This window comes from Amblyomma mixtum, chromosome 7, assembly GCF_055824585.1.
Source record: "Amblyomma mixtum isolate Tamu chromosome 7, ASM5582458v1, whole genome shotgun sequence".
Lineage (NCBI taxonomy): Eukaryota > Metazoa > Arthropoda > Arachnida > Ixodida > Ixodidae > Amblyomma > Amblyomma mixtum.
In genome coordinates, this window is record NC_143018.1 from 13,844,940 (window position 1) to 13,917,028 (window position 72,089).

A 72,089-nucleotide genomic window follows, 5' to 3' on the forward strand; every position below is an offset into this window, starting at 1 on the left:
AGACATCCGGGTATTTAACAGATGAGCCATATGGAACGGGCGAGCGAGTTAAACAGTAGTGGAAGAGTTATACTTTTTTCAAATGATTGTGGAAACAGATAAACTGTGTTAGAGACGTTTACACTAATTGCATTTGGGAGCTTGCGTCTGAGAAGAGGAAACCGTATTGTAAGGCCGCACTTCATTGACGCCCCCATCTTTCTTTAGTTTGAGGCCGCTGGGCGCCTCCGGTCTACGCTAAGATTTCTCTGTAAAGCCACGTGCTCCGCACCCACGTGTCCCCTGCAAACACACACAAAAGGCCGGAAGTGACTGCACGCTTAGCAGCGTCGCCATGACTGCCGACTGCTAGCATTGTCGACCGCGGGTGTCCACCGGTACCACCGGGGCACCAAGAAAGCGTGCCAGCGGATTCCTGTACCATTCCGCAGAAACTTGCGAGACTTGAGTTCTGCGAAGCACCCTTCTGTTTTCTGGCATTACTGTCAGCACCAAATAATCGCGGGGCTCGTTTCCTGCCTTTGGCACGAGTCACTCCCGAGATGATTCATGCAAGTGACTGGCGCTGTTGTTCACCTAGAACTCGTCATCCCTGGAAAAGCGACACGTGGCAAGGGGAGAGAGTGCGGATAGTTTGAGGAGTCCCGCGTGGAGAGGGTCTCCTGAATGTTCTTTTTATATGTTTCTTTTTTTCGTTTTGCCAAGCCCTGGGTTCGAGGTTGTGTCCAACCTTCCGGGGCTGTGGTTACTGTATGTTAGACTTTCATTGGTTAGTGAAGCCTAAGGCGGGCCTTGAAACTTGACCGCCCTAAGTCCTTTGTTTGTAAAGCATATAAAAATGCATGCAAAACCACTGGACAGCAGTCCCAGACTTGTGTAGTCTTGGGAAGGACTCCGTGCTTGGCACGTGCTTCTACAAGCACCTAGGCTTTAACCGGAACCCTCCGGTCGATAAGTAAGGTCAGGTAGAGAGTTTTCTCTTTGTGAGAATTTTCCATTAAGGTGCAGTGCATTTGTGACTTTGCTTCTGTAACCCAGTTTACCTCTGTACATACGTGTAGATATAATGCTTCCTTTGACCTTTCTACACCTGGCCATCTTGCTTATTGATCGCCGAATCGTCAACGATTGGAAGGGTCTGAGCCCTTCCGAAGAAGTCAACGGACCATCAAGAAATTACTCGCATCGTCTGCGTAACACCTAAGTAATGTTCAAGTCTAGCAAGCGAACAGGAGTTCACAATCTGTAGCAGGGTGCTGTAAGTGGCGATCAAATACGTGTACTTAGGGCAGGTAGTAGCTGCTCATGAAAGGGAAATAACTAGAAAAATAAGAATGGGGTGGAGCGCATATGGCAGGCCCTCTGAGATAATCAACGGCAATTTAACATTTGAGACCGCACCAGAAAAGCGTTCAGCTTAAGTTAAGGAAAACGCGGCGAGCTATGGAAAGAAAAATGATAGGTGTAACGTTAAGACTCCTGAAGCAGGAAGAGTGGGTGAGGGAACAAACGCGGGTTAATGGCATCCTAGTCGGAAGCACAAGGAAGAAATGGGCTTGGGCACAGCATGTAATCCGAAGGCAGAATAACCGGTGGTTCTTAAGGCTAATGGAGTGGATTTCAAGAGGAGGCAAGTGTAGCAGGGGCGGATGAGATGAAGAATTTTCCGGGGATGTGGTGGCCGCAACCGGCAAAGGACAGGGTTAATTGGAGAGACATGGGAAATGCCTTTGCCCTGCAGGGGGCGTAGTCAGACTGATGATCAAGCGTCCTTACGACGCACACAGCAAGCCAAGCACCGCGCTTTGATACAATAATATATATATCGTAAAGACTGGAAGACGTCTATAGCAGCTGCACAGCTACCATAGTCCTCCATAAAGTCAGCAATAAAACTCTAATAAGGAAGGGCGTCAGGCAGGGAGACATGACTTCGCCAATGCTATTCAGGGCCTGTTTACAGGAGGTATTCCCAGACTTGGATTAGGAACAGTTGGGGATGAGAGTAAATGTAGTATACATAAGTAGTCTGCGATCCACAGGTGTCACTGCCTTGCTAAGTCACCCAGGAGATGAAGTGAAAAGCATGATCAATGAGTTAGACAGGCAGTGTAAAACGGGTCATGAGTGGGTAATAACTAGAAGAATAAGAATGTGGTGGAGCGCTTATGGCAGGTTTTCTCAGATCATGAGTGGCAATTAACGAATATCCCAATTGGTACAAGGCGCAAAGGTGGACAGGACGAACGAAGAACGAACACGGACAAGGGGGGCGGGATAAATGAGAAAAGAAGAAAACTTTATTGTAAGATAAATTTGGGGCACACCCCAGGGTCCCCGCTGCACTCAAGTGTTATGATCCGAAGGTCCATAACTCTGGCAGCCGGGCCGGGTCCTCCGAGCGCAGCAGGGTCTCCCATGTCTTGAGGTCCTCTAGGTCCCGCGGGGGAGGGTCCGCCTGCAGAGGCGAAGGGCTCTGGGCATAGGGAAAGAATGTGTCTGTAGTCTGTACCAGAGTGTTGCTTGTTTGTTATCTAGGGAGGGGGCAGAGCTGGCGTGAGGCCCTGTAAGCCTGCGTCAGCTCGCTGAACGAGTGCTTGCGCTCCTTCGTGAATCCCCGATCCGAGGTCACCTGAGCCCGGGCTAAAAGGTTGGCGGCCTCGTTTCCGGGATTCCCAGAGTGCGCAGGCACCCATATCAGCTCCACTTGGCGGGGTGGATCGGGCGAATCCAGTATGCCAAAAGCAGGGACATCGACTCGGTCTAGAGCAAAATTTAGAATCACGTAAAATGTACCGGGAGTCCGTGCGGGTGATAGCAAGCGCAATAACGCTTTCTCTGCAGCCTATGGGGACGTGTCTGGAGGGTGGATGAAGAGGAGTCCACCACAGCTGCTGTCGCTTAATCACCCGTGCAGGCAGCGTCCACCCATACGGCGTCCGGCTCGGAGCCGTACGCTCGATGGAGTGCCTTCGCACGGGCTCTGCGGCGCTGCTCATGTGGGATGGGTGCATATTCCTCGGAGCTTCTTTCACTGTTACTTGAGGCAATGGGACGGTTTGGTTTGTGAACTTTCGAGGAGGTAGAACCACCCGGGGACTGGTCTGGCCGGTTTCGTAATTTTAAACATATCCTGGGACACCTTTTGTTTTTGAAGGTGAGATCTTATCTGATTGTTAACGTCGATTTCGAAGTCTCCTATGGGGTCGCTAGTGAGTTCAGTGTAAAAATGTGTATTTTGGAATTGTCAGAAACCTTCTCTTAAGTATGCAGTCTTGTCCTTAACAACGATAGAGTCAGGGTTTGGCGTTTGTTGGATAAGAGGTTGTTGTGGACTGCTTTTGGTTTTGATTTTAAATATGATGATAGGATATGCTGTTGAATGCCAGTGATGTACATATGTAAATGTTTACCTCTGTGTTTGTTTGGAATCCATGATTTGCGGGTGTCCCTGGTATGTTCATTGCACGGTCCGTTTCGCGGTTCTGGAAACACTCACGCAGGCGTAATTTCCACGCGAACCTGTTTGGATCCTGGTATAAATGAAACTGACTGAATTTCTCCCGTCATCGGGTTGAAGGTTAGACCCGTAGAGGGTAATTCTCATTCCGAAGATTTGAGTGGCAGGCTAGATATGTGCACCACGTTATCAAATCTAATGGAAGACTGGCTAGTAATAGTCGCGCAGTTCTTCTCAGTGCTGACGTGTTTCTAGCAGGAGGCAGGGAACGGGGCACTGTTGTGACACCAGCCTGCCTGGGCTTCCTAAGTACTTTAGTTCTTCGAATTTCGTTTGCTTAATTATTTCTGTCGCCGTGAGATCTGGTTAGCGACGGGTATGTTCCAATTCGGTAGTTTTTCGTTGACTGTGCCGTATAAGTAGGTCTGCAATGCATATTGAACGGTCGCGTAGAATACCTGTCTAATCAAGCTTCTCGTTGGCATTAAGAGTGGTCATCGCCGGGGTTAGTTGCAAGCGCAAACCATTTGGTACGTTTCCCTCCCATCATCATCATCGCCCATTCTCGTCTTCGGAGGTGTGGCCGCCATTCTTGCAGTTTGTGAATAAGGGTATTTCACCTAAGACTGTACGCAGTTTTTAAGAATATTTTTTTTAAGCTAGAGGAGGGCTTCTACCCGACCGCACCTCGTGTCAATAAAAATCGGGGGTTGCGTAAAAAAAAAAAATCGTGTCATGCCAGACGTTTGCCGCGGAATGTTCCGGACGATGTCGTACGATTATGAGTTTCGTGCAGCATAAATTCACTATTATTACTATTAGTATTGATCGATTAAGTAGTTGAAACAATTTAAATAAAAATGCAAAATGTGTTCAAATGGCGCCAAACTTCCCAGAATGGAAAGCCTAACCAACTATATGCTATCGCGCCACCTTCAAGGTGGAGCTCAAGTGTCCTCTGCAATTTCTTATTCGGCTTAGGAATGTTAGCGGTGTAGCGGCTTTTATCTTGCAGTATCAATCGGCATGCTGCTGCAGGTACCGTAGAAGTCCGCAACAGTAACCAAGCACCGACAAGACATCCGAAAGGCACCACGTACGCTTTTTTTTACTGGACGTTTTGTTTTCCATGAACGTTCATGAAAAACCAAACGTCCAGTAAAAAAAAGGATGTACACGTGGTGTCTCTCGGACGTCTCGTCAGTGTGTGGTTGCTGCTGACTTCTGCGGTGCCTGCAGCAGTGTGCGCACTCCTCCTGCGAATTCGGAACGATGAGCGGAAAAAAAAGAAACCTCCTCCCTCGGGGACACCTCCGCAGGAGCAACGGGCATCCGCCCTCTGGATACCCGGGGGACAGCGAGAAGAAGAGCTGTGCTTTTAAGCACAGATCCTCCCCTTGTCCTCCACACACGGCGGCCGAGCTGTGACGCTGGTAGGATCACCAGGCACCGTTTTTTCTAGAGCGATCCGCTGTGCCAGCGCTGGGAATCGAACCAACGTCGGTGGGGATATTCGCCCAAGCATTGCCAACTGGCGCGCTAACCACTCGGCTACCGTGCGGCTCTGGTTTTTGACGGCGTCCGCGAGTGCTGATAGAAGGGAAGCAAAGCAGGCCGAAACTGAGCATGCGCGGGGGATGCCGTTACCTCGTGATCGGGCGTGGCAGCAGAAACGTGCTACGCGTCGACCGTGGAGTGGCCGCACTGGCGCAGAAGTGCGATAGCGCGTGGGGCAGTTATGGGCAGTATCGAAGACACATGTATCTTCGATGCTATCTTTCGATACATTTTGTGTATCGGTATTAGGCATCGCGTGCTGAAAAGTAGAGTATCGGAGTAGCGGTATCGAAAATACATTTTTAGTGTATCGTGTATTTTACGACACTCGATACAAAAAAAAAAGCTGTAAAAGCCCTCTCTCAGGCGGTAGCATAAGAGGGGCGGCATCACCTTCGCTGCTTTTCAGCCAACTCCCAAGCTGCCACTTCTGGATCGGCGTTTCTGCGCCGTCCGACTGTCTGCCGTCCCATTTCAGTGCCACTGCTCGTACGTGTTCCTAGTGTGCGGTATACGCCAGTAGCCCTCGCCGCGTTACGCGCGGATAAGCAGCAGCTATGGCTGATGAACTTCGGTGTGCCATCTTGGATGGAAAATATTTCACTGTCACGTCATCTGATGAGGACAAAGTCAAGGCCATGTGCTCATTTTGTAAAAGAACAATCAGCGGTACCTACTCCTCGACTTCGAATTTAAAGCTGCACCTTAAGGTACATAAACTTTCATAGCTTTACTGTTTTCAACGTCTTAATATTTGAGATATTAACTGTCACTCATGTGATGAAACTAGGCGCTGGACATTTCAGCTAAGCGAAAAAAGAAACAGCTGACAGAAGAAGCTGTTGTCGACTATGTCAGCACAGCACAAGCCGCGCATTCTTCTGCACGCAAGGCAGTAGGATCATCGGCGCATTCTTTTCATTTGAAGAGACAAGCGGTATAACCAGCCGTAGCTCTCAGGAGGCGTTAGTGAAGCTCCAGTTTCTCAATTATTTACAAGATCCTCGAGTTGATGTGGCTATGCTTCATTCTTATCCACTGATAAGAGGCGCCTTCGTCAAGTATAATGCTGCGACGTGCTCGTCTGCTCCTCAAGAGAGGCTTTTTTCGTTTGCCTCCCTTATAGCGCGCCCACATCGCGGGGTTCTTTCGGACCGGCGGTTTGAGCAAATGCTGTTACTTAAGACCTTCAAGTAAGCGTAACGAATACTTTTTGCCTAATAAAAACGTGCAGCCATTTTACCTGTTGTGTTCATTCTAGCTTTTCAAGAATAGTTTTCAGCTTCAGAAGTTTGTTATCGCAGTACTGGCAAACTAACTGTTCGGTTCCCAAGCGCACGGAGCTTGCATCATTTAGTTTGATCAAAGGCACAGGCCATCGGGTAAGTACTCTATAGTATCGAACCGAAAATAGAAAACGTGTCAGGTTTATTCATATAGCCAAGTGCTCACAGATTGGTTCGTATGAGGAACTTTGGATTAAGTGATTTTTCGCTAGGCTGCTTACGGAAGCGATCGCTTAAACATATATATATGGATTTAGTCCAAATTAAAGTTCTAACAAGGCAAACTGCGCAGATAGCGGAGCTTCAACAGATCCATGCGGTCGGATTCGTTTATGAGTCCTTTCAGGAAAAGTGCTCTGTACAAATACACTAAAGGTTACAGAAACCACGCGTACATTTCCTAAGGTCGCCAATTATATTACCGGCATTATTAGACAGTGATTTCAGATATGTAAACTTCGTTAGTCGGAATACAACCTGTATTATATTTGATATTTTAGTGATGTATCGAAGTATCGACGATACAGTATCGAGTATCTGTATCGAAAATCGATATCGATTCTGTATCTTGTATCGGTATCGGAGATACAATTTTTAAAGGTATCGAGTATCGTATCGAAGATACTATTTTGAAGCATCTTGCCCACCCCTGGCGTGGGGCACCAGCCCCGTCATGGTATTTCGTTCGTGCAGATGAAAGAGAGTTGGGAATGCGAAAGCCGCAACTTGAAACTGGAGCGGTGCCACGTAAGCGCTGATGGCACCAACATGGCATGGAGTACATCACTGTACACATTCCCCCAAAGCGTTGAAGCACTGTGTACGTATTTGTGTACTGTTTATTAAATATGATACAGATTTCTGACCCTCAAACCCGGACCCAAGGGGAAAAAATAGCGCGAGAAATGAACGCTCAGACAGAATCGTGTTGCACTAACCCAAAGAGACAACGAAACAGGAAATGGGCAAATTAGTTGAAAGAGACCAGTGTATACTGTGTGGTGTCTGAAATGGAAAGTGAAGAGTGTATACTGATAACATGAAACCTATTACTCGTTCTAGTGTCTCAACTGGAAGGTGAAGAGTTTATACTGAATACATGAAACCCATTACACTGTCTAGTGTCTGAAATAGAAAGTGGACAGTGTATCGAACTGATCGAGAGAGACCAGCAACACTGAATACATGAAACCGATCACACTGTCTAGTGTCTGAAATGGAAAGTGAACAGTGTATCGAACTGATCGAGAGAGACCAGCAACACTGAATACATGAAACCGATCATACTGTCTAGTGTCTGAAATGGAAAGTGAACAGTGTATCGAACTGATCGAAAGAGACCAGTAACACTGAATACATGAAACCGATCACACTGTATCGAACTGATCGAGAGAGACCAGCAACACTGAATACATGAAACCGATCATACTGTCTAGTGTCTGAAATGGAAAGTGAACAGTGTATCGAACTGATCGAGAGAGACCAGCAACACTGAATACATGAAACCGATCACACTGTCTAGTGTCTGAAATGGAAAGTGAACAGTGTATCGAACTGATCGAGAGAGACCAGCAACACTGAATACATGAAACCGATCACACTGTCTAGTGTCTGAAATGGAAAGTGAACAGTGTATCGAACTGATCGAGAGAGACCAGCAACACTGAATACATGAAACCGATCACACTGTCTAGTGTCTGAAATGGAAAGTGAACAGTGTATCGAACTGATCGAGAGAGACCAGCAACACTGAATACATGAAACCGATCACACTGTCTAGTGTCTGAAATGGAAAGTGAACAGTGTATCGAACTGATCGAGAGAGACCAGCAACACTGAATACATGAAACCGATCACACTGTCTAGTGTCTGAAATGGAAAGTGAACAGTGTATCGAACTGATCGAGAGAGACCAGCAACACTGAATACATGAAACCGATCACACTGTCTAGTGTCTGAAATGGAAAGTGAACAGTGTATCGAACTGATCGAGAGAGACCAGCAACACTGAATACATGAAACCGATCACACTGTCTAGTGTCTGAAATGGAAAGTGAACAGTGTATCGAACTGATCGAGAGAGACCAGCAACACTGAATACATGAAACCGATCACACTGTCTAGTGTCTGAAATGGAAAGTGAACAGTGTATCGAACTGATCGAGAGAGACCAGCAACACTGAATACATGAAACCGATCACACTGTCTAGTGTCTGAAATGGAAAGTGAACAGTGTATCGAACTGATCGAGAGAGACCAGCAACACTGAATACATGAAACCGATCACACTGTCTAGTGTCTGAAATGGAAAGTGAACAGTGTATCGAACTGATCGAGAGAGACCAGCAACACTGAATACATGAAACCGATCACACTGTCTAGTGTCTGAAATGGAAAGTGAACAGTGTATCGAACTGATCGAGAGAGACCAGCAACACTGAATACATGAAACCGATCACACTGTCTAGTGTCTGAAATGGAAAGTGAACAGTGTATCGAACTGATCGAGAGAGACCAGCAACACTGAATACATGAAACCGATCACACTGTCTAGTGTCTGAAATGGAAAGTGAACAGTGTATCGAACTGATCGAGAGAGACCAGCAACACTGAATACATGAAACCCACTACACTGTCTAGTGTCTGAAATGGAAAGTAAACAGTGTATCGCACTGATCGAAAGAGACCAGTAACACTGAATACATGAAAGCCATCACATTGTCTAATGCCTCAATTGGAAAGTGAAGAGTGTATACTGATCGAAAGAGACAAGTAACACTGAATACATGAAACCCATTACACGTTCTAGTGTCTTAAATGGAAAGTTAAGAGTGTATACTGATCAAGAGAGACCAGTAACACTGCCTAGTTCCTCAATTAGAAAGTGAAGAGTGTATACTGATCGAAAGAGACCCGTAACACTGAATACATGAGACCCATGACACGTTCTAGTGTCTGAAATGGAAAGTGAAGAGTGTATACTGATCAAGAGAGACCAGTAACACTAAATACATGAGACCCATGACACGTTCTAGTGTCTGAAATGGAAAGTGAACAGTGTATAATGAATAAATGAAACCCATCACACTCTGTCTAGCTCGTGCAATACTACGCACTCCTGCAAATTTGAAGTGGTCTCGTGCGATGGCGCTGCCGTTGCAGCCTTGTGTTCCTTGAAGTCCCTCATATCCTGCTGTCCCTTCATGCAGGTGTGGAAGAGCCCGGCAGGCTGGGTAGTTGCCCCACCACGACCAATGTAGGAGTCCACGCACCTCCTTGTCCTCGGCCTGGGGCTGCATTCTCCGCTGCTCCCATCCGTGCCACTGCCTGCGACGGTAGAGATTACATATGGTCGTTACAACTCCGATGATGCATACCTTATTCAATGCCCGTGACACTGCGATTATTAGTATGGCATCACCTCTGTGCGGTAGGCCACGCACATGCCAGAAAATGTCTGCCATGCACGAATCATTAACTATCAGGAGGTTACGTACGTTTCGCTCACAGAAGCAACGCGTCTTTGGGGGCGACGTTATCGACAGGTTCCTTCCCGACCTTGTCAGTCTCTGCGATACAGGGCGCCGAGAATCCCTCCAACCCTCCAACGCTGTTGCGTGCTACCGTATACGTGCGCTAAAGCATCCCACAAATATTTGGCTTGCGCTTCTACACCTACAACAAAGCCGTCCCGTTCAAAAGGTTCGCGGCCGTCTTGCCCCGCCGCGCGGACACTTTTTTCACCGCCGAACATCTCACCGATCGTGTTTCCAGTTGCGGCTTTCGCATTCCCAACTATCTTTCATCTACCACGCGCTATCTTCCGCGCCAGTGCGGCCACGCCCGGCCGCGAGATAGCCGCATTCCCCGCGCATGCTCACTTTCGGTCTGCTTCGCTCCCATTCTATCAGCACTCGCGGACGCCGCCAAAAACCAGAGCCGCACGGTAGCCGAGTGGTTAGCGCGCCAGTTGGCAATGCTTGGGCGCATATCCCCACCGACCTTGGTTCGATTCCCAGCGCCGGCACAGCGGATCTCTGTGAAAAAAACGGTGCCTGGTGATCCCACCAGCGTCACAGCTCGGCCGCCGTGTGTGGAGGACAAGGGGAAGATCTGTGCTTTTTCGCACAGCTCTTCTTCTCGCTGTCCCCCGGGTATCCAGAGGGCGGATGCCCGTTGCTCCTGCGGAGGAGGTTTCTTTTTCTTTCTCATCGTTCCCAATTCGCAGGAGGAGTGCGCACGCTGCTGCAGGCACCGCAGAAGTCCGCAGCAACCACACACTGACGAGACGTCCGAGAGACACCACGTACACGCGCTCCTTTTTTGTTTTTTTTTTTCTACTGGACGTTTCGTTTCTCAACGTTCATGAAAACCAAAACGTCCAGTAAAAAAAAAACGTACGTGGTGCCTTCCGGATTTCTTGTCAGTGTTTAGTTGCGGCTGCGGACTTCTACGGTACCTGCAGCAGCCTGCCGATTGATACAGAAATGCATCCGAAAACGAAACGTACACGCTTTTTTTTTGTTCCTATAATTTGTTTTAAAACAACGCTCTCATATCCTGATGTTCCATAATAACAAAAAGATAAAATGCGCTTACGCTGTGTCTTTCGCATGCCTGCCCAGTGTCTGCTTGCTGCGGTCTTTTACGGCACCTGCAGCAGCGTGCCCTTTCGTATAACAATATCTAGCACCTTCATAACAGTACGGCATATACATCGGCTGCGCTCCTCATTGTCTCTCTCTGCACTGTCAACATATTCGTGTATTGTGTTGTTGCTGTATTAGCGCGCACACTGCACAACATAAAGTTCACTAGCTCTTGTTATTGCTTTCCCAGTACGTCCATATCGCCTTGCTACAACTGAGCAACGTAAGGTGAAGCCTGCAGACAGTCATTGCGAATGGCTCACCACTTCCAATTATCACAGTCCGTTGCAACTGCCGAATTGATGATCGTTTGCGACAATCCGGTAAGTGGAACCGTTAACACATAGCGAGTCTTCTCTACTTACTGACCCCAGTCTTGAGTGCGCTACGTAGTTCTACATTGTGGAGTTTACGCGGTGCTACAGCAACATTGCATGTCACAAACATGGGAAAAGTGCAGACAGACACGATGAGGACCGCAGTCACTGTAAACAATTTTCCTTTTATGAAGATGATTTTATATCGTTATACTAATAGGCCTGCCACTGCAAATACCATAATAGACCGCAGCGAGCATACATCCGAAATACACTACACATAGACCTTTTTTTTCTTACGGGACAACCGGATGTAAGAGCATGCCAAAAAATTATCCGGGAACAAAAATTAGACGCGTACGTCGCGTTTCCGGATGTTCGGTCGATGCACGCTCGCAGCTGCCTTCCACGGCACGTTCGGCAGTTCCCCGCTGAAACTGCTCATGCAGCGCAGTCGTCCGCATACACCGTATGTTTGATTTGGCCCGTGGAAACTCGTTTTTCTCCCGCCGACGTTCCGCCGCTTCGATTTTGCAGTTTCTGCATATTTTAATCTCCATACCCAGTCAAAAAAAAAAAAACAATTGCAACCAGTTGGTTCCAGTTGTGTTTTTATCCCCCGACCAATTGGACCCATTAGGCCAGGCAGTTATTTCACCCAGAAAATATTCACAAAATATGCTATGTTCATTGAGAGGGGTAGCTAAATAATTGTGAATAATATGCTCTAGGATCTTGGATAAATATTTCTACAACTTAGCATATTGTAATGTGCAAAAGGAAAACTGATTGATGAGGACAGCAGGGAGATGCTGTGCCAATCAGCATTTTCTACGGAATTGAAATTAACATGTTTTTATAGAAATCAAAGCCAACACGCACACATACATCACACACAAGCAACACTGCACACTCAGGCACTAGTGGCATATATTAGCTCAATATGTACATCCAGAGAACATACTTCAGCTCCAACTTATATACCCCATTTGTGAGGCTCTCATGCTGGGGACAGTGGCGCTTGCCCACTGAGCGCAGTTATTTAATTTAATGGCCAAAATTTGTTGGCCCACAGCGTCGAGGGTAACCGTATTTTCGAAATTATAAAAACTGATATAGAGGTTACGATAGGCTACAGTCGTCTCATTAATTAACCAGCCCACTAGTAATAGTTAAGGTAGCCAATGAATATTTGTTAATAAGCCAGTATTAGCGGCATTCTGATGTACTACTCAGCTCACAATTCTAAGCGGAAAAAAGTGCTCTTCTAACTCAATGATTTCATTTTTTTGAAATTCTGGAAAGTCTTCGGTGAAACGCCCTGTGTGCAGGCGGGGACACCTCCAAGTCCAGAGTCACACACCACACTAATGGCCTAGCCTTCTAATACGTTTTCTGCGTACAGTCGTCCACACACCTGTTGAGAGCACTTGCATCATTTACCAGGGGCCTAGGACTAATACTTCACCTTCCTTCACCTCGTACATGCTCTCTATCAGCAAATCCTTCTTTCTCCGTGGTAAGTACCCGAGAATGTAACATTAACCAGATTGCTGGAAGGACCGTGTACAACGGCCCGTCGATGTCTACGAACAAATCGCTCGAAAGGACACAGTGGAACACCAGCTACCAACTTCAGTTGTAGATGATAAAACAAGCAGCTGACCGACGAATCTCTGCCTTTACATCTCACATACTAGGCGCTACAGTTATTCCTCAAAGAGAGCATATTTCGTGCTAGATTGTCCTATTTAGGCCTAACAGTTTCGCAGTACCTTCCGCTCTATACCGGTCTGTGTGTATCCGCAACAGTCAATGCAAGAACAATGGCCATTTCTTTTTTTTCGCTAAAGTTCATCCTGCCTTCGAAATCGAATTGCTCAGGCAAGGGAACTCTCGAAATATAAGATAGCCCTTTTGTGCTTTTCGTAATACTCACTCTTCACCGAAGGCACAGCCGTGCACTTTTCGAAAATTCAGTTCGGAGATGACACTTAGACTGACCCGATTATTCGGGCTCGTTGCTGTAGAATTTCCGAAATGGAAACACCAACTTTGACAAAACGAACACTTAGTTACAGCTATTTTATTCTTCAGGCGGGAAAGGCATTTGTAGCATAGCGTTACTAACAACTTTATTTTCAAGCAACGATGCTCCTCAAGGATGGGCTCTTACTTGTGGAACACACTATGATTCTGGGCCTCACGGAGAGTTCCTTCCACTGGCCAGGTAGGTGGGCAAACACTTTACTGATGAACCGAGTGAGGGAAAGCGTTAGGGGAGGTTTGATTGCCTTGGTACTTAATCCCGGGAGGCGGTCATCAGTCCGTGAGTTCTGGCGACCTTCTCCGCGCATTCTACCAGCCTCTGCTGCGAGACCGCGATCTCCTAACCTTCTAGGTCTGTGAGGTTCCAGCGAGATTGTGGTTGGAGTTCTCGGCATATGTAGAGTATACGTTCAAAGTTTTCTCTAGGAGCCCCACAAAGAAAGCATTCGTGTTTGTATTGACCCGGGTTTATTAAAGGCGGAATGGATCTGTCCCTTTGAAAAATTCCTGATTGTGGTTTTGGAGCCGCTTATTATCAGTGTGTCATTGGAAGATGATATGGCCGCCTCTTCGTCTTCGAGGGAAGTGGTTGCCCTTATCGAGCCCGAGGCTTTGTGTTTTAGGTGATATGACACCACGCTTAGGGCGTAGGCTAGGTTGCATGTATATTCTGCCGCGTCTGCATGCACTGCGCCTTCGTTGTCCGTGTGTTCTTTATACACGACTTTGGCGCGTGCTGCGCATCCTTCCCGGTTGTGAGTTGGGTGGATGATTAGGTTTTCTTTGATTTGCTTAGGACTTCTGTGGGAGTTGTCCAGAGGGGGAGCCGTTGGTTGAATCTTTAATGCGGCTAGGATGTGTCTGCGCGTGTTTGTGGAGGATAGTCAGTCCAACTGTGCTGTGCGGTGGGCTTCAGTCAGTTCTTGTGGAGTGTTATGGACCCCCATGCGGAGGAGTCTGTTGGTTGAAGTCCCTTCAGAGAGATTTAGAGCCGATTTGTAGGCGTGTCGTATTAGCACGTTTGCTCTTTCCTCTTCTATCTTTGTGAGTTGAAAAATAAGGCAGTGAGTATAACATTTTCAAGGGGTTTCCATTTTTGTGGCGGTCCGCGGTCTGGTGGAGCAGCGGAATTCGGTCAGCGAGTATGCAAGGCCTATACAGGCCGCACACTCCGCTGCTGCTTGGAGGGTTTCATCCATTTGCCGTGGACGTCTGCGTAGAAGTGGGATCCGCTCTAATTTTCGCCCCATGGGTATGAGGGTGATGTCGAAGAGTAGTGGGGACAAAACTGAGCCTTGATGTGCGCCCCCGATTTCTAGGGCTAACGAGGGGAATTCCCTGGACCCAAACCATGTGTCCGCCGTCCTGTTATTCAGAAAGCCAGTTATATACGCGTGTGTTCTAGTTCTGCTCTCCACGATTTCCGTTTCCCGATTGCTCGGAACTCGGGATGTGGGACTTCCGACGTCCTACGTGAGTGTATTCACCCAGTGCGCAAGGTTCACTATCATAGTAGGAGATTTCTTCCGCACATTACAGAATTTATCCCGCTCTGTGATTTTTAGTTGCCTTTTTACACAGGGGGAGAATGACTTCAGTGCGAAGGTTGTTTGAATGATGTAGTGGTTGCTGCCTAGGGAGGTCTACGTGTTGGTTCACCGACACTGTGGGATTGGGTTGGTGTTTAGCTGCGCGTGTGCTGTTGCCTATCGTTAATGGGTTAGGCCCCCATTTCGCATAAATGTCCAGAGTTGCGATTCCTTTCTGCAGTTGGGCTTGACACCCCAGCTTACGTGTCTTGCGTGAAAATCTCCTCGGGCTTTTCGCAAGGATAATTAGCACTTTTGTAATGACCGCACGGCGGGGGCTTCTTCCGCTTTGGGAAGGAGCACTATCAAGGACGGAGGGGGAGATGCAGCGGTTTGTCTGGTGTTGCCATCAGGCCTCGCTGTATTTTGAATCCAGTGTACGTTGAGGTGGAGGGCGGATGAAACGTCTGTTTTTTTAACAAGTGATGATTCGATGGTATATGAGTAGAGCCCACATAGCTTCCTATGCGAATTTGGATGTCCACTCTTCACAAGCATGGGAGAAGAGTTCTCAGGAGAGCGCATGAGCGCGCTGTTTACCAGGTATCCGGGCATGCTAGTGAGGATTACTTCCTGAGTAAGCATACACCTTGATGCGAGAATGCATCGGACGGTTGATGTGTAGTGTTTTATTCCACATAGGCAACTAAGGCGATCATGCACCAAGCACAAGGTATTACGAAAATTTTTCCGCTGAATTTTATAGAAATGTAAAGAATCAGCGGTGGTGTAGGGGGCCTAAAACTTTAGTACAACCTAATGATCACGTAGGAAACAACTACTAAAAATGACTAATAGTAAAAGCTTTTAAGGAGGTTGGTAGCCTCAGCAGCTATCCTTGGCTGGGCAAGATTCTGGAAGCTCCCAACGAATCAAATAAAGACCTTAGCCTTCTTCTCAGAAATGAGAAAGCGGCTGAGTTTTACCAAATAGAAAACCAACGAAGCAGTCGGTGAGAATTCTTCGGAAACAGGCTTGTCTCATTTTGTTAGCAGGAAGTTGTCCGTAATGTGCGTGTGGCCTATGCGGAGGTCACAGAGAACCACTTTGTTGCAACATTCCTAGTGCACACATGACTTCCACTAACCTAATGTACTTTGTTATTTACTTCGTTGTTCCAAAACGACTGCCATTTCTTTTATTAATTTACATTGTACTAAATTCATGCAATCCTTAAACGGTGTACATTGTTTTTTTTTTTTTTCCACGAGCTTCAGCAGTGCGCAAGTGTGCTCTGTCGTTGCCTTTCATTCTGATATAACTCGGGACTCAGCAGAATTTTATGTTTTGCCCTTGAGCTGTGGCTATGGTGTGTCACCAAGTAACGGAGTGATTGCACTTTTCGAGTGAAGAGATGCAAGTACCTTTAGGGAGTCTGTGTAAGTAATACGGTTCGTGAGATTCTCGTTCGCTATTTTTCCGGCAGTGAAAAATGGATACGCACTGAGGAAGTCTTAGGGTTTCTCTCCAATTCCCTCTTACCACTGCGCTTGCTATTTAACCGCCCATTTTTGAACCATGAGTATAAAATGCTACTGTATTTTTTCTTGGAGTGCAATCAATTCTTATATAGTATGTTGCTGCGGAGTTTCTTTTTTACAGAGTGAAACTGCAAATTGCAGGAAAGCTGTAACATGGAGGTGTGCATCTCATCTTTGCGCAATGTCAGGTAATGTGTCCTGTATATTGAGATTTTGGCATATCTCTTCGAATCGCAATACCAGTGGCCCGGTAGCTGGTGAATAATATTCAACAACGACATTTCGCTACAACTGGATAGTAGATATGTTTTGGTAGCGATATTCCTTTACAGACATATGCACAGGTTACAGCGGTTCTTCTGTATCAACAGAGGGTTCATTTGTTTCCGCATAGAGGTTGACTATGGGAGGTGTCCTGTGTGCGCCACATGAGAGCCCTAGGCCTCAGTTTTGTACTCGATCCAATTCTTTAGGGTATGGCAGATCTGCTGAACCGTACACAGTGAACCCATAATCTAATGAGGTACGTACCAAACTGACAGTCGCAGGCGGAGTGCTCAGGTGGTCGCATTTATGATAAGGACATCACCTTTATCTTGTTGCGTTTTGATGAGCAAGTGGTAGGAAAGGTGATAACTCAACCGGCTGGGGATTAGGGGTTCCCCTCTTCGACAAGCCGTGGTTGCATGTAGGAAATCTGCGAATAAAGCCTGCCGTTAATTTCGGTTTTCTTGTCTAGGAGTTCTATATGAAGGTGGCACCCAAAGTGTCTTGTATATTGTGGGAATTTCGGAATGCCGTTTCCTTCCCTGGCCGGCGTGGCGCGCCGTGGGGACGGGGGAAAGCGGACGCTTTCCCCCCCTCCTCACGGGTGAGTAACCAGATGGTCCGCTCGAGAGCGCTGCGCTCTTCCCCAAACTGGTCGCAATGGCGCGCCACCGAAGCGGTCGCTGATTGGCCGAAAGTGACAACGGACAAGTCCGCCGAGATCGGCGGGGACCGGCTGCGGCCGGAGAGAGAACACAGCGAGGGGACGTCAGGTGAATACCTTGCATTTTTCCCTCTGTGTTGTCGTCATCTAGCCCCGTCAGCCGCACGGCCAAGCCAGACGGCAAGGGTCGAAGATCAAGCATCCGGTGATTAGGGAGAATTCAATAAACGTTTGGCTCTGGGCAAACCGTCCTGTTGTGTGTTGTGTCTTTATTCGCATTTCCACTGCGCCGCTGTGAGAACGGTCGCGCGTGGTGTGCGATACTAGGAGCTCGGAGTTCACGGCCTATAGTAAGAACCCCCACAATATATAGAGGCCAGGGGTTTGGTTTGGTTTATGGGGTTTAACGTCCCAAAGCGACTCAGGCTATGAGAGACGCCGTAGTGAAGGGCTCCGGAAATTTCGACCACCTGGGGTTCTTTAACGTGCACTGACATCGCACAGTACACGGGCCTCCAGAATTTCTCCTCCAAAAAAATTCTAGCCGCCGCGGCCGGGAGAGAGGCCAGGGGTGTGTCGCGCCCGACTTAACCTGTTTTTTCAGCGGCGTCCGCTCCGGCGGACGCAGTTGTTGCTGCGACGGGCGTCTTTTTCTTTCCTTTTTCTCTTTCCTCTGATCTTCTAACGCTCCTCTATCTGCACGTGGCAGCGGTGGTGGCTTGGCTCGAGCCAGTAGGCAGGCCCGTGCAATTTCCTTTTCATCTTTCTCTCAGTCACAACAACGTCGTCTTACTTTCGAAGGTGTATGCGTGGGACCCGAGGAAGTTGTCTGATCACGTGAATTTATCATTTGAGTGGAAAACACTTAAGGCCCATATTGGTCAGTTTCGAAGTGATGATACCAACTGTCTATTGTAAAGTATGTTGTGCCTCTCCGATGGAGCCTTTTGTCGTCGGTGTATGGTGCCGCGTGGAAGTCCAGTATGTTAGTGAGCTGACGCTATTTTCAGTAGGAGAGAGGAGAGAACTGCACCTTGCGGAGTGTCACCTTTATTAACCCTCCCCATCCAGAACACTTCACAAGGTGCAGTTCTCACCTTACTGAAAATAGCCGTAGCCCTATCCTGGCCAAACAACTCACCAACATACCTCACCTAGATGGGGAGGGATGATAAAGGTGATGGTATAGTGCCGGCTTGGATGTAGCGCCATATGCGCGACTCACAGCCAGTGGTGGCCATGGTGCGAAGGATATGGTCGTGGCTAAAAGCGTCCAACGCCTTTTAAATATCCAGGGCGAGAACAGCATGTGTGCTTCTTAGAGTGGAATATAGTTTCCTTATGGGATAGTGATGTGTCTTGAGCCGAGGGAATGGGATGAAAGCCAAACAGGTTGTCGGATAGGAATCGTGAGGCTTCTGCAAAGGGTTGCAGTCTGTTGACGACGACATGTTCAAACAGTTTTCCCACGCAACTGATGAGGGATATAGGGCAAAGGTTTCGGAGGATGACTGTCTTGGTGAGTTTGGGAATAAAAGTGATGTGCACATGTTTCCAGGTGGAGGGCAGTGGTCCATCAATTCCTAAAGTGAGGTGACGTCAAGGTTGCGGACGACTCTATGTCATGTGGTCTGGTCCTTGGACTGTAGGGCGGCGTATGGTAATCAGTGATCATTCGACTTCATCAAGGGCGGTGTCTTTGTCGGTTTTCGGCTAAGGCGAAGGGGGCCCAGGGCAAGAGGTTCCGCCCCAACTGATAGAATTATTTTCGCAATGCATATGTCTTGTAGTGTTTGGTTTATGTCAGTGCCCTTTTTGTAGATCAAGGTAGAGAGACGGTTCTCGCAATCACAAAGAGAACAAGGAAGAGAAAAGCCTCAGGGTGCTTGCCAGCGTTTCGACAAGAAGGCATGGCCCAGGTGAACACAGGTCCTCTTGTCGAATCGTTGTCAAGCACCCTAAGACTTTCCCCTTCCTTGTTCACTTTGTGTCTTTTGTAGATCAAATTGGGTAAAACGTTGGGTGTTATGAGTATGGGTTTGGCGGTGGTGGGGTCTAGGAGGGCTCAGAGAGTGGTCCAGGTGCGTTTTGACGCTACTGCAGAAGGAAGCCCAGCTGTTTCAAGAGAGGGTTGCTGCGTAAGTTTCCGCGGCCTATGTGTAGACGGAGATTCGGAGGCAAAGTTAGCGGTTGAGGCGTTGGCGGCGTCCCAGAGATGTACAACGTGTGAGTCTGCCTGTGACGCCGTAGGGACGCCGTGGTGAAGGGCTCGGGATATTTCGACCACCTGGGGTTCTTTACTGTGCACTGACATATCACGGAAGAGAAGAGTGTGGGGAGAAACATTTTGATTTTGAATTGAATGTACGGGTAGTGTTAAAGATGGGGAGGTTGCTGCCGAGATAATCTGGTAGGACACCTGGCTTGATCAAGATGTGTGGGCTTGCATATATAAGCAACGTCTGTGGTGGGGCCCCATGTAACACTTGGTGTGGGTGCACTCACTGGATAACGTTTAAATGGGTTACGACACCATTTTTCAGACTCAAGTTGTTCATTACATTTCGTTCGCTATGCATCTCGGGACAACTGGACAAAATATGAGCTCATTTGGTGCAAAGAGTAATTTCTAATTGAATTTTTGAAACTTCTGCTGTACCGTGTGGTAGTCAGGTAAGACTAACGCGCTCGCGATTCATGACGCCGTAGACCAACGCTCACGTGCTCTCTCTCAACTGACCGAGTGAACTGCGCACTCCTCGTAACGAGCGTAGGATAGTGGGTGGCTCGCTGTTCGAGATAGGGGTACCGAGGGGTGAAGTCACGACAGGGGAACAAAGGCAACAAAGGTCCGTGTCCTTCCTTTTTCTGTCTAGTGGCGATCTCGGCGGCTTCACCCTAATGTGTGAAGGTGGTTTTGCAGCGGTTTTCCAGCAGACGGCGGCGCTGTCGGGGAAGCGGCTTAGAGCCGATAACTTCAAATTGCAATCTTTAGCTAAAATGGCGCACGTACACTCCTGCTTCTTTTTTAAGTATGCATAACAACGGTCATTGCTAGAAACCGCAATTTGTTGGGAGATCATGTCATCACCCCTTTAATGTACATGTTGCTTGTTCCAGCGTAAATGCGTTCGGTGTGGAATTCTTCTGTCTGAATGTATTGTTGGACTCTTTGGTTAATGGTATATGGTGTACGTGAGGTTGGAGATGAGCCTGTGGGTTCTGAATGGCCTTTGGGGTGGGGGTGGGGAAAGCTGTCTGGAACACGTATACCTTCGTGCGTGTCCCACTGACATGCATTGACGGATGAATATGTGAGCAGCGCATCCGTCAAACTCACCAAGAAAGAACACGCCTATATGATATCACAACAGCCATAGCGGTGTGTGCCCACCCTCCGCCATTCCTACAAAAGTTTTTCTCGCCTAAAAAATAAAAGGTTTGAAGGCAAGCGCTCGTTCTGTTTGTCGTCTCTCTGCTCCAGGCCTTTGTGTCAAAGTTATCGCTTCACTGCAAGAACCACACACAAGCATGATTGCTCTCTTATTATACCAAAAACAGGTTTCCTTGTGATACTTCATAAATATTATGGCTGCACCACAGCTGTGACAGTATGCATGACGAGCACATACTATAGACATAATAAAAAAACTGCGCTTTCCGCGGTCCTATCGCTACTCGCCCCACTGTCAAAGTTTGTGCTTCGTCTACAGACCATTGAGTAAACGCTGCTGCAGTCTCGCGTGGGCTGAAATGAGTGAACTGCTGTCCGTGTGCCTGCCTTCGGTGAGCGGTGCCATCCGAAGCTGCACTTGGAGCTACGTGGAGCACTTGGAGCTACGCGCTCGTGTACAGTCGTGACCTGGGCAAATTCGTTACGAGGGCTTCAAACAGCAGCCTCTTGGCAGCCCTGACGTCACACTTTTCCACAGCACATGGTTAGCTCGGTGCGAGCTACTGCAGCTGCGTCGGCGCGTCTTTTCAGTAAAGCAAGTGTGGATAGCATCGTCGCTTGTACACTATATGGTAGCACTTGAGAGAAAACGCTCATTCTGTTCGTCGTCTCTCTGCCCCTGGTACTCGTAGTTCTGTGAAAATTAGTTTTTCGTTTGCAAAAATCACACTGACAAGCATGATTGGTCCATTAATACACCGAAAATGGCTGCGTTCTGAAAGGTCATAAACGTATGGTTACAGCACAACTGTGACAGTATAGGGAGTGCATACTAAACGCATCCCAGAAAAAATTGACAGGGATTAAACTTGGTTAAACTTACCAGTGCGAAAGCTCTAGCTTTTGGCTGTACCTGCTTGTCTTAGGTCCAAATAGGCTAAGGTCAAATTTCGGGGTGACCCTGGGTCATATTTTGAAAATGACCCGATTCGAATTTGGAGGTCGCCATCGTGTTTGGCCTGGTCAATTGTGGTTGGACATCGGTTTTAGTGCAAAGCAGCCAAGGTTAAATTTCGGGGGTGGCCCGGCCCAAATTTGACCTGACTATGCATTTTTATGCTTAGTTTGATTTAACTTGGCGTCGCTGTTGCTAGGAAACGGTCCAAGAACGAACGTACGTTCGGTGCTGGCAAGCGTATGAGTTTCCGCACTAAAATTTCACTCTACGCAGTCCTGCTGTTACTCGCCCAACTGTCCGTGCTCGTTTTTAGACCGTATAGCTGACGCTGCGGCATTCTCGCGCGGGCTGAAATGAGTGAGCTGCTCACCGTGTGCCTGTCCTCGGCGACGGTGAGCTCTGCTGTCCGAAGCTGCACTTGGAGAACACGTCCAGCACCTTCAGTCACAAAACGCCGCGCTCGCATACAGTGGCAACCTGCGCAAGTTCATTACGGGGGCTTGAAACAGCAGTCTCTTGGCAGCCATGACGTCACACTTTTTCACAGCACGCGGTTAGCCCGGTGCCAACTACGATGCCTCCTTCTAGTAGTGGAAGCACGGATAGCACAGTCACTTGGTGTACTATATGATAGCCTGCGACTTCAATCTGCTGCATTGCAATCTGTAGTATGTAGTATACTTTTGTGACCAGCGAAACAGGACGCCGGGGTGTTTGCTAGGGTAAAAGTTGTTGCAATAGTTCATTATAGTGTGGCGCTGAGGAACTGTGCTAGCCTTTGGAAAGGATACCAATCTCTAGAGGGCATGGGTCCGTGCGGCACAGCTGTGTCGATCGACATGGCCACTTTCCGAGACCGTCTTTCTTTGCTCGGGCCATTTCGTCAACGTCGGCTACAGGACAAGTCTCACACTGTTGAGGACTCTCGGAACATCATTGAAACAAGAGCACTTCAAACCTGTTGCGGGGCCTTCCATGTTCTCAAGAAGATTCAAGCGACTAGTAGTACGCTTCAGAAGAACAGATGGAAAGAAGTGCGTGTTATTTCTTCCCTTAGTGGGGTACAAGCGAAAGCGCTGTAAACAAGCGTTGATTCCTTTGCCGCAGGAAGCGCAGGGGACACTGCAGGGGCCGATGTTTTATTATTGGACACGTCTTCGAATCCTCTCGACGGCCATCACACTTGGCTAGCAGCCTGCTTCCTTGATAGTAAATAGATTGGATACCATGCTAGCGCAACTAAGTAGGACGAGCATTGGTCAGATGGCTTGGCAACTCTTTGGCCACCGTGTACGATCACATATGTTCCATTCGCTGAACACGCAACATATCCCGGCTAAATATACATATATGTTGTGTGGGTCTACTTTTGCGATAGTTTTGTGCTGGATATAACGTTTTAAATGCTCACGACGTGCTTCCGACGATTGACGCCTCTCGCGGCGATTGTTTTTGGCCGGGTCACCACATCGAAAAAGCGTCGGCGTATTCTGCTCGAGCTGCGAAAGGTAAGCGCCAAATTTAACTTAGTGCAAGCACGTCATATGCAAATTATATTTATTTTAAGCTGGAGGACAGGTTTTGAAGCGGCAGCCAGCTTATTTCTCCTGGGCTGCGAAGTCTGCAATCGCCACTTTTCGGACTTCCGTGCGCATGTACTTTGATTCATGCTTCCTGCAAGAGCATGCAACATGGTGACGCGCCAACACTTCTTTTTCCCCGTCCAATTACTTTTCATATTTATGTGCCAGATTTTTTTTTAAATCCTGTCTATTGGCCTAATCGGGAGCAAACTTCGCTGACAAGGCAACGCGTTATGATCTTGCTCTTTGAGATGAAATTAAACAAGTTATTGTACCCCCTGTGCTCTTGCCTTTATGGTGCAAGAACAGATATGCACCAATGAGCCATGTTATTAAAAATGAGTAAACGTAAGAAAGCACTCATTTAGGTTACTTGAGAGATAAAGCAAATTGCGTGTTAGAATGATTAGACCAATAGACCCTGAAAAGCGCATTACAAATTAATTATTAAAAATGCGAAGGTTGTGATTTTCTGATCTAAAAACAAATGAGTTCACTCAAGCTATACTGTATCTTTAAAGTTCTGTCGTTTAGAAGTAGTACCAACGTTCAAAATAGTTGTATTTAACCAAAATATTTCTTGGGGTGTCATATATTGTACATAACTACAAAATTATCCCAAATTCTTGGTCTTCTCTACCGTAATCGGCACATACTCCGAAAGAGTGCGATGCTCCTAATTTATCATTTCCTATTTAATTTTCGCCTTAGTTGCTGCGGTTTGGTTCGGGCGCTACAACTCAGGAAAACTTACGCAAGATACGTATATTACAAAAGAACTTTCTGCGTCTTGAAAACGTCATGCGGTCTTACCATGCGTCTGAAATTTTCCCCAGGTATAGATCCATTTTCATACCTCCCACACTAGCTAGATGGAAAAGAATTCCGTCGTACGCAACAATTGTAATAAATTGTAATAAATTGTAAAGCACGGGGTAAGAATTCAGTTTCTCAAGTACATTGGCTTCTTTTAAAAAGTTAAAAACGCTTGACTTATCAATAAGAGCTTCTTCACCTAAAATCAATGACGGATGAAAAGGGATGTGTTGGTTGTAAAACGGCGTAAAGAACTTGTTTCTCAGCGTTTCAAGTTCTCTGCACGAGATTAAGATGCGAGTTACTGTGAGTTCATCTCCGCATTTTTCACAGGTAGCTTTGTCTTGTTTTGTTAGTAGGAAGTTGTGGGTAAGGTGTGTGTGTCCAATACGTAAACGCCATAAATAACTTCAAAAAAGCGTTCCTGATGAGTGCATGATTTCCATTCGCCTAATATTGGTTTTATTTAGTGTAGCTTGTTATTTATCTGACTATTCCATATGCTCTGCCATTCACAGAATTCCTCATCAACGCATGCCACGCTTAAAAATAACAGAGCGCCTGTTGAGAATACATAGCATATTTTGCATTACGCCCGTGGACATCAGCTGGCTGGTTTCTGACTCCGTGGACTGCATACGTTGTTTTTGCTTTCTACGTGACGTAGGGGTCCTATTTATATTCCTTTTCGTCACGATTTAGACACCCGCGGTTGTTCTCTGTGCGAATGGAGCGACAAACGAATGCAATGCCATCAGTGCCGAAACTTGCTTCGTATTCCGTAAAACAAATTTTTGCGCTCGGTAAGTTCTTTTAATTCGTTACGTGCTTTTGGTCCAGCACGCCTACGTGGACGCACCTGTAGGGCATCTAGGGTTTTTTTTTTCCAGAAACCCATAGCGCCAAAGGCATTATAGTGGTGATACAGGAAACAAAAAAAATTATTTAAGAGTGCAGCTTCACAACAGTGACAAGAAAGCATTATTTCATGTAACCCACAACACATCTTGAACGCACCTCTGCCATAAAAGTTTCTATGCTTTCTGTAACATTGAAAGCTATCTGACTATACTTAATCAGCAACTTCACTGCCTAACCATTATCCCGTGACCAGATTAACAGATGGCTTAACCATATCAACGAATGCACCAATTTCATAAACCTTTTTTTTAATGCTTCGAAAATTAATTTTGAGAAGAGAAAAGAAATCACCGCTTCATTATGCTGACTTTCACATCACCGGTGCGATCTGGCTTTTATTGCCGTCGTACAGGTATTCCTTGCCGTTTATGAAACATGGTGCGTGAGATTGACTTCGTCGATATTGATTTCCGCAAATTCGCGAAACTATGTACACTTTATTTTTTCTTGCACACCCCTTCGCAAAAATCCTCTTAAATGCTAGTTTTGGTTTCTTTTTTGTTAATTAGCAATCCTTAAAATCTGCTTTTCAGTGTAGGAAGCGAAAATCTCAATCAAAGGACGATCTCTGCAAGATCTGGACTTGTCCTACCTACGAGCACTTTCCATTGTTACCGATTCAAAACACAAGTTGGATTTACACGTACAACTGCGACGGATATAACGAACTCTCGGCTCTTCTGCATAATGCACTTTGCTAGAAGTGTTTCCCTAGTGCATCTGCTTGGTGCTCAAATGTATCGCCAGCAGTGCTATCAAGAGGAATTGTAAGAGGAAGTTTACAGTGCACTTTATGCGTATCTGCGTAAGAAGTTACAGAGAAGAGAAACGACTGATAACTTTTCCGTTTGGATATACGCCGAGTACGCCCGCATTTGCTTCAGCTCGCTTAAAGTTCAAGTTGTCACGTAGGATAATAGCGAAACTTTTACCACGAATTATTTTCGTTTTCACGGGATTTTCTGCAGTGCGCATCCTGCCCTGCTCTACGTTTGGTTTGTAGTTTACCTGGTGTCATTGGGATGGATTTCTGTGCAGCGCCTATAATACGCAGTGCGACCAAGAATTGAAATTCATCTATACCTAGTTATGTAATTGATGAAGTGGACAATGGAGCATCTTCCGGTCAGCAATTCGTTCTTTGAACTTTTTAAAATATAAAATATAAAATGGTTTAAAATATAAAATGCTGAGCGCCGACCAGGTATACTACTATGAACTACTTCAGTTCGTACAATTTCGGAAGCTGCACATTTGCGGCAGGGAAGAAAACTCTACTTATCCTTTCCGACACAATAAAAGACGCATGCCAAAAACCAGAACCAATTATGGTAATCAAACAGTTCCTTATCAAATGGCTTCGATTCTTAGTAAACTTGAAGGTAACTTGAATTTCACATCCAGTACTAGCACATTCAAAAAGAACATTAAAGATGTCCTAATAATATCAGGTGTTTTGTACGGGGAGTAACGAGTACTTATGACATGCATACACAAGATGTATCCTTCTCTTGTACAATAGTTTTCACTTTATTTTTGTTATAAGTGTCCTTCAATGCATTGTATAATGAAAAAAAAAATCTCTGTATAATATCCTTGCATACTATTCTACATACTGGGTTAATGTTGTGATTATAATGACATAATTTATCTACATTTGTTTTAATTATGTGACTTACCTTCTTGTTATGCTCAAATTTGTATTGCACTTCCGTCGACTGCAGAGGGACAAAGGCCTCGTCAGGCGCCAAAGCCTTTAGCCTCTGCCCCTGCAGCAGATGCTGTAACTGCTCTGCTCAAATAAATCTTTTCAATTCAATTCAATTCAAAGTTACTAGGATTATTTACACTCGGGTTTATATTTTTTGTGCATTTTAAAGATATAGGAAAGTGGTTACTTCTACAGCGATTATCTACAACAGCCCACACAGTAGCTGCAATAGCAAGGTATGGTTTGGTTTATGGGGTTTAACGTCCCAAAGCGACTAAGGCTATGAGAGACGCCGTAGTGGAGGGCTCCGGAAATTTCGACCACCTGCGGTTCCTTAACGTGCACTGACATCGCACACTACACGGGCCTCTAGAATTTCTCCTCCAAAGAAATTCAACCGCCGCGGCCGGGATCGAACCCGCGTCTTTCGGGTTAGCAGCCGAGCACCATAACCACTGAGCCACCGCGGTGGCAATAGCAAGGTCTACCGCTGGGTGTGAGCTGTGTGCTGCATTAAAGTATGTTGGCTCTCTTCTACTGAGTATGCATGACCCTGACAATACTAGGAATTTTTCGACTAGCGCACCTCGTGAATCGGTTCTAATACCTCCCCACAACGGATGGTGTGCGTTAAAATCGCCAACCAACAGGAACGGCTGCGGGAGTTGGTCAATGAGTTTTTCAAGTTCATCAATGGAAAGTCGATGATGTGGTGGTATATACAGGCAACATACGGTTATTACTCTGCCACATGTTAGTGCTTGTATTGCCACTGTCTTTAAATCAGAGTGGCCATTGAATTCTGAAACACAACAGCAATGCTTCGACCCCGGCCGCGGCGGTTGAATTTCGGTGGAGGCGAAATTCTAGAGGCCCGTGTACTGTTCGATGTCAGTGCCCATTAAATAACCGCAGGTGGTCGAAATTTCCGGAGCCCTTCACTACGGGGTCCCTCATAGCCTGAGTCGCTTTGGGACGTTAAACCCCATAAACCAAACAACAGCAACGCCACCTGATGAGGAGGTACTCTTTTGCCTGTCTTTCCGGTACACGACATCTTTTTTCCAGAAAGTTTCGTAGAGTTTACCGTAGGCAAACTATGTTTGTTCAGCAGGAAGCGTTGTTGGGCAAGTTGGTTCATATTGCATTAGAAAGATGGGATGCGCGCATGGAAAAATCACAATAAAAAAGACGGGACGAAACTGGTTTGGTTTGGTTTATGGGGTTTAACGTCCCAAAGCGACTCAGGTTATGAGAGACGCCGTAGTGAAGGGCTCCGGAAATTTCGACCACCTGGGGTTCCTTAACGTGCGCTGACATCGCACAGTACACGGGCCTCTAGAATTTCTCCTCCAAAGAAATTCTGCCGCTACGGCCGCGATCGAACCCGCGTCTTTTGGGTCAGCAGCCGAGCACCATAACCACTGAGCCACCGCGGCGGCATGGGGCGGAACTGCGCCCGTCCTGTCTTCTTTCTTGTGATTGTTCCATGTGCGCATCCCATCTTTCTAATGAAACTATGCTTGGTTGATACTGTGCGAGTATTTCATACACCATCCAGCTTCTTTGTGGCGCTCGACAATTCCAGTAGATGATGCTTTCGACAACCGTAGTTGTAAGCGAGGACGCGAAAACTAGTCGGAGTTATTCGCCTTTATCATGCTGGTATTATCTGGTATTACCTCCACTGGAGACGCGGAAGCAGATGTGGATTTGTCATGAGGGAGAGACTCCTTCTCGCGTACTTGTATTTTCCCAGAGGTCTGTGAAAAGTTGACCTCTGTGACAGGGAATGTTGGCGCAGCCGAAGGCGGCTTGGCGGGGGGGCCCGAGATCGGCGCGCATCAGCGATGATGTATTGCTTGGTTGGTTGGTTGGTTGGTTGGTTGGTTGGTTGGTTGGTTGGTTGGTTGGTTGGTTGGTTGGTTGGTTGGTTGGTTGGTTGGTTTATGGAGTTTAACGTCCCAAAGCGACTAAGGCTATGAGAGACGCCGTAGTGAAGGGATCCGGAAATTTCGACCACCTGGGGTTCTTTAACGTGCACTGACATCGCACAGTACACGGACGTCTAGAATTTCTCCTCCAAGGAAATTAAGCCGTCGCCGCCGGGATCGAACCCGCGTCTTTCGGGTCAGCAGCCGAGCACCATAACCACTGAGCCACCGCGGCGGCGATGATGTATTGCGTGCCCAGACGGCGCCCGCCCCGGCACGCTGCGTCAGCGTAGGATGTTCCGGAGAGAAGCGAGAGCTTCGTCTCCGGACTTCAGAGAATGTTGTTTTCTGTAATGTTTTCAGAGAGTGGTGTTTTCACAGTATCTGGTAGACGGCACCGTTCGAATGTTAGGACGATATGGGATGCCACCACCTCTTCTTCGTTTCGCCTCGTAGTGATGCGGCGAAGGCCAATGACACCTTGATCTCGGTAGCATTTCAGGAGATCAGACTCTGTTTCGCGGGACAGATGGCATTCTGATACGGCACCTTGTACAATGTTTAGATTCCGTTTGGTGGTGACTGTCACCAGAAGGTGAGCAAACTGCTTTTGCTTGAGGGGATGTCAGAGTGATCTTCCTGCGAAACTTCAACCAGAAGGTCATCGGATTAAAGTTTTTTTTTCTTTTGTAATTTTTTCCTATCATTCTCTCAAGGGTTCTAGCAATAACAAAAACAGACATTGCAGGATCTTTGTTGTTATCTACTAGGGAGTGAATAACAGCATTTACAATGATTGTACCGGTATTGATAAAACACTTTTCTAAAGCAGCCGTATTACATTTCGGAGAGACTAGACAACACGAAAAAGATTAAGAGTTATCAATGCCGCATTAATGTATTTAAGTATTCGTTTTCCCTACCGCAATTCAGGACTGGAATAAGCTTCCGAATGATGTGGTTTGTGCACCTGATTTCCAAAGTGCTGTTAAAATGATAATCTGATGTATTTCTTCCAGGTCTCATGCGTTTACCAGCGCTTTGCCGATGTGTTATGATTCATACTACTTGTGAACTCATTTAGTCTTCTTTTAGTATGTTGTGTTATCCTTGCTGACATGTTTCCCAATATCTTCTTTGCATGTGCTATTGTATGTAGTAATATCCCCCCTAGAATAATGCCTCATGGGCGCTGTAGGTACTTGCAATAAATAAACCACGAAATGAGGAAAGTAGTCACAGTGCGGTCCAGTTCTGGTGGAGCCTTCTACGGTGCAGTTGCTTTTCAGGAATTCATCACGCTTTTTGTAGCAAGAGGTGCTCGTGTGATATAGGTATGCTGACGGTCCCTAAAATGTCGCCTGTGTTGCACATTCTGTCGTACCACTCTTGTGAATGGAATTGATGCATGTGCAGCAGTAAGGATGCATGTTGTGTATATTTCATTGATTTAATCTATGCTAAGATTTTGTAAATTTAAGTTCTCCAAACAGGCTTTTCCTCTAAAAATGCCCAGTCAGCTAAATGTAGCTTCCATCACCGTGCTGTTGTCGGGGTGTCTGCTGGCGAAATTGACCGAGTTATTATGACAGGGAGATGATCGCTTCCATATGGATCCTCTCGAACATCCCATTTAAAATCACTCAAAAACCAACGGTGCACTAAAAGACATGTTTAAACAGCTCGTTTTGACCGAGGTTGGGGAGCAATATGTGGATTCGCCAGAGCTGAGCAAACAACCATTACTACAGAGAATAAAATCTTCTAACCTGACCTCTGGTATCTGTTTTCTCACTTCCCCAAAAAGAGGAATGTGCATTAAGTCACCAACTACCAGGTAAGCCTCTGGCAGTTGTTTTGAAAGGTTTAACTCGCTGTGAGTTGCGCGTCTGTTCATTCAATCTGTCCTCTCCCATCTTTCAAATCTCCTGTGTCTGCCTGTGGCTGGATTGTGGCTCAACTCGAGACAGTAGGCAGGCACGTGTACTTTCCTTTTCATCCTTCCTACAGTCGCAACAACGACACTTTCAGGTGAGGTTCGAGGCACACTGTTATGGTTTTACTATATGTAAGCAGCGTGGATGCTACAGCCTCTAATACAGTTTTAAGTTGTACTTCCCGAGCTGCGACTGCATTTTGTACTATAATGGCGACTGCGCCCGAAAGCCTCTCGCCTGCTGCCGATTACGAGAAGAAACATTGTACTTCTTAAGAACATTTGTGAGCTGGGGACTGAGGTTTGTTTCTTGTGTGCAAACAGCGACAGGATGCAAAGAAGCAATTATTTATTTTGTGTCTCTTACCTTGTCTAAAAGTCTTCTGCCATTACACTGTACTACGAACGCCATTTTTTTTAGTCGTGTAAGGTGTAGAATATAAATCACATGTTTGTTCGACCCGTGACTCGGAGCCTCCCATTTTTTGACCCAGCCAGCGATCCTCGCCGACCGTCCGACGTGAACGATACAGAGCTGCCTAGGGTCGTTGTTGTGTGTTGTGTGTCTGGTGTAGTGGCGCATAAGCATCTAAGGCAATCACGCGCCAAGCAGGAGCTGTAGGAAAATTGCTTTCTGCGGAATTTTAGGTTTGGTTTACTGGTTTATTACGGTTTAACGTCCCCAAGCGACTCAGGCTATGAGGGACGCCGTAGTGAAGGGCTCCGGAAATTTCGACCACCTGGGTTTTTTTAACGTACACTGACATCGCACAGCACACGGGCCTCTAGAATTTCGCCTCCATCAAAATTCAGCCGCCGCGGCCGGGATCGAACCCGCTTCTTTCGGGCCAGCAGCCGAGTGCCATAACCACTGAGCCACCGCGGTGGGTCAACGGAATTTTACAAACATGTAAAAAACCATTACTGGTGTAGAAGGCACAAAACATTAGTTCGTACATCTTAGTAATGACAAAGAAGAGGAACTTTAAAGATAGCTAGTAGTGGACGCTTTGAAGGTACACTGAAGATATAGATTTTTCTTCTTCACATGCGGATCTTTCTGTTCTAATAATACCTGTGTTCAATCAAGAGGTGTGCCGCAAGTATCTCGTCTGTCAGCGCTTCTTCCTAACGTATTGATTCGGGACATCACCATTCATCCTAATATTATAGTTTTTGTATACCCAGGCCATATAGCTTTTTTCGCATCAATAAAGGATATTCATGCTCTTTACCAGTCTTTTCAGGCATACCTGAAGGCTCTTGAAGATTGGTTGGACCAAATTAATTTATTTTTTAATTTAAGCACATGTGGCGTGCTGTTATTTCCGCCAGACATCCCTTCGTACATCTCGCTAGTCTACCGCTCCACCCCAATTCTGCAGGTGGAGTTTGTTAAATACCTAGTTGTTACGACCCAAGCTTTGACTGGCGCCTACATATTGGGAATAATGTGATTAAAAGGGAAAGCGCTCTGAGCCGGTTGACACGAATAGGCAATAAAACTTCGGAATTGCGTCACGACACGTTACTGTTTCCCTACGAGGCTTATATGAGACCGATTCTGGAATTCAGTGGCGTCCTGTTCTCTGGCAGCGCAAACTACAAGCTGCAGCCGTTAGTCTTAATGGAACGGCGTGCCCTACGGTTCTGCCTCGGGCTCCCAAAATCAGCTTCAAACGCTCTCCGTTATCTGGAAGCCCGTATCCCCGATCTATATTCCCGCTTCCAACTTCCCACTTCAAGTAACAGCGCAAAAAACCCACAGACGGGACACATAGAACAAGAACACTAAACGAGCGCTGACTTAACCTTGTCCCATCTGTGTTTTTCGCGCTGTTATTTAAAGATGAATAACGAACAAGCCCAAGCTGCTGTTCTGGCAACTTCCCACGGTGCGCGCTTTACTCAGGTCATTTTGCCCGGCCCTCGGCGTTAATACTCCCACCTTTCTAACCAAACCATACCTCCACCTCTGGGAGGCCCGGCATTGCCTCGTCCGTCGGTGGCGCCGGCAAAAGCACAACCGGAAACTTAAAAGTTCGCATCGCCGAGCTCACTCAACGAGCGGCTGAGTATGCGACCCAACTCGCCGACTCCGAATGGGTGGACCGATGCAATACGGCCGCGCGGCAAATGTCAAGCCGGAACACGCGGCGACTCTTTCGCGCCTTAATTGACCCAACGCAAACACGCACAGAAACCCAAGAACACCTCCAAAGAGCAATACACAGCTTTCAGGGCAACACAACTAAGTTGGCGCCCAAGCTCTAGGACCAGTACTTGTGTACCACCCAGGACTCCCGCTGGCCGGCGTACTCTTATGCAGGCTCTGAGGACGTTGAGCTGGATCAACCGTTGCATCTCCATGACCTGAGGGTGGTCCTGGCGGTCGGGACAAAATTACAGTAAAATTGTTAGCCAACCTCCCCGACCCGGCATACCCGTCTTTATGGAATTACATTAACTCAATATGGCATGGGGAAGTGCCACTCCCCATCGACTGGAAGACCGCCCTGGTCGCCTTCATTCCTAAAGCCGGCAAGGCCATCAACACGGACAACCCCCGCCCCATCTCTCTGACTTCCTGTCTGGGCAAACTCATGGAGACGACGGTACGTGACAGGTTGTCCGAGTTCATGGAATCCAAACAACTTTTCGCAGACGCCATGTTCGAGTTTCTCCCACACAGATCTGCATAGGATGTCCTGCTACAACTCAATCGGGCTTTTCTCGACCTCGTCGAACGCCTTCACAATGACAAGGTCGTACTCGCCTTGGATTTGAAGGGAGCATTCGGCAACGTTACCCACGCGATCATTCTCACCCACTTCTCTCAAACTAACTGCGGCAGAAGCGCGTTTCAATACATTCGGCAATTTTTGACCGACAGAAAATCTTACATTCGAATCCAGGATAAGGAATATGGGCCTTTTCATTTAGGAACCAGGGGTACACAACAGGGCGCGGTGCTCTCTCCCCTGTTATTCAATCTGGCTATGATGCACCTACCGGCCCAGCTGGGCGCTGTCGCCGGTGTGAAACATGCGCTGTACGCCGATGACATCCTGTGGGCCACACAGGGTTCCCTCGGAGACATTGATGCCAACCTGCAGGAGGCGACGGCCATAGTGGACCGTTATGCTCGCCGCTGCGGCCTCCCATGCTCCAACTAAATGTCTTAGTTTGTGCACATACGCCCCTCACCAAAGTGCAAAGTCAAAATTTCATTGCCTCTTGAGACAGGTCTAATCTTCGAATATATCGAAGTCCGGGTACCGGGGGGCTCCTTATACATCAAGACAGACGGTCAGAAACAACATTGGCCAAACTCCGTCAGGTGGGGGACCAGTTGGGCTGCTTGGTCCGCCGGGTTTTCTAACAAGCGCGGGGGTTACGATGTAAGGACGCCTTGCGGCTGGCGCATGCATTTGTAACCAGTCGAATTCTATATTCGACTCCATAGCTCCACCTGCGGAAGCAAGACGAGGATTCACTCGAAGTCATCATCTGCAAAATTATTAAGTGGGCTCTGGACCTCCCCACGAACACCTCCAACAAGCGCCTCCTGAGGCTGGGCATGGTGAACACATTTCGGGAGCTCCGGGAAGCCCACTTGACCAACCAATATACACGTCTCTCGGACATCGCCGGAACGCCGCCTCCTTGCCCGACTACACATCCAACACACCACTCTCATGGAAGAGCGCGTACGTATTCGATCCCAGTGGAGATGCGCCCTCTTCCCGCGAACCTGAACTTTGAGGACCATAATGGTCGGCCCCTGGCGCGGGCGGAGGCCCTGGCCCGCCACTATGGATCGAAACTCGGCGTATTCTAGTTGAATGCCTCCGGCCACCACCATGGGGGATGGTACACGGCCGCAGTTGTCCACCAATCCAAAACAGTGAACGACCTTAATTTTCGAGCCCGTGACATAACACACGCGGAGGAGGTCGCCATTGCGTTGGCTGCATCTGATCCCACTTCAAAAACTATTTCCGACTCGCGAGCGGCCTGTCGGCACGTCGAGCAAGGCTGGGGACCACATTCTCCAAAACAGCGTCTACACCGGGGACCCCGCTCATCGGCGTTTTTTTTTTTTTTTTGGGGGGGGGGGGGGGGGGGAGGGGGGCGGTTAACGTCCCAAAGCAACTCAGGCTATGAGGGACGCCGTAGTGAAGGGCTTCGGAAATTTCGACCACGTGGGGTTCTTTAACGTGCACTGACATCGCACAGTACACGAGCCTCTAGGGTCGCCGCGGCCGGGATTCAACCCGCATCTTTTGGGTCAGCAGCCGAGCGCCATAACCACTGAGCCACCGCGGCGGAGCCTCACCGGCGTATCGTTTGGGCTCCTGCTCACAAGGGCCTTGAGGGAAATGAGGCAGCTGACGCCGCCGCCCGCGCGCTCTCTGACCAACATTCCCTCCGACCCCAACGATCAGGAACTCGAATTCACTCCAGCTTACTCCTTCAAAAACATTGTTTTATTTTATCAATCTGGCCACGGTCTTTATCCCCGCCCGTGTAAAGATCTCTCAAAGGCGGAGGAGCGGCTTCTGCTTCGCCTGCATACTAATAATTTGCTGTGCCCGGCAGCTGTCACAACATTTCGACCCTTGTTTTTCGGGCAGCTGTCCACACTGTGCGGAGGACATCTACCACATGGTGTGGGCCTGCCACTCCAACCCTGATATCCCCCCTCACCCCAACCCGGGAGGACTGGGAGGCAGCCCTGCTCGGCTGCTCTGACCTACAGGCCAAACGGTCCTTCGTCGCGCGAGCCCGGGCGGCGGGCGACGCCACTGGGGTCCCGAACAAGGGACCTCCACCTAGTACTTGTAAGGGCTGCCCCCTCTGGGTCAGCTTATGCATAACCTCCTGAAGTGCATCTGTACATAAATGTTTTCCACCACAACCACACCTGTTCTTCTCTAACCACTACTCACGTTATCAGCTTCCGCAAGTTAGGTTGACGCAGAGCCTATTAGTCCCGCTTCAGGTCGATCTGATCTCCGTGTAACGAGTTGCTGATCTGCCGGCTGACCCCGTCTTCTATTACGACCATATTTTTCCGTCTTATGCTAATCACAAGCCCGAAAATGTGCAAAATGGTCTTCTTGCTGAACACCTGCAGAATTTTCCTCATCATACTGTTTTCTCCACTGATGCCTCCGGGAGCTGTGAGAAAGCGGTTATTGGCCGGGATATATTAGCAGGATCTGGCTTAGAGCAATTCCGTTCGCACACCTGATTATGACCCTCTCTATTGAACTCTCTATTGAATCATTCGCCTAGGTCTTTTGTTCCGCGCACAGTGTGGAAGGTCCGTTTTGTCTGGATACCTGGCCATTCGGTTGTCTATTTTAACGAGGTGGCTGATTTATAGGAAAAGTCAGCTCTCAGTGCTCCTGTAATCTAGCTCGTCTCTCACCTCTGGAGACTTCACGTTTCCAGTGGTTCCAATATGTCTATGCCAACTTGAGTGATCCGTTGCTGAATACCGTGGATTTCCACTTAGCACTTAAATTACCCATGGAATGTCCGGTCATGTAAATCAAGGCTGTGTGAGGTGTCAATGACGCTTCTGCGATGCAGAATCCTCCCCCTAAATTTCTATTTATGCAGTTGGGGGCTCACTGCGACAATCCTTTGTGACTCATGTGGAGAAGTTGAAACAATAGAACATTTTCTCCTCTCTTGCCGGCGGTTCGAATTTCAGAGAAAGCAGTATTTGGAGGTCCCTCTTGCGAGGTTAGGACTCCCTCTGTCTCTACCAGTTCTCTCGTTCGGCGCGAGCGCTAAGGGATTCTCGTTAGGGAGTGTTTGCGGCCATACCTTCATGATTACATTATTGGAACAGGTCGGTTCTCTTGTTTACTGCATATAAAATTCTGCCGCATGTCGGAAAAGTCATCATCATCATCAGCCTGGCTACACCCACTGCAGGGCAAAGGCCTCTGGCATGTCTCTGCAATTAACCCTGTCCTTTGTCAGTTGCCGCCACTGTATCCCCGCAAACTCCTTAATCTCATCCGCCCACCTAACTTTCTGCCGTCCCCTGCTACGTTTGCTCTCTCTTGGAATCCACTCCGTTACCCTTAAGGACTAGCGGTTATCTTGCCTTCGCATTACATACCCTGCCCAAGCCCATTTCTTCCTCTTGATTTCAAGCAAGATGTCATTAACCCGCGTTTGTTCCCTTACCCACTCTGCCCTTTTCCGATCTCTTAACGTTACACCTATCATTTTCCTTTCCATAGCTCGCTGCGTTGTTCTTAAGTTAAGCTGAACCCGCTTTGTCAGCCTCCACGTTTCTGCCCCATAGGTGAGTACCGGTAGGATACAGCTGTTGTATACTTTTCTCTTCAGGGATATTGGTAAGCTACCATTCATGATCTGAGAGAACCTGCCATATGCGCTCCACCCCATTCTTATTCTTCTAGTTATTTCCCTCTCATAATCCGAATCTGCGGTCACTACCTGCCCTAAGTAGACATATTCTCTTACTATTTCCAGCACCTCACTACCAATTGCGAACTGCTGTTCCCTTGCTAGGCTGTTCAACATTACTTTGGTTTTCTACATGTTAATTCTTAGCCCCGAAAAAGTATTTTATTGTATTCCTGGCACTTCAAATTTGTTTAATTTATTTAAAATTTTCAACATTTATTGTAATTTTTTATAGTTTGTCACTTCACTATGCTACTTCGGCGCCTCATGCATTTTTTTCCCGCACAAATACCTCCTTCGCAATCCCCACCGCACCATGGCCAATCTCCAATCGGTATGTGCCATGTTTGTAGAGATAAACAACAACAACGCGCTGCCTCGGACCTTGGCCCTGGCCGGATGCTGCCGCCACCGCTCAGCCGCTGTTTCCTCCCCGGCAGCCCTCTAATAAATGCGGCCGCGGTTGCCTCTTAGGCGACCTCCACAGAATCATAAGCCTTCTCCACATCAAGGAAAGCTGCTAGACAGTGTGTTGTTTATGTATGAATGCTTCTCGTACTGCGTTTCCGGGGGGACGAGGTGGTCTAGGGTCGAACAAGATTTTTTCAAATCTACACTGGTGGATTTGAAGAAGTTCACGAGATCCAAGAACAAACATGAACCTAATGTTCACAACGCTTTCAAGCAATTCAGCGAGGAAGCGCGTAAGGGCTGTGTGTCTGTGACTGCTAGGGGAAGTTGTTGGTCTTCCAAATTTCAAGAACATTCCACGCTTCAGGTATTTTACGTGACATCCATATTATGTTAAAAAAATCTCAAAAGTGATTCTACAGAGGACTGAGAAAGATGTGCTAGCATTTCATTTTCAAATTTGTTCTTCTGTGAACAAGAATCTACCTTGCGTCTGAAACGCTGACGTGCTTCTTTGAAAGTTATATTTTCTTTTGCTTTTATGGTTATTATCTCCTTTTCTTTCCACTCGGACGCGGCCTCGAGTACACGGGGTGATCTCCTTCACAGTTCGCGCACTGTGGTGTGTTTATAGTTCTCAAATTCGTGATAATTTGATGCACATATGGCAGCACAAGTTTCGCGGCCGCGACAACTCAGAGCCATGGCCATACATGTCCAACAATTTCGGAAAAAAATTAGGAAAATTGGAAAATTGTAAGATACTTTTACAGAAATATTGAAGGTGATGGTGCATTCTGCTGATATGTAGCAAATTCTTTCTTTTAAAGTGTTTCCATCGATCGCATCGAACAGTCAAGAGTGCCATAGAAAACCAATGGGGAACGGTTTTGACGGTAAGAGAAAAAAAAAAGACTGCCGCAGGGTGATCTGCTGATGTATTGATTGTTATTGCGAAATATGACATTATATGAAAACATTGCGTTAATGAAAGGTTTCGTGCTCAAAAATGCTTTTGTCCGCAGTTGTTGGATATGTTTCGGGCAGTTGAATCAGCGTCGAGAATTTCGGACAAAGGGTCGCACAGTTGTTACTTTCAGATCTCTTACTTCTGTCGATTCTGGCAGCTGGCTGGAAGTAAACGTCAGGACTATGTGTTTTGTATGCATTCCGTTATCATCTTTAAGGATGTTTATTCGGCGGAATTCAGTGACGTTTTGTTCCCTAATTAAGACCCTCCAACATATCTTCCTCGGTGAGATTCAGGCTATGGTATTCTGAAATGGCCCCTGTGACTGTGTTCAGGTATCGGGGTGTCTTAGCAGAGACAGCAATGCTTCCCTATTTTGTTACATTTGGGAGATACGAATATTGTGCTGAGTCGCGGATATTGAGGGAAATTTCACGGCTGGCTAGTTTTGTCACCTTGTAGCTAAGGCCCAAGGAATCAGTCAGATTTCGAAACTGTGAAGGGGAGTACTTTTCTGGCTGTTTTTTTCTTTCGGTTCTGCACTCTTTTGTGAAAGCGATCCTTTTGTATGGGAGAGGGGGAGCCATAGAATGTGTTTTTCGGCCTTGGCGCCAGCCACCGACAGAGGAGTCCAACGAGGGGACGGGGCAGGAACTTGAAAGCAAGCCCTGCCCTCGCCAGCTGTACACCCCAACTATAATCCAATAAGACGAAAGGCAGGGTAGTTTGCCCCACGAGGTTAGCCCTCGCTGCCTGGAAAAAAAGAAGTCTATAAGAGAGGAGGAAACACGAGAGTCGTAAGAAAGATGATAGGAAAGTGAAAGATGGAGTGGAGGACAGGAAAAGGCGACTGCCGATTTCTCCCGGTCGCCCGGTCGGGTCAAGCAGGAGGTGCCGTCTACAGGAGGCTGGGACCAAAGGGCAGTGTTGCCTCCGACGAGAGGCCATAAAATGTCCAAACACTCGGCATCGGCTCAACCACCAGGATCCCCTTTTCCCCGGCTGAGCCACGCACGGCTAAGCGCGGGTGCTCGGGCCCGTGGTGACGCACTGCTCACTATCATCCCCTTGCAGGGATGTCCCTATGGATATTCGAGAACCCGTGGTGTCGCCGCTCACAAACACCTGCATGCTGCAGAGACCCCTACGGGGGTGCTGCGAAACATGACACACTTTAGAGTAACTGACTCTGATTCATTGTTTATTAAACAACCTCTGGTAGCACCCTGTATTGGCAACAGCAAATTTGCGGAATTCTACGCGGTAGCGGCCGCTTTCTCATCGAAACAGCCCGCCATCGCACTGCGTTCAATACATCCGAACGGGCGGTGTCCTCACCCTGAAAGCGGAAGCGAGGCCATCGAGGCACCTAAGTGCGAGCGACGTTCCCAGGATCCTCTATATTATTCATTAATATATTTTGATCCAACACATTCAGACGCCCTCCGCCTTCGCATTATGCTGATAGATATTTTGCGTATGGCATTCAAGTATCCAGCAGAAAACGGAATGGAAAGAAGAGCGCGTTAGCACCCCCTTCGGAGCAGCTACGGCGCACGACCACGTGACAGCGTGACGTCACGACCAGAGGAGAGCAGGGGCCCCAACTCGTCTCTTCAGCCGTAGTCGTTCCTTCGCTCGGCGCGGCGGCTACCACGTGACGGCCTCCTCGGCCCACCGCGTGAGGCGGGCCGATGATTAATTAATTAATTATATTATATTGCCTCTATTATAATTCAATTGATTGGTTCAATTAATTTTACTTAATGTCGAAGAATAATCAATGAGTAGTGCGGAGCGATATAATCACAAGAGAAGAATACGCCATGCGGAAGAAACGCCGGAACAGAAAGAAGAGCGGCTTGCTAAAAGAAGAGCGCAGTATACAGCCAAGAAGAAAGAGCAGAGCATTGTGGTGATTCGAGACGGTGACATCGTGGCTCAGCGACGTGAAGAACAAGAGATAAGAGTTGGCGAGTTCGAGTCTGCTACGCGTGAATTCGAGAAACGAAACTACCAGCAGAACCGAGCGCAGCCAGGTGTTATTGCTTTCGCAATCAGCCAGGCTTAACCAAGCTAAGCCTTCAGTCAATTTTTTATCAATTTCCCACTGATAAAAACTACAAAAAAGGTATCCTCTATGATCCTTGGTATCGGTGACTGTTGGCCCCCACTATGTATTCATGCGTGGTTTCATGTGTATGGTATCATGTGTTCAACGTGTTGTTGAAGGAATGCAACCTCGACCTGCGTAAGTGCAACCCTGTGCGGTATCGGATTGCATTGTAATCTGTATGCCATTTACTAATTGTTATTTTAAAACACGACCAAAGGGTCCCTTCGGAAAGTGTTCATAGCCACCGTTTAATATATTATATTTCAAAATGCATACGCCACACTTCCCGACTAACAACCGACTTAGTATTTGTGCTGGATGTTGCGGTTCTTTTAACAAATCCACAGGAACATTGTGAAAACGTTTTGGGAATTAGCGGACGTCCCCCCCCCCCCCCCCGCCTTTCCTAGCCGATAGTTACAAGCTCTCCCTTCCCACTTCGAGAAGTGCCCACAGCGTGGCCTCTTTTGATGACCTCGACAATACTCTCTCATTCGCGTTAGTGCCAACTTCAGTGCACATACCATCCAGGCACAAATGGATACCGTCCTCATTAGGGTCTACGGTAACGTGAAAGTTATCACCCTTAACATTAACCGCTAAGTCGGAATCGCGTAAAGGCCACGGCCACAAGATGCGAGATGATGAACGTTAAATTTTTGAAGCGAAAAGCTTCAATAGGCTCTTCAACACCGCGCTTCGCGTGGGCCACCCCTGGTCGCCGCTGCGGCGCGCCCTTCCTCCTCCTCGCCACCCCCTACGTTCTCCGCCTCGCCACCGGTTTACCCTTCGCCGCTGCCGCGCGGTCTCCGCCGCTGTCCCAAGAGGAGAAGGTTCTTTCACGTTGCGATAACGCGTGAGGGGCAGCGGCGGCTGTAGAAGAGGGGCAGACATTCGCCATGGAAGGAAGAAAAGAAGACCCAGAAGTGGTAGCGAAGGAGTTGGCTCAAAATCTACACCGCTATCGGGGTGCTTCCAGTGTATTGTGCGCGAATTGCCACAGCCATGACGTCAAACAAAGCATAACTGCAGCTTTTCGCTTGTATATCCAGGTTTAACCAGAGTTAAGCCGCTGCCAGTTTTTTCTTTCCGTTCTTTGCAAAAAAAAAAAGCGCATAAAAGTAGACGTGCCACGTGAATGAGCCCGGAATGCAAAAATGGAAAGGCAATGAAAGAGCGCTCCGATGATCTGTGCTGTTGCGGTTGCGTAAACGTTCACGGCCGCTAGAAATCACTACAGCGCCGGGCAGCATCGCCCTGGCCACCGTGTTCACTCGCGCAAAGCGCCGTACCGCGGCGGCCGCAAGACATGGACGCAGCAGGCAGAATGAACGCCGCGCTAGGTGTTCACTGACCACCCGAGGGCGAGAGGCATCTATTTCTCGCCCTCTATCCTCGGCGCAAGCGAGCGGCAGTATCCGCCGGAGCTGCTCGTGGCCCATTCAGAGCAGCCTGAAGCATCCTGAAGTCCGTTCACTTGGACTGCATACGAACCGCATACCTTACGGCACGGTTCGGGTGTACACCGAGATGTGAGAAAAGCACTGCGCCATTTGCTTTTCCGGAAAGCGAACCAACCAACCGCATGCCACTTCATGGTCGCGACGCCGAATGCACGTGCTGAACACAATGTTGTACTACACAGACCGGCGCTAGCCGAAGATGATTGCTCGAGGCCTAATCCAAAGTACTCTAACGCGGTTCAATATCGCAGGAAGACTGACCAAGACTCAGGAGCTTAGCTATAACAGCTAGACCATCGCTCCACGGTCCGCACTATCCTGCAACGCCATTTTTATTGAAGAGCTTAAGAAAACTGCGATTGTAAATTTTGCTCAAGGCCGAGTCCATGTCCCTGCTTTTGGAATACTGGACTCCCCCGATGCACCCCCCCCCCCCCCCCCCAAGTGGAGCTGATATGGGTGCCCGCGCACTCCGGGAATCCCGGAAACGAGGCCGCCCACCTTTTAGCCCGAGGTTCTTTAAACCGGGCTCAGGCGCCCTCGGATCGGGGATTCACGATGGCGCGCATGCACTCATTCAGCGAGCGGACGCAGGCCTACAGAGCCTCACGCCAGCTCTACCCCCCGACCCACCCCTCCCTAGATAACAGACACGCAACACTCTGGCGCAGACTACAGACACACTCTCTTCCCTCACCCCTTACCCTAGCCCACTACCATCCCACTATCATCACTAGCCCACTCCGGCTTGTGCCCTATGCCCAGAACCCTTCGCCTCTTCCCTCCACATCCTTTCCCTCTGCCTGGCGGACCCTCTCCCGCAGGACCTAGAGAACCTCAAGACCTGGGAGGACTGGGAGACCCTGCTGCGCTCGGAGGACCCGGCCGTGCAGACCATCGCCACCGGCCAGGCTGCCAGTGTTATGGACCTTAGGAGCATAAACACTTCAGTGCAGTGGGGTCGTGCGGGGACCCTGGGGCGTGCCCCGAATTCCTTGTACAATAAAGTTTTTCTCCCTCTCTCCTAAGTGAAAGCAGTAAAAATTTATTGGTGCAGTTTGGCCTGAACGGCAGGGAACCCTCATGATTCGTTACACTGCACAGCCGTCGTCGACGAATACACAGCAGGAAAGGTGCGCTTCTAAGCCGAGCAGTGGACCCCCTAGCACTCCAGGAAAACCAGAAATGCGGGTAGATGAAGGCGAGATTCCTTCTTGGCCAAGAAAGATTTGGATCGCACGAGCGATCCAGACTGCGTGGCTAGGAAGCAAACCCGTTTGGGTGTGCATTTTGGACGAAGGCTCTACACCTTCGCGAACAGTCCCGAAAAAAAAGCTAAATCGCCTGCGAAGAACCGCGATACCTTGCCAGCCTCCTGGTTACTTCTGGCGGGCGCATGAAAGGCGTGACGGAATGACAACGCAAAGGTCGCACACGTTTGCAGCGATGAACAGGAATGCCGAGGGTGAAGATAAACGCCGCAAAGCTTCTCTGTAATCTAATGATTCCCAGTACCGTTGGCAGTCCATCGCATCTACGATAACATGCATGAGTTCAGCTCTGCGTCTTGAAGTGACCGAACTCAAAAGGAATAAAAAAAAATTACGAGCTCAACAATCTTTTCTAACACGACGATTCAATGCCACCTTGTGCGACATAGGATACGGTCATGTATACAGCCGCCCACAGACTTAACACGAATGACGGAAAGCGTGGCTTGGACTGTTGACGACAGCTGGTGCGCAGCTCGCTTTTACTGCTTTTCCGCTTGTGCCTGATCGCCGCGTCCTCACGGGGGCGTTTCAGAGCTTTTTGCTCGCCGATTCGGACTCCACGGCCCCGCCAACACTCTTTGCACTTTTCTTATCGCGGCAGCCAGGAATTGCCCGCTAACCGCGGTTCGCACCTTCTATCGTCAGACACGGCAAACATTCCGAGAGCATTATCTCGCACCCGATGACTATCGCTTCGTGGCGCTGACGGCAGTCCAGGCCACGCATTCCGTCATTCGTGTTAAGTCTGTGGGCGGCTGTATGCCAATGCCGAACTCTTGGAAATTTCACGACAAGGACTTAACTGGGACAACGTCGCGAAGGCTCTCTGCGTGCACATACTAATTATTGGATGACAAATGCGGTACGTGCTCAGTGGCGTGAACTTAAAATGATACATCAGACTTAGGCAGGCAGTCAGCAGTAACATCAGTACGCTCAAGTCTCGGCGAAACGAAGACTCTGCTTCTCAACATATTCATGCATTTGCGACCGATATGGAAGAGGGAGCAACAGAACGCATGCAGATGCGACTCGATCACGCGCCGGTGGTTGAACTTAACACTGAAGGCTTCTTCGATGTGGATGAAAATTGCTTTCGAAAACACCATCTTTTCTCCCTCAACCTCAGTACCGGATAACAAAACAACTTCTTCACATGGTTAAAGCCTGTTTCACATGCTAGCGAAAACGCTTGCGAGTTCTGCCCCCGCAGCGGAAAAACGTGTTTCGAGCGGCCGCGACAGCTACAGCGGCCAACGTGACGATGTTCCCAAAAGTACGAAAGTTTTCGCAGCGTCGCGCCACTCATTCGCTTGAAACATCCTTAACCCCCCCCCCCCCCCACCCCCCCCCCCCCGTTGTTAATCACCGGCAAGAAGAGTGCTTCTAAATTGAAAACCTGCAGTACTCGCTGAGTGAAGAACTACGGCGCTTACTTCCATAGTTGCTTTCTAGAAGAGGCGACCCGTGATCGCGTCAAGGCCTGACTTTCACTTCTACATCGGCCACAGCCACGCGACCACCCTCAGCGAAACATGACTGTATCTGTCACTTGCTTTCAACAGTGCTTCCGCGATTGAGGCAACAAATCTCTCAGGGTTAAATATAGGTCGTTAGGGTTCTTCGCATGAGCGCTCAAAGTATTCTTGACGCTAATAAAATTCTCGACTGTTGCAAGACTCGCGTATTCAGCAATGCCAATTACAGAACTGACCAGATGCCATCGCACTTACCGCTCTTGCTGCTGAGGTTGAAGCTTTGGGGAAGGCTTAGTTCACGCAAGCCGATCGTGTTCACACATTGCAGATATCACGCCAACAACACCGCACTTCGAAGTCAAGCCGGCACTGGCACGTTGGCGAGAGTTCTTTCTTCTGCCGCCAAAGAGAATGTCCACCGTGAATGGCGACGGTCAGGCGAACAGCTCACACGAACACGACGTTGTCAGGTGCCGGTGGTAGCTGGAGCTTCAGAATTTTTCAAGCCATAACTTGACAGAAATTACAGAAACAGGTCTTCAGCTGGGGTCACATTACGACGAGAGAGGCATAAAGGGCTCATTAGTCCAATTAATAATGCCAGTTTCGAACTACGTCACTAGTAATTAACGAAATGACATCCGAACACCGCTGTAACGGCGAACCGCCGCCTTGTCTCGGCCGGGAAGGCTTAGGCCTAGCCTCGCTAATTCTCGTTCGCCGGGCGGGAACAAACGGGAGGCTTGATAGCAGAGTTGATAGCGCGTGCTTCAGCTGAGGCCGCGGCGACTCTTTTGTTTTTGTGTTTTTTAGGTGTCAGACTGCTGTGGTTTATCTCGGTTTTAAGCTCGCGTTCAGTCGCGCTTGACTGCTTTGCTTTTTAGCTGACGAGAGCATACCAGTGCCACGTCGCCTTTTCGTCGCGATTGCAAAGACGGCAACAGAGTATGCTTGGCTGTCGCCGAAACTGCTAGTCAGCTTGACTGGGGTTTCCGTAGCCTTACCGTACTATCACGAGAACATTGCAGGAAGGTTGAAAAATATCCATTTCGACCGACGAATTACCTTTGGCAGACCTCTAGTGGTCGAACTACTATTTTCTAGGGTGAAGATCACTTTCCTTAAACAGTGCAACGAAGGTTAGGGGTATGAAGGGGCCAGCTATGCGCATATATTTTTCTGCTCTTTTTGCAGAAATGAATTGCGGCAGAGCATTTGAAAATGTTAACCCCAAGAAAGAGAGAGAAAGAACATTACTGTGCGCAGCACCAAACCTTGAGTAAAGCGTGTGTAGACACGTACATGGAGGCCGCACTTTTTTTTTTTTCTGGATTTTGACGGGCTGCTGTTCTTGCACGAAAGCGTAATTTTTCTACTTACTTTTAACGATTACAGCGCAGGCGAGATTATGCATGCGTATCCTGTTCGGGCGGCCACCCGCGTTTTAAAAAGGTTTAGCGTGGGTCTAGGGGACCCTTTATATGGAGAGAGCCCATTGGAATTATGGATTATAGGCGACGTCCAGCGAGAACTGCTTCCAATAAATTAACCAGACTGGTAGATCCCTTTATTGCCAAAAGTCCCGCCACCTCAAGGTATTCTCAGTTAGAATTAAAGGGAAGGCATATGCGTATAGTTGTGGGATTTGGCGTCGGACCGTATTTACGGTTTGGCTGACGGTTCGAAACGGTGCTTCGCTCGCGAGATCCTGGCCGTCAGTGAGAGGTGGCTCTCACCTGGCCGGTTTTCCGCTCGCTGACGAAGGAACTCAGGAAATATGGCACCTTCATCATATTATGAAGTCAGGTGAGTGCGTTGGTTGTAGCCCCACGCGGAATGTGCTAAACTAGGAAAATCGTATACAAGGTCAGCAGCGCTGTATGCCTACTTTCTTTTTTTCAGTTGCCCGGGTGTCAGGTTGGGGGGAAACATTCATCCACTCTCGCCATACTATCTCCTTCTACGGGGACCATCCCCCTTCTTCCAGAGTAACTGCCTTCCAGGCGGTTCCCATGGCAACCACTCTCCGCTTGTGCCTTACGCCCACGCTCTTCCTTCCAAGGTTTTCATTCATCTTCGCGGCACAAATGGCACAAGAGTTCCCAACCTACGTTAACGGAGTGCGGCCTTTGTTTATTCGATATGCGCAAATAAGGAGTTTCGCACTCATTGGTTTCACCGAGCTGCCGGCAGTAACTGGTTGTGCTGCGTGCAGCGCACATGGGTATGCACCAGAGTAAGTTGGAAAAGATTGCTGCGGAAAGCTAAGATATGAAAGGTTCATGAAACGACTGGTAACTGACGCAAGCCACAGAAAAGGAGCCTGAAAAAATCGAGTGCAGCGCATGGATGGCTGACATTTGCTGAGTGGGCTTGAAACCTTGTTCGTTTTTTCCGCTGGCGAAGCACGCGTGGAGTCTTCTCGATCTTCGTAGTTTCTTCAGGCATAGTGGGCGCCAGCGCGAGGTAGAAGCCACGGCTTATCATTGAGCGCCCGGGACAGATTCGCCGCTCGGACCGCGCGCGCCCGCTTGGAAGCGCAGGCCGAAGGGTCAGTCCCCACTGTGCATCGATGCAAGCGCCCTCGCACAGGCGCTACGAACGAAGTAATAACGCGAACGCCGCGCTTACTGTTGCCCAGCCAGCGCGACTCAGACTTCCTCGCTCGCCCGAGAGCGCGGATGTCTTTCACCCTCACGCTCCATACCCTCGGTGCACGGTGGGCTGCATATTATTGCGAAAGCAATACTACTTGCACTTTCACGCCGTTGCCGTGCCGCGGCGGTGACCACCATACTGCCGCTGCGGTGACCACCATTGACCTTCATTTGACCTTGATTGCATTAGATTGGATTAGATTGGACTAGATTGGATTGGATTAGATTAGATTACATTAGATTAGAGTAGATTATATTGAATTGGATAAGAGTGGATTTGATTGTATTATATTGGATTGGACTGGACTGGATTGCATTGGAATGGATTGGATTGGATGGGATTGGATTGTATAACCGATGCATCACCACAAATCTAACCACAAGCACCAGCACCAGCTACACTACCAGCAGTACCATGGCGCAGGTACGGATATTGCTTTCGCAATTACCGGGCTTAAGCAAGCTAAGCCACAGCGAATTTTTTTTGACAAACACTGTATGTACGTTGTCCATGAAGACGTTTATGAATAACTCTTCGGCAGGAAGGGACACCACTTCTTGCCGTCATTCCCTGTGAAACGGTCGTGGGCTGGAGCCTCGGGGTGAGAAATCGCCACCTTCCAGAAGCGCCATCCACACACCCAATGGCGTGGACCGTGTGCTGCCGAGGCGTGAGCAAAAAAGTAGTGTTTGGAATGGGGTCAGTGTAGTGTGTCCTAAAACCCAAAAGACGGATCAAAAAAGCGAGAAAACGTTCTGTGCAAAAGTGAAAGAAACAGGAGGAAACGAAAATGAAGTCTTAGGCAATAGAACAGACAAAAAATGTGGTGGAAACGTTCCGCAACAAAGTGGGGAGAGCGCACGATAGAGCCACATCGAATCGGGAATCACTGATAAAGATTTATAAAAAAAAATTATTTCTAGACTGCTTTAGTCTAGCATAAATACCGATGGATCTGTATTATCTTAATGAGCAAGGTTTGCTGCTTTTGCTTTTTTTTTTTACAGTACTAGCTGTCTGAGGCTAGTTGACCACTCACCTAATAGTACGGGGAGTGAGCACTTCTGATTGCTTCTCGAAACGATGAAACAAAAGACGTAAAGACTTTTGTTATAACTTTATTAAATGACAAGAAACCGCATTACAGCATGCGTTTGGCCATAGTTCATTAGCTCTGCACAGTATCACTTTCTTGCCTCCCGATTGTGCAGCCTCTGTGGTCAGGGGAGTGCCTGCTAGTGAATGAAATCTCTCTTTACTGAGCAGGCGCTTGATTCACCGTGAAAGGGAATGGACAACGTAAGACAGCGCACTGAAGACCGAACAGTAAGTATGCATTACCTTTAGAGTAATTTTCACGTACAGGAAAGCGAACATTGAATTCAAGGAAGACGTTTTGATATAAAGCGGCTCTAAGTATTCTAGTATTCCAAGCGTACTCCTGCAAGGATTGCGGGAGGTCAATAGGATACCATTGCGTAAAAAAGTATACCCCCCCCCCCCTCGGCTTATATTTTCTAGATGGCCTTCTCCTTAACCAGATCATCGTGAACGCTAAGATAGGCACCGCGATAATGTGTGTACTCTCACCGCTACGTAAATATGAAATATGAATATACGAAATATGCTACGTAAATATGAACTCTAATGATGTACTGCCGCAAAGCAGTGGAAAAGTGTCAGTGAAGCAGGTCATCTGGAATACCCTGTGTCATCTGGCTCTTTGCGATCCAGCTGTGTGAATGTTGTCAATCGCGTTATCGTATAGGGTGATATTACTGCGCGGGGACCAATCGATATCACTCGCGAGCCTGCATGCCAGCATGCTTGCGGCACAGGCTGGCGAATATCTGGTCCATCGTGGTGTCGCTGACGTAGATGAGGTCAAACTTGTGCCGGCGTTTGATGGCGATCAGTAGGTCGAACATCTCGCAGAAGCCGCCGGGCGGTAGCTCGGGGATGCGGAACTCGAGGAGACCCTCGTAACAGCGCACAAGCTCGCACGTCGGGAAGGTGTCCATCATGTCGATGGCGATGACCCGCTGGTGGTCCATGTCGTACTTGCGGTCGGGAAAGGCGTACACGGTGATGGTGATGCCGCGGCAGTACTTCCCTCGCTGCTCCTTCACCGACTCGATGCGACTCGATGTATTAATCATGGCGTAATGGAAATCGGTAGACGCCAGTGGCTGGAAGTCCTCCGCTTTGTTACCACTTCGTCCTTGAGTTGGATCCGACTAAAGCAACTTTTTTCTGCCCTAGATAAGTCGAAGGCCGACTCCAGCTTGTGTCACAAGGAAAGCGTAATGCCAAAAAACTCACCGGATATCTGCTTGACTACTGTGCCTGTACCAAACTTTTTGCCAAAGGTCTTAATAACATGAATGAATACTTTTTAGCAACAATGTTAACATCCCAACAGTATCCGTCTCAGCGCGCTGCCAAGCCCTTTATCGAACCGCAGCACTTGAACCCGCACGTCCACTGCGGCTTTCCCCCATGCGTGCGTTCATGAAAGAGATTTTGTGTACCTTAGTCTGCTTGATGGCACTATTTTTAAAACACTATTAGCATTAGCGCAGCTGCCTTGAATATGTCGATGCATTTCCAGTGTCTCTCACTTGTTTTTGAGGGCAAAAAAAGGTGACCCAATAATAAACTTCGAAGAAGCAAAACCGGTGCCTCATTCGGTCTGCGTTCTTTCCTCGGATATCCATGGCGCAATCTAATAAAATTGGTTAGCATCCCGCAGAAGCGACCATCAAATAGGGTAAAGCGCCGGAGCTGCTCTGCAAACACGAAGCCGCTTGCCGACGCTGTCCGGTTGTAGAGGCAAGGCTAGTGCGAAAGTGGCGTAAAAAAAAGGACGTGTACAAACTAGAGCACTGCACGGGCCTCAGTCTGAGGCCCAAGCCCGGCCCGGGCCCGAGACCTGAAGCCCGGCCCAGGCCCGCTAAATTATCGCTCTAGCGATCCCGGCCCATCCCGTGAATACAGGAATGAAGCCCTGCCCGGGCCTGGCCCGGCCAGTTTCACAGTAACGCTTGAGGTATACTGCTCCCTCTGAGCAAGTAGACTGCTACTAGACCGATAAGAAACTGGCCGACAAAGATTCTGAAACCACAGTTTGGCTTGCAGACAGTTGGTTCTTTTTAACCCAGAAGGAAGTGATTAAGAGTAGTGCCCGCCAGGCCCTCTTTTGGACAGTGATCTCGTGTAGGTGCGCGAAGATAAACTCGGAAGCTCCGAGAGCCCAATAAAAAGGGCTGCACACGCGCGTAATAGACTACTTTGCATTCCCCCATGATTTTAATCAGTTATATTTTGCCGCCCGCAAAGTATAAACATTAAAGCTGCCTAGCAAGCAGTAGGATGACATTTTTTTTAGTGAACGCGATCTCACAAGCTGAACTCATAGCCGAACTGGTCGCCTTTCAGCAGAAACGAAAAGCTAAAAGGCTTGAGTATTTCACGGTGTGTGTTGTGAAGACTTTAAGCGTCCTAAACTAATATGTCCTTCCCGAATGCATTTCTAATAGTGTATAGGTATGTTTAATATGTCCTTCCCGAATGCATTTCTAATAGTGTATAGGTATGTTTTTGGAGCTTTTGTGGCTATTTCATTTATACGAGACGTTCCGGTCAGCTGATCAAAAAGAAAGCCAAACGCTCTTTAGTTTGTGAATTTTTTCACATGAGAAAAATGTAGCTATAAAATAAAAGCTATGTTTTTGGGGCTTAAGGGCCCAAGGGGAGTCAGGCTGTGAGAGACACCGAAGCAGAGGGCTCCGGATCATTTCGACCACCTGGGTTTCTTCAACGAGCAATGATACTAAAAAAGTACATGAATGTCATGCTTGTTGCCTAAATAGAAATGCGGCCGCCGAGGCTAGGAGCCCACCCTGGTTCCCTGGCTCAGTAATCAAGCGCCTTGACCACTAAGCCACCACGACGTAGAAATAAGGAAATAAATAAGTCAATGAATAAGGCTTAGTTTTTTTCTCAGCGCGTACTAAAACCCATAGCTCATCCGTATCGCTGCTCCAACGCCGCAGTTGTGTACTCACTCTGCAATAGTGAATGAATAGTCGGACACCAGCCGTTTGTTTCTACACGGACTCAAGCCCGGCTCGGGTCCGCAGCTTTAAGCCCGAGCCCGGCCCGGGCGCGCAACTTCAGGCCCGGGCCCGGCCCAGGCTCGGCAAAACAGATCATGTGCCGGGCTTCCGGCCCGGCCCGAGCCCGTGCAGTTGTCACAAAATTCGGCGCATTTTAGAAACAAAGAAAAACCGCCGCGCGCACGGCGTCTCGCCGGCGCGAGCCCAACGGGAGAGAGGGAAAGCCCCGCCGAGCGCGTGCCTCTCTCTCCACCGATACGGCGTGCACGGAGGTTATGAGTCATCCACGCCGATTTTTCTGGAACATCCGAGTTGCTTCTCCGGCTGAGGGGGGGGGGAAGAGGGGGAAGCCTTGCGTGCGCTAAGACATGTCCCCCTCCTCTGCACTCGGACGTCGGCGACGCCGCCACGACGGCGCCACGCTAGAACACGCTGGAACCTTCGCGAAACGACTCCTGACTCTGACCAATGGGGACGCGCGGCCGGCGAGAGAAAGAAAGGGAAACTACACTGGAGATGCTGCGTGTATGTGCGCGCCTACTGTGGCGCGTACAACAAACAGACGTGAGAGCGAGCCTATAAAAAGGACGCTGACAGCTATCAGTCAGTCCGGACCGCCGTTTAAGCTTCATCGAAGCGCGCCCGTTCGACTCCCGGGAAAACACCACTCGGCCAGCATCGGACCAACGAGGCAACGGGCGCCAGTCTGCGGGACGGCATCGTCATGGAACCCTGGTCGTCGGACTGCCGCAGTGCCCGGTGAACAAATTGTGTTTTGCTTGTTTACCTCTCTCTCTTGTGTTAGTGCACTTTAGGTGCAATATTGCCTTTTGTATTGTATTCTCTCTCGAGTTTAACTTTGCACGAGTTGCATTGTTTTATTAATCACTTTGTATGTGTTTGTACTAGTGATTGTGAAATACTCTGTATCGTCTCTTTGCTATATAAACCGTGTTTTGTTTTGTGTACCTTTGGCTCCGACCCATTCTCTGGCTTGCGACCAGCGAAAGCTGGGCACCGAACGCCCAAAAACCTATTGTCACTTGGTAGCTGGTCTCCGCTGAGTTTGCCACGCTGAGTCGAGGGCATCTCCTTCGAGTCCGAGACTGCTACCCCCACACGCTCTAAGGGTGTCTGGGAGCTTCCCACTTAAAAGTGCGCGAAGTGTGGGTGACAGCAGTGCACTACAAACCAGCGAGCCCGAGGAAGTACGGTAAACCAACAGCTGTTGTTTTATTTCTCTTTTTAGTGTTTAATATACACTGCTCGAGTGCTGTACATAAGTTTGGATCTGGCACCTGCTTCTCACTGTATAAAATATTCTATGCATCAAGCGCAAGCCTGAGTGCTTTTAATCCGATTTTAATGGCGAAACATTAAAAATCTGCTTGGCAGAAAAACATGCGCAGTCAGTCGTAAGATCCGCCATTAGCTGGAGGAAAGTGACGTCACCAGACCGAATAGTTCCCACTGGCTAAAGGGAAGTGACGTTATGAGAATGGAAGTGCAAGTGACGTCACCAGACCGGATAATTCCCACTGGCTAAAGGGAAGTGACGTCATGAGAATGGAAGTGCAAGTGACGTCACCAGACTGGGTAATTCCCACTGACTAAAGAGAAGTGACGTCACAAGAACGGAAGTGCAAGTGACGTCACCAGACCGGATAATTCCCACTGGCTAAAGGAAGTTGGTTTGGTTTGGTTGGTTTATGGGGTTTAACGTCCCAAAGCGACTAAGGCTATGAGAGACGCCGTAGTGGAGGGCTCCGGAAATTTCGACCACCTGGGGTTCTTTAACGTGCACTGACATCGCACAGTACACGGGCCTCTAGAATGTCTCCTCCAAAGAAATTCCAGCCGCCGCGGCCGGGATCGAACCCGCGTCTTTCAGGTCAGCAGCCGAGCACCATAGCCACTGAGCCACCGCGGCGGCGGCTAAAGGAAGTGACGTCGTGAGAATGGAAATGCAAGTGACGTCACCAGACCGCATAATTCCCACTGGCTAAAGAGAAGCGACGTCACAAGAACGGAAGTGCGTTTTAACTTAAGCTGAACCCTTTTCGTTAGCCTCCACGTTTCTGCCCCGCAGGTGAGTACCGGTAAGATACAGCTGTTGTATACTTTTCTTTTGAGGGATATTGGCAAACTGCCATTCATGATCTCGAAGAACCTGCTATATACGCTCCACCGCATCGAATCAGCGGCCACTACCAGCCGTAAATAGATGTCTTCCCTTACCACTTCCAGCACCTCGCTACCTACTTTGAACTGCTGTTTCGCTGATAGAATGCAGTATGACATTCCAGCGTTCTAGAAGAGCTTCAGGCGCTTCCCGAATCTTTCGAGTAGCCTAAGTTACATACCGCTTTCGTCCACAGACCAAACAAAGCCACGCATTATAATAACATAGCTATATAAAGCAGCACAGCACTACGCAACAAACGGTAACGCCGCTGCAGAGCCGTGCTGCTGGATTGGATTGACCTGACCGCGAACTGACGTCTGTGATGATGATGATAGCGACATATAGCGACAGTTTTGAGTTTACGAATGGTTTCAATGACAAATTTACCGAACAAAGCGGCGGACGTGCTGCACAGTTGCTCTAGTTTTCTAAATATAAAACTAGTGAATGAGTTGCTGCAAAATTGTGCAACACCTGCTACTGCCCTTAAATTAATTTAGCTCGTTGGCGGCTCTTGCACTGCAGGTAGGATTGTGGAATCGCCCCAATTTACAAATGTCTTCGCGTCGAACCCTGCAGCTAATGCAAATAATTTCTTGAAAGCAGATTTATGGAATAAGTCTTTCGAGGTTAAAAAAAACTGCGTAGCGTACACAGTACACATAGACGAACGGCGCGAATTTTCCATGGGGAAAAAATTTCCATACTCATGGCCTGGGAAAATACTCGGCCGTGCATCCTTCAGACGTAAACCTCGTCTATCATGCGTAAATACGAAAATGGACACTGTCCGTGACTCCGAAAGACCTACAAATAAGGATAACCAAAACCGGATTGCGTTCGTACGTCCAATCTTGGTGCATGGCCTTAGGATTAAGCTCGGACGTCCAACGGATATTTGTGGTTGCTTGTGGACATCAGATAAGCAAGACATTCGTGAAAAAAAAAGGAAACGATGAAATCTTGTAATGTCACAATAAAGACAGTTATTAACAAATTCTGTGTATGATCTTTGATGAGTCTCAAAAGAGAAGGCGATCCAGTATGATAAATTATTCACTGAATCAACCAATTATCATAATTTTTATTCCATTATATCGTCAACTTCATTGCTATTTAGCTAGTGCCGTGATGTGATTGGCCGAAGTCACTTTAGAGCAGTTTTTGAAGCAGCCTAATGTGGCTTTTGGCGCAGATATTCCGGGTAGCAGAAACTGAGATGTAATACCCGCCGCGGCGGCTCAGTGGTAAGGCGCTCTTCTACCGAGCCGGAGTACCCGGATTCGAACCCGACTGCGGCGGCCGCGTTTCGATGGAGGCAAAACGCAGGAGGCGCCTGTGTGCTGTGCGATGTCAGTGCACGTTAAAGATCCCCAGGTGGTCGAAATTATTCTGGAGATCTCCACTACGGCGCCTCTTTCTTTCTTCTTTTAATTTAAGACATCTTCAAAGCAACTATCTGAAGCAAAAAAAAAAAAACGCTACAAAACGTGCATGGCAAATCCGTTTTGAGCTGGTTAACGTTTTACATCAGTCGTATAGAAGGGTCAGGGTTCGGGCTAGTGGGTAGTCAACATGAGGATCTGTAGCACACAAAATTGTGTTGTGTCCCTTCAATTTTGTGCGCTGTGGATCCTCAGTCGTATAGCTCGGCTAATGTTCGGGTCAAAAAACGTCTATGAATCCGTCTTCTAGGCGTAGTCAAGAAACTTCTAAACGTAGCCTATGAATACCTTTTCTAAACTTCATAAAAAAAAAGCGTCTAAAGTTAGCGACAGGAAGATGTTTTCTATACGGATGCAGGTAGTTTAGAAGATGTTTGCAATACGATTTGTAGCCCCCATTGCGTTCCCACGAATTTTGCGCGTTTTGTTCAGAAAAAGAGGTATCAGGCTTGCACTGTGCACCGTACAATACCCCTGCTGCACGCTGCAAGCTTGGTGCTGGCGTCGACAGCTGCTATTATCCGTAAATCAACAGAAAAATATCAAAACAACGCTCTTTATTACGGTGAATAAAAGATCTTATGAAAAACAAACTGCACAAGCAGCATATAAACAGGTTGAAAGGTGGGATAGCGTAGAAAAAAGAGCATACTTGGAATGAGTCATATCACTAGTATCTGGTGCAAAAAAAAAGCATTACGACACAAGCAGCTAAGGACCCATTCAAAATCTTCTGAGACGTGCTGCTTTACTTAGTCGCGGTGACATGCGCTTGTTATGTCTCGAAACATTAACGAGATGATGAGCAGACCAAGAAAAAATAAAAATTGCCCTGAACGCATCTCTAGTGGCCTAAACCAATTTAAAATAAATGATGAGGCACAAGCAGATTGTGAACTTTCCCGCCTCCTCGCACTGATTGCGTGGCACATCAATTGCTCTCTCATCGTGAAGTAGTTTCTATAAGCCACCAAGTTATTGACCAATGCGCCGCAATTAAAAAACAAACCACTTAAGCCTAACGCGCGCAAGGAAATGCATCGATACTGTTTTGACTCGGATGTTGAATGCGCCCTCTGCTTGGCGTGCACATGGCGGCTTCGACTCTGAGAAAAAAAAAGTAATGGTGCTTTTAATACAACTGCAGTCCAGTATAAATATGAGCGCGTATTCTTCGCATGTACGGATTTTGATTCACCGTGCCTATGTAGTCTACTCGCCTTCGAAGGCTAAAAGACTACATAAGCACGGTGACTGAGTGACCTTATTTTCCATTTAGTTATTCATGGTCCTACAATGCGCCGGGGTAGGTTACAAAAAGTGACATGCAAAACAAGGCACAATCGTCAAAACCATCATCATGAACGGTAAGTCGTCATCAAGGTAACAGTGGAGCAGTCAGGTGAGAAGACAGTAAGCAGGTAAGCAGCCCCGACGCAAACACGCCAGCAGATGCTGAGCTAAAAAAAATTAATTATCAGAAAAGCAGGAATACAATCTTTACACTGAAGCCTGAAGATGCTGCATCAGCAGAACTCGGCAATGTGTCGTGGAAAAGCAAGAGCGAAAGCACATTCTCAACACTCTAACTTGATAAAAGAAGCGAATCAAGCCGCACCCATGCATGCGAACAAGATAGGACGGGTTCTGTGACAATACTGGGGCATAACGACTGTCCGTTGAAGCGAGCACTGCTCAGAATTCGAGATTGCAGACCGGGATTGTTATGGGTGGATTGGAAAAACACAGAGGCAGAGGGAGACGCGGAGTGAGTAAGAGGGAATGTGGTTTCCTAGTTCTAATCCGGGACGTACGGGAGAGATGGGTCTAGTGGCACACACAGCACCGCGCACCCCAGCTGGTACAGGCAATTGACAACGGGCGGCAGGACTTGCGGTGGCAGGTAAGTTCATATGACACCCACCACAAGAGCAGAGAAGCCTCGAGGCCCACACCACTTGTCTGGCCACCTCATCTGCTGCAGCGACACCAGCTGTCGGAGACATTATACCACAGTCGCTGCGGCCAATCCAGGAAGCACGACCAACCACTCAGCGCCAGCAACTTCGCTTAGGTATTAGCAGAACACGATGAAAACCTTAGCCCATGTGAGACGCTGCAGCTGCAACAGCTCCAGGGAAGGGAGATGTGAGCGACGAAGCGCACGTAGAGGTGGCCACAGTACCCCAAGGTCGAACGGAAGCACTGGTAAATGGTATGCACTCAGAGGTGCGCGAACGCAACACAGTGGAAACGCCGCGCAAGCAGGGGACTTACGATCGCCGAGGAACCAGTACACAGCGATGGTGCGAAGAGATGTGCGCGCTCGATGGTCGCTGCACGGCGGGGAGGTCGAACAACGGCAGAGAATCCGTTGGATACCACCGCGCAGCGGTGGCGGGAAATGGAATAACGCGCGATAACCACCGTGCAACGAGGAAGAGGCAGCAACGCGGATAGGGCTGCAGGCACGCAAAGGTTCGCGCGAAGACCGCTGCAGGACGAGTACCGGGCGACGATGGGACGTCCACAGGGTACTCACGCATAGCGGTGGCGCGAAATGCAGGGCGAGTGCACGAAGGCTTAACCAATGGCCGCCGCCGTGCGGAGAAGCTGGACGAGCGACGAGGGACCCGCTGAGGGCTACGTGCGAACACAGGTGCCCCAAAGTTAGGACCACGATGAGGAACCTTTACATCATATGAATCAGGCTTGGTGCAGGAATCTGAAGAGCGCGTTCGCCGTTTCACGCGTGCACCGTGTGAGGACGCAAAGTGGGCGGGGCCGCCACCGCCTGCCAGCGTCGAGACAGGTAACAGAAAAACACGCAGCCGGAACAGCCCGCCAGAATTAGATGCGCCTTTCTGCAGAAATGTCTGTCGTCTATTATCTGTCTTAAAGAGAGCAGCAATGGAACCTGTCTTCAACACCGCGCACCACAAGCCCGACAAAATGGGGTGCTTTGCCGCTAAAACTTATTTCGCGAGGGCGAGCGAAATCCGCCGCCGCCAAAATGCTGCCTCGTTCACACTTCCCGGCCACCATGACGCGGTTCGTCGTCTGTTCACGGCGTACACATATATGGCAAGAGGTTAATCGATGCTGTCTACGTGCTATGACCGTATGCACGCTTACGTACGCTAACCTTACACCGTTTAGAACATTCCCACCTAGAGAAGCAACGATGTTTAGCCTAGTGGTGCCATCTGGCGGTCACGAGGGGAACCACTGTTGTCAACAAACCGACGCCCCTCTTAACCCTAAAGGGGGCGGAATCATCACTGTCTTAGAACGCGCAGCTACAAAAAGAAATTTAGCGAAGAAGATGACACATGTGTAGTGTGTGGTAGATCTGTGGAAACAATTGAACACCTCATAATCAAATGTGATGGTATCCAACGGGATGTCGATGCAGGCACAGTCACTCTATCTGAGGCCCTAGGGTTTAAAGATAACAATGGTCATGTAAATAAATCTGCACTGGAAGTTAGCAAAAAGCGATTGGAGGATTGGTGGCTGAAAAGCAGAGATGTGGCATAAGGTTAGAATTGTAGGAAACCGTAGGTAAAGATGATGGCGAATCTTAATGAGAATTGCCAACACAGTAAACAAAAAAATAATAAAGAAAGAAAAGCTGAGCATGGTGGCAATTGCCACCACCCATTTCAAAGGGGGCGCTCCTATCCATCCATCCATCCGCCCCGCCGCGGTGGCTCAGTGGTTACGGCGCTCGGCTGCTGGCCCGAAAGACGCGGGTTCGATCCCGGCCGCGGCGGCTGAATTTCTTGAAGGCGAAATTCAAGAGGCCCGTGTGCTGTGCGATGTCAGTGCACGTTAAAGAACCCCAGGTGGTCGAAATTTCCGGAGCCCTTCACTACGGCGTCTCTCGTAGCCTCAGTCGCTTTGGGACGTTAAACCCTAATAAACCAAACCATCCATCCATAAAAAAACAAGTAAATTCATCACTTTTACGTTTTCTTATGGGCGAAAGGAGACGAAGAGAAAGGCCGCGGTGACCCATTTACGGCCAGTGAACGCGCTGAAAAAGGCAGTAAAATTGCGACCCGCATTTAAATAAAGCCGGTCGTGGTTGAATCGAAGCGCGCCGCCATGTTTTTCGGGCTTTCCGCTGGGCATTTCGGCGGAATCTCTGCAGCGGCGGCGGATTCCGGTCGCTCTCGCCGCCGAATGTCCAAGTGTGAACACACCTTTAAAATAGGCCCATCATAGAGCCAGCCATCTGCCCCGTGTACATACAGAGGCCAAAAAGCCCGCCAAAATAAGATGCCAAAACTTCAATCGCCTTTAAAGGGGTGGAGACACCAAATTTGTGGTTCGCGCGTTCTTAGTTTCAAACGTTTCTTATGGCTCCAGGAAGCATGATACACACTCAAAGATTCATATATTCACAGTGAATAATTTATTATAGCATTTTTAGGTGAACGATTTTCGGTTTCGGTTTCGGAACGCCGAGTTGTACAGTGACGTCACAGAGGGGGAAGATCAACTGCTTCGCTTGGTCACGTGGGCCCACAAAAGTTGTGACGCACCTACTGCTGCATCGTCTGCTTTCTCACACACGTGCTGACCAGCGCATATGAAAACAAACAACTGCACGTCTAGTCCCAGCAGCTCGGATTCTGACAGATCTGATTCCAACGAGTGAGGACATCGACTTTTTTTTTGTTCGCACGCTAATATCGCCTTCGCGGGTTCGCGTGAGGATGCGAAACACTTTGCAAAATGCCATTAAGCATCGCTGCGCCGCTCTACCCAAGCTGCGCCCACAACCGGTGTCACACTTCGCTGCCATGCAGCAGTACCTGAGCGCTGCTTGGGATGGTGTACAAATATCACAAGACAAGATCGCCTTGTTATCAGAACTGCCAGCTATACTCGAGCAGCGACAAAGCATGTCTGCTTATGTTGGGAGCTTTCGGCAACGGCACCGCTCGCGGGCGCTCCGGGCGACGAGCTCTGCTGCTGCCTGGCTGCCGTGGTCGTCGCTAGGCCTGTTCAGCAAGCGGCCGGCGCTTCGGAAGTCGCCTGCGCTATAATAAAAGGCCTACTTTTCACAAATAGCTGTAGTGTTAACAGAATCATCTCACAATAAAATAATAGTATGGCCAATCTCCTCGACGCCTTCGGCAGCGGAGCTAGCGGGCGCCAGGCGAGCCGGACCCCGACGTCGCGCCAGCGGCAGCTGCTAGGCGCGGTTGTGAGAAATTTGCTCATATCACAGTTGTTACCTCTACTAGCAGCTCAGTATTGGTCAGCGATCCTCAAAAATGACACTTTTTTCACATTTCTTGTCCCATGGTTTATTATTTACGTCAAGAACACTCTTTAGCTCGCTTTTATGACGTCGGCAGACGGCATCCAGGCTGACCTACCGGCCGGCAGACTCGGCGTACTTCACGTCCGCACAAGAAAATACAAAACAGCCATGCTACCACAAAGGATGCTTTCTAGATTCGAGATACGACAGCATGACTGTGCTAAAAGTGGATCTTTCGGCAGCGACACTGCCTGCGGCAACGCCGGCCGACGACCTGCGCGCTGGTCCCAGACTGCCCTAGTCGTCGCTAGGCCTAGCTGCTTTCGCATATCGACTCCGCAGCTGAGGGCGCTTCCGGACTGGCCAGCGCTCAGAAACGTGCTCCGCTCAGCACCCCTTTACTGTGAACTCGTTCCATAATAAAAGATATGCTCGATTTCCACGACGTCTTCAGCAACAGAGCTAGCAGACGGCAGGCGAACCGCACCAGGTAGCAGCAGCACAAAACCGGCTATGGGATGAAATTTGCTTGCATCGCAGTCATCACTTCTACCAGGAACTCGGTATTTGCCAACGATCGTCAGAAACGATGCATTTTTGATATTCATATATCCCAGGGTTAGCTATGAACGTGAACAAACAATATTATCGCGTTCTTCAGATGCCGGCGTTCGGCACGAAGACTGGCGCAGGCCGCCCGGCTCCAAGGAGTGCGCCCTATGTCATCATGACGCTGCCGCTCTCCGCGCTCGCATTGGCTGCCGCTTCCCGTCGTTGTTGCCGCGAGCGGCCCGCCGTTGACATCTAGCAGGCCAGACGCAGGCAACGAGCTGCAATCGGACGTTGCGACGCTGTTCGCAACGGCGCGCCGCAAACCGAGCGAGTAGCGGTTAGCAGCAAACGCGGCTCGCTGGTGCGTCGACTGCGCTCACGCGGCTGTGCCCCGCTCATCGTACGTCACTGTATTTTGGTATGACGTCACTAAAACTTTATTTTTCTACACCCCTTGTGACGTCATGGTTGATGGCGCTAGCGATGGGTCTAGATCGTGAGAGTGAGCATTTAGGTAATCTTTGGAACCGAATTAAAATATTTTTAAACGTTTGTTGCGTCCAACACCTGGCTGTGACTGCCCTTGCATACATAGGAATCCCATAGCAGGCTTTTTATAGCTTCAAAATTTGGTGTCTCCACCCCTTTAAGGCGGGGGTACCACGGCGGCCATCTTGTACAAGACGTTAGTTCAACCACCAGGGCGGCTCCACTTGTCCGTGGAAGCGAAAAAGCGCTCCTCCGAGACGGTCTGATCCTCCTCTCTGCGTTACCTTGACCTCCTCTCGCTCGCATGGTGGCAGAAGGAGGCGGTTAGTCACGGAGGGGGGATAGACGCCCCGACAATGACGACCGACCGCGCTCGAACGTGTTTGGCACACTCGTACTGCTTCTTTCGCCCCCACGCACCCCTTTGCGGCCCTGCCATGGTGCCTGGCGATTCTTTTTTAGGAGGTACTATTTCGTATGTGACCTTTTGCGGGGCTAGTTGATGATGGAGTGAAACATCAACCCGAGATTTCGAAGCATGGCGAGTGTTTTTATTGTTTACTCACACACTGCCAGTGCTATGTAGAATTCTAAGAGAAAGCTGATATGGTAACAGTAAATAAGAGAAAATTGGCAGAATAAGGCGTATCAGAAAGGTACAAACATATTGCGTTTAAGTCGTTGGGTCAGTAGCTGCGGAGAGGAAAAGAAAGCAATATCACAGTGTGTTAGCCCCCTTCATCTCCCACCCGTTCCCGATAATAGCTTGGGAGAGGTAGTCTGTGACGTTGAGATGCGTTTCAAGTAATGCTGAATTTTTTTTTTTCCGCCCGATCATCCATGCATGCTAACAAAAATCCCGAAAGCGCTTACGGCCGCAGCCGGCAACATTCTTTTCGTTCACTTTTTATTGTCAAATAAACTACTACCACCACCAAGGTTCGAAAAACGAAAAGGAAACACTGGCTGTGAAACTTCCACTGGAGACTGCGGGACATAGCTGGCAAGAGCTAATAAGTACTCATTACAATCGCGTCGAGTTTCTCTCTACTGTGGCCTTAGCATAGCATTTCCATCCATTCATTGGAACTGCATTTTGTTGCCACACGAGGCAACGTTCCTGCTTTTCTGATATCATTAGTGATCAGCACGAAATTCTGATAATTCCAACAGTTCTGATTCCCTGCTGTCTTGTGAACACGGATGTGAGCGTGCGGCAGCATCTGTCTAGAAAATAAGCGATCGAATGTGGATATTGCACTACCCCCCAACCCCCTCCCATCTTTTTGTACTGGCACTGTTTGTGTAGTAAATTTGTATATTAAAAGGCTAATTTTTTCTCCATTCCGGGGAATGCGGGAAGTCAGAGCTATACGCACCGTGGTAGTCCTCTAGCTGATGTCCGCAAAATCAGTGGACTTCCGCTTTCACGTCACTTTTCAACTGAAATCGCTTCTGCTGCTCTGTTTCGTGTTTGCTCTAGCATAATAAAACATTTTGTGCTCACGCTGAGGTCTGGGGCAAATCGATCCTTGCACAATAAGTGAATTTCGGTGATAGGTAGCGGAAATTCGCAGATCTGGCCTCCCAGTGGTAATGCAGACCACTGGAGCTGCGTGAGAACCCTCCACCCTCTCCGTTCGATGACGTTCTACATCACACCTGCGGTAACTCAGGACGTTCTACGTCCGCCGCTTATGAACGTGGGTGGCGCTGATGAACACTCTCAAGGTTAGGTTACTTGTAAACATAAATACCCCCGAAAGCAGAAGATTTGACAGCCGTCGCCGTAGCTCAGAGGTAGAGCACCGGACGCGTAATTCGGAGGTCGTGGGTTCGGATCCCACCGGCGGCGTGTGGTTGTTTTTTCTTCTGCTTTTCTAATCAATTAGCTTTAAGCGATAACATATTGTAGCGTGCAACGCCAAAAAAGAACACCCGCGCAGAGACGAAAAACCTGCGGCGGTCCCCTAGTGGTTCGAGCGCGCGCGAGAGAGCCAACTAACTTCTTCCTCTTCTAGCGCATGCGCTACTTCTGTCTCTTCTTCGAATGCATGTATCACTGCCCCCCTCTTCTGCAGCATCGACACGATGCGGCTGGGAGTGAAAATTCAGCGAAAGGGTAGAACACAGCTGCAGTGGACCGCAGTTCAGTCAGGTAGCCGGTCGTGGTAAGGCTTCATGCGAACAACGTGTACGACTTCAGTTCGGTGCGACCGGCGCGATGAACAAGCTGTCGGGGCGGGAGCAACTGCATAAGTCACATCACTGATGCGGCGCACTACTTCGTAAGGGCCGAAGTATCGGCGCAGCAGCTTTTCAGAGAGCCCGCGGCGACGAACAGGTATCCAAATCCACACAAGGTCGCCGGGAGCATAACTGACGAAACGGCGTCCACAGTTGTACTTAGTGGCGTCAGCCTCCTGTTGACGGTGGATGCGCAGGCGGGACAGTTGACGCGCTTCCTCAGCACGCTGAACGAAGGTATCTACGGCGATGTCAGCGTCAGAGTCGCAGCAAGGGTCGACGGGCAACATAGCATCCAACGGAGTGGTCACCTGGCGACCGAAGACAAGCTGAAAGGGGGTCAGTCGGGTTGTTTCCTGCAGGGCGGTGTTGTACGCAAACGTTACGTACGGCAGAATGGCGTCCCAAGTTCGATGCTCGACGTCAACGTACATTGATAGCATGTCGGCTAGTGTGCGGTTGAGTCGCTCTACCAACCCGTTTGTCTGCGGGTGATACGCCGTAGCACGTCGGTGGCTCGTGTGCGCCAGAGTCATCACGGACTGGGTTAAGCGGGCCGTGAAAGCAGTTCCCCGGTCAGTAATAACAACGGCGGGTGCTCCATGACGCAAGACAATGTTGTGGACGAAGAACTGCGCCACTTCAGCAGCAGTGCCCTTGGCAAGAGACGTGGTCTCAGCGTACCGTGTGAGGTAGTCAGTCGCAACGACTATCCAACGCTTTCCAGACGAAGACTTCGGAAATGGGCCAAGGAGGTCCATGCCCACTTGATGGAAAGGGGTCTTCGGTGGATCGACGGGGTGAAGAAATCCGGCCGGTTTCAATGGAGGAGTCTTCCGACGTTGGCATTCACGGCATGTTTTGACGTAGGCCCGCACCGATGGTAGTAACCTGGGCCAATAATACTTTTGTCTAATCCGCGCGAATGTACGGCTGACTCCAAGGTGGCCGGCGGATGGTGCATCATGACAGGCACTCAAGATCTCAGACCGCAGCTGTGATGGTACGACGAGTAGGAACACTTCTTCGCTGTTGGCAAAGTTGCGTTTGTAGAGAACACCAGACCGTAAAGTGAAGGTGTGAAGCCCTCGAAGAAAAACACGCGGAATGGGAGCTTCACTGCCTTCGAGGTAATCGATGAGCGGCGCCAACTCCGTGTCCGCCCTCTGAAGCTGCGCCATTTGGGTGGTACTAACAGAGCCCAGGAAAGGAAAATCATCGGTGGTTTCTTCGGTATTGATTGGGATAGGCGCGCGCGACAGACAATCCGCATCCTGATGCTTGCGGCCAGACTTGTAAACTACTGTTAAGTCGTATTCTTGCAAGCGTAAGCTCCATCTAGCCAAGCGTCCTGAGGGGTCTTTGAGGCTCGCCAGCCAGCATAAGGAGTGGTGGTCGCTTACCACACGGAAGGGTCGTCCGTAGAGGTACGGTCGGAACTTGCAGATGGCCCATATCACTGCAAGACATTCTTTCTCCGTCGTTGAATAATTGGTCTCGGAGCGCGTAAGTGTCCGACTAGCATAACTGATGACCCGTTCTGCACCGTCTTGCCACTGGATCAGTACTGCACCAAGGCCAACATTGCTGGCGTCAGTGTGGATGTCCGTGGCAGCATGCTCGTCGAAATGGCCGAGTATCGGAGTGCTTTGCAGACGGCTGCGAAGCTCGACAAATGCAGCCTCTTCGTCGGTCCCCCAGAGGAAGGGCGTGTCGTCACGGGTCAGTGCGTTCAGCGGTTCCGCGATTTTCGAGAAATCTTGAATAAAGCGCCTATAATAGGAGCACAGGCCTAAAAACCGGCGAACGGCCTTCTTGTCAGTTGGGCGTGGTGGAAAACCTGAGACGGCAGCAGTCTTGTCAGGGTCCGGGCGAACACCTTGTGCGCTGACAACGTGACCAAGAAAGCGAAGTTCCTCAAAGCCAAAATGGCATTTCTCGGCTTTGATGGTGAGTTGCGCGGATTTGAGCGCTTGTAGCACAATGCGCAACCGCTCCAAGTGTTGGTCAAAGGTGGGCGAAAATATAACGACATCGTCCAGGTACACCAGGCAGGACTGCCATTTCAAGCCGGAGAGGACAGTGTCCATCATGCGTTGGAAAGTAGCCGGTGCTGCGCACAGACCAAATGGGAGCGCTTTAAACTCGTAGAGGCCGTCAGGCGTCACGAAAGCCGTCTTCTCCCGGTCTCTCTCGTCCACTTCGATTTGCCAGTACCCGCTTTTAAGATCCAATGACGAGAAGTATCTGGCGTTCCGCAATCGGTCGAGCGCGTCATCTATCCTGGGCAGCGGGTAAACGTCCTTTTTGGTCACGCTGTTAAGTTTCCTGTAGTCCACGCAGAAACGCAGAGTATTGTCCTTCTTTTTGACAAGAACCACAGGCGATGCCCACGGACTGGTGGACGGCTGAATGACATCGTCTGCAAGCATCTCGGCAACCTGATTCTGAATGGCTTCTCTCTCCACCGGGGAAACACGATATGGGCGCTGGCAGACGGGTCGCGTAGTCTCGTCAGTGATGATACGATGCTTGGCGAGTGGAGTTCGGCCGACCTTCGAGCACGTAGCGAAACAGTCCGCAAATTCTGCCAAGAGGGCCGACAGAAGATCCCTCTGAACCGACGGCAAGGCAGGATTTATTCTGACTGACTGAAGAACGTGATGTGGGCCAGAATACTCCGGAGAGGGTCCTCCCACGGTGCACAAACCTGGAACCTCAGCAACGTCGTGGAGGAAGGCAATAGCCATGCCTTTGGCCAGGTGCTGATATTCGTTGGCAAAGTTAGTCAGGAGGACGTGGGTGCGGCCGTCACGTAGTTGGACGAGACCTCTTGCAACGGCAAGTCCCCGCTTAAGCAGCAGTGGACTATGGCTGTCCGCTAGGCCCTCGTAGTCATGAAAGAGGTCGTTCCGCACGAGCACCAGAACACTGCACCGCGGCGGCACCGTGACGTCGTTCTCGACAATGCGCAGAGCGTTGCTGCAGGGATCGCGGGAGTCAAAGCGCGCCACGGCCTGTTTGGTCGAGAACGTGACACGTGCCTCCTGAAAGTCAATCACAGCGCCGTTCGACTGCAGGAAGTCGATCCCCAGAATCAAGTCTCTGGAACACTCGGGGAGTACGACAAATTCACCAACGTACGTAAAACCACTAATCCCAACTCTAGCCGTGCACTTGCCCACAGGGGAAATTAGGTGGCCACCAGCGGTGCGAATGGGGGTCCCCGTCCACGGTGTCAGAACCTTCTTAAGTTCTCCAGCGAAGGCACGGCTCATAACAGAGTAATCAGCACCGGTATCGAGCAGCGCGGTAATGTCAGTGCCATCAATTGTCACACGCAAATCGGATGCAGCGTATCTGATACTGTCGCTGCCTCTCTCTGTCCGGGTATCGTCGGCTCGAGGGTTCCGCGATGGAGGATCTTGACACGTCCCGACGTCAGCGGCCTTGCCTCCAGAGGTCGCTGGTGTTAGTTTTCCCGACGCGGACTCGGCGAGCGACGGCCAGCAGAGCTACTCTGGCGGCCAGGGCTGGAAGAGCGATAACGGAGAGGCGAAGGGGAACGGGACTCGCGCCTTCCAGAGTAGGCAGGGTTCTGGCGTGCCCAGAGATGCTGTGCAATCTCATGCGGTCGTTCGCCGTTCTGAGGGCAGGGTGCGTCGGGATGGAAACCGCGAAGGCCCACTTGGCGGTACGGACAGGCGCGGTAGAGGTGACCAGGCTCCCCACAGTGGTAGCAGAGAGGCCTGCGGTCCGGTGTACGCCACAAATCCGACTTGCGAGGGCGTGGCCCAGCTGTAGCAGATGCGGTTGCAGAATACGTGGCGATGTTACTCACGGAGGTCGACGGGGTCACACCGTAGCCAGGCACGCTTGCGTGACATGTGCCGATGTTGCTCACGCCAGGCGTTGGGGTAATGGGACCGTAGCGTGTCGTGCGACGTACAACAGATGCGTACGTGGGTCGGTCGTCGAACCGGGATGGCGCTTCGGGGACAGGAGGTGCCTGCGCAGCCTGTCGCACCTCGTCCCTGACAACTTCGGACAGCGCTGCCAGCGGCGCAGGTGCAACCTGAGGCAGATGGATCCGTTGCAGTTCCTCCCGGACAACGGAGCGAATTAGTTCACGCAAGGTGTCTGCACTGCCGCCGAGACACGACGAAAAGCCTTCGGGCACCATGCAGTTGATGTCGCGGTTGTACTGGCGGGCCCGTTGTTGCAGCGTCGTCTCCATCGTGGTCGCCTCGGTTAGAAATTCCGCCACCGTGCGGGGTGGGCTGCGCACGAGGCCCGCGAACAGCTCCTGCTTAACCCCACGAATGAGATGGCGCAGCTTCTTCTCCTCTGTCATGTTGGGGTCGGCGCGCTTGAAAAGACGGGTCATGTCTTCGGTGTACATGCGCACGCTTTCGTTCGTGCGCTGATTTCGGGAGTGCAGCGCAGCTTCGGCCTTCTCCCGGCGGTCAGCGTTGGGGAACGTAGCCAGGAGACTCTGGCAAAACGTCTCCCAGGTGGGAAGTGTAGCCTCGTGGTTTTCAAACCACGTCCGAGCAGACTCTTCCAGGGCAAAGTAGACGTTATTCAGCTTGCGCTCGTCGCACCAGCCGTTGTAGCGTGCGACCCGCTCGAACGTCTCCAGCCAGTCCTCAGCGTCTTCGAACACGTCACCGTGAAAAGATGGCGGTGTTCGCGGTTGGTGGCAAAGGATCGGCGCCAGGGGCCTGGTGTCAGCGGCCATGGCAGTTGGACTCGACGGTAGAGGCTGGATCGGCGGCTGGGTCCTGGTGTCAGTGGCCATGTCAGTTGGACTCGGCGGTCGAGGCTGCGTCGTCCTTGTTGGCGGGGGAAGGGGCCCAAATTCAGGCGACTCTCCGCGGAGACGGCGGCTGGGTCGCTGGTGAACCGGTGTGAGGTCCGTAGTGACGCTGTACGGAGTTTGCAGGTCGGGAAGCGTACCCAGCACTGCTCCACCAAACTGTAGCGTGCAACGCCAAAAAAGAACACCCGCGCAGAGACGAAAAACCTGCGGCGGTCCCCTAGTGGTTCGAGCGCGCGCGAGAGAGCCAACTAACTTCTTCCTCTTCTAGCGCATGCGCTACTTCTGTCTCTTCTTCGAATGCATGTATCAATATTCAGTAATATTCTAAATTGATCAACACCACAAAATAAATAAATAAATTTAAAAAAACCCTGTGCTTCTTGGTTTCTGTGGCTGTTGGCTTCTGTCATATTTATAACAATCCCCTCATCCCCCTTCCGTTGTTTGCAGAAATGAAAGGGGTGAGTCATCTGTGGACACGCCTTCCCCGGTGCACTTTACAAGGCTACGCTGGCGAACCTGACCGCGTCTTGTCGCTCGAGTCTGGTGACTGTCAGGACCACGCATGTAACTGCGAGCGCCTAAAGGCTACTGGCAGTGTACATTCCCCCCACCCCCCGCAGTTGTTGACCGAGCAAGGGTCGTTCCTGGAAAGAAACGCGGAACGCACCGCTTCACCACGACGGTGAGAGCAAGGGTTGGGTGCCGCGCTAAAGATTTTTATTACAAACCCCACTGCGCCCAGGGTGGGTGCGCCCTGACAACTTCTACCCACTCCCCGCAGCAGAGGCACACAGGTCTGTCTCCTCTTTCTATCCTGGCCTTGGCTGCAGAAGAAGTTTGGATTGGAACGGCCGCATTTCAATCGCCTTCGCAAAACATTAGCTTCGCGGAACTGTGAAACCCCTCCCTATTGTAAGCAGCATGACGTCAAAAAGTTGCGGCCCGGTGGGCAAAATTGACAACTTTTGGTTCTGAGCCGGTGTTGTTGGTCCCAAGGGCTGCTTCCCCGCCTTTCTACCCCGATTCGAGACGCCTCGCCGGCCCTCACAGGAAAGAAGAGGGGAAACGCTTGCGCTGAATGACTTAGGACGGGGGAAATTCCTGCCATGACTAACAACGAGGGACACCACCCCTTTTGAGCACCCGCGAGCAGGTTGGCACGTGCACATAGAGGAAGTTCCAGCGGTGCGAGCAGCAAGCGCACCATAGCAGACTTCCATATTTATGCAACTCACCTACTCCTATCTAGACTCTACACGCGCATTCGTGCAGCGCCATGCGCAGTAAATGTCGCTGTACTATTGCGGAGCAGCTTTCCGGAAACCGCGCCATTTACAAGAGCTAGTTTTGAATCATAATACTCTGTAGCCGAGACTGACAACTAATTGCATTTCTAACGATTTCGGTATCCGTGGTTTGCACACCGCTGAGGGAAGGTACTGGTATTTCATGCAGTGCAAACAATGGCAAGAGATGCTGGCATTGTTTTTGCTGCATTGTGCGCATGCATATCACCAGCTACGCTCCCATATACCTTTCAAGAATGTTATCCGTGCATTCTGTTTTTCTTGCAGTGTGTGATTGACATATAATTTTGGGGGCATGCTTTTGCATTCACTACAATGCTAGTGAAATTACACTGTCCACACATGCACTTCGCCACTGGTAGAGGCAAAAGCGGGGCTTCATTCACTTCCATTGATGTGCATTTTCAAAAGACAAACGCATGTTCCTTATAAAAACAGGACCATTTTATTGCAACATCTGCTAAGCACGTTCAGATGCCTTGCACAACTCCCCCGCACATCATGATGGCTGCCTGCAAGCAAACAACTTGTAGGGTCTGCTCGCGGGCAGGTCAAATCTCGCGCCGCTCACCGCGGGTAGCCTCGGACCCCTTCTTCCCGAGTGGTGGGGCGGGGGGGAGCGAGGCTAGGAGAAAGCCTTTATAAGGCGCGACCGGGAAGGCTCGCGCCCTCTCTCGCTCTTGGACCAGCCCTGCCAAAGGACCACCTGACCCAGCTGCCACGACGACAACCGGCCCCCCTGATGTGAGAATAAACCGTTTGTACAAAGTCCTGCCTCGAGTGACTGCCTGTGCGTCCCCGCGCAGAGGAATCGCCCACAAATAATGGCGCCCAACGTGGGGCTTTAATTAACACCTTGTGGACGATTTCTCTGCCGATTTTGGGACGTGCAGCCAGACTCGTGGCAGGCCCTCTTTGTTCGGGGCCACGCCGGACCGCTAGGGTTAAGGAGCGGGTCAGGCGGAATGTTCGCGGGGTAGCGACTTGTGTAGTGTTGTAAATTGGTTAGGGGTTTTGTATTATTTATGTAGTTTTCGGGCGTTTTCTGTTGTGTATTTCCGTGTGTTTGTAGATAGATTGTTGTGTATATGAATGCTCTTGTTGCCATGAGCAGTTAGCCGGTGCGGCCGGACAGTTAGCGCGAACTATGCCTCCCAGAAAGGATGTTTCAGCCACGGCTTTGGATGGCGTGGCAGCAGGTAGTGAGACGGCCGACGCGGCGGCCGTAATAGGGCAGGTGACTGAGATGTTTGCCGCATTAGCCCGTCAGCTCGGTTCGGTGGCTGGCGCCAACCAGGCCGCAGCATCAGTAGCATCGGCGACAGCATCGCGCCCGCGGATAAATATGGAGGTCCCCTCCTTTTCCGGGTACACGGACGCGAAATCAGTCCACGAGTTTTTACAACAACTCGAGGACTACCAGACGGCTCTGGGCGCCCCAGATGACGTAATGCTAGGGCAGGTCCTGCCTGTAGCACTCGTCGAGAGCGCGGCGCGATGGAGGCGCTGCCAGCCGACTTTCCAGTCGATGGCGGACTTCAAAGACCGTTTCCGCGCCGAGTTCTTGCCGCCTGATTATGAGCGCCGGATGCTGGAGGAGCTCGCGTTGCGCACCCAACACCCAGAGGAAAGCCTCCTCGAGTACGTACGCGCAATGCAAGAGCTGTACAAGAGGGCAGATCCGACGGCAACCGACCGAGATCAGGTTGCGCGTGTGATCAGGCAGTGCCATCCACGCTTCAAGCCGTATCTGCGGGGCCGCAGTTTTACAAACCTCGAGGCCCTAGCGCAGGAGGCCAAGACCGTGCAGGCGGATTTATTGGCCGAACTGCGCTACCAGCCGCCCCCCAGGCCGGCCGAATCGCTAGAACCGGGATGCGCATGGGATGGAGGCCGAGAATACGCGATGAGGGCTCGGCGCGCCGAGGTAATGGCCGTGGAAAGGCAGGCGGAACCCCCTGTTGTCCCTCGCGCGCTGGACCCGTACGCATTCGAGCAGCGGCGTCCTGCCGGCCTCACAGGCCGCGCGCCGAGCGAGCGTCAGGAAGGCGCGGAGAAAGGGGAGAGTCGTCCCCAACCGCTTCGTGGAACGAGGGTTCCTCCGTCCACGCTGCGGGTGAACGACCGGCTTTGCTGGAATTGCAACCAGCCCGGCCACATGGCACGCGAGTGCCAAGCTAGGCGTATGCAGGGAAACGCCAGGCGCTGGCGGTGATGTCTGGTGGCACCGGCCTTTCACCGTCAG

General features: G+C 49.5%; 1 long non-coding RNA gene across 1 annotated transcript; it reads right to left on the reverse strand.

Moving 5' to 3' along the window:
- Positions 1-2,328: 2,328 nt before the first annotated feature.
- LOC149335075 (uncharacterized) lies at positions 2,329-45,406 on the reverse strand. The gene is made up of 4 exons (XR_016284468.1): positions 44,996-45,406; positions 22,042-22,148; positions 9,420-9,630; positions 2,329-2,458 (listed from the first exon to the last, which is right to left on the reverse strand). It is a non-coding gene; the product is annotated as an uncharacterized LOC149335075 (long non-coding RNA).
- Positions 45,407-72,089: the final 26,683 nt, after the last annotated feature.